At 34.4% G+C, this 72089-nt stretch overlaps 2 protein-coding genes across 2 annotated transcripts; both read right to left on the bottom strand.

Annotated features, from left to right (window-relative positions):
• Nucleotides 1–20870: 20870 nt before the first annotated feature.
• Nucleotides 20871–22226, bottom strand: LOC127097048 (chlorophyllase-2). The gene is made up of 3 exons (XM_051035561.1): nt 22062–22226; nt 21776–21930; nt 20871–21685 (listed from the first exon to the last, which is right to left on the bottom strand). The coding sequence occupies exons 1-3, from the start codon at nt 22150–22152 to the stop codon at nt 21008–21010; spliced, it is 924 nt and encodes a 307-aa protein (XP_050891518.1). The 5' UTR covers nt 22153–22226; the 3' UTR covers nt 20871–21007.
• A 23334-nt stretch (nt 22227–45560) lies between these two features.
• On the bottom strand, nt 45561–49377 carry LOC127092911 (VAN3-binding protein). The gene is made up of 7 exons (XM_051031801.1): nt 49001–49377; nt 48793–48903; nt 47491–47935; nt 46922–47173; nt 46714–46763; nt 46413–46470; nt 45561–46162 (listed from the first exon to the last, which is right to left on the bottom strand). Exons 1-7 carry the CDS (start codon nt 49340–49342, stop codon nt 45945–45947), a joined length of 1476 nt encoding a protein of 491 aa, XP_050887758.1. The 5' UTR covers nt 49343–49377; the 3' UTR covers nt 45561–45944.
• Nucleotides 49378–72089: the final 22712 nt, after the last annotated feature.

Below are 72089 nucleotides of genomic sequence, written 5' to 3' on the forward strand. Positions count from 1 at the left end.
AATGTGTCTGAAATGTTCATGGGGTACATGAATAGAATATTCTACCCATACTTAAATCATTTTGTGGTTGTATTCATTGACGATATTCTAATATATTCGAAATCCAAGGGGAGCATGTAGAGCATCTGAGAGTTGTGTTGTAGACCTTGAAGGATAAAGAGATGTACGCAAAGTTGTCTAAGTGTGAGTTATGGCTGAAAAAAGTGAGTTTCCTTGGTCATGTGATTTCTAGTGGTTTCCTTGTTGTTGATATGTCAAAGATTGATGTTGTGTTGCAATGGGAGACTCTGAAGTCTGTTACTGAGAAAAGAAGCTTTCTTGGTTTGGCTGGTTACTACAAAAGGTTTATCGAAGGATTTTAGAAGTTAGAATTGCCTTTGACTCAGTTGACTCGAAAAGGCCAAGCGTATGTGTGGAGTATTCAATGTGAAAATAGTTTTCAAGAACTTAAGAAGAGGTTAACGTCTACTCCAGTTTTGGTTTTGCCGAGTCCAAGTGAATTGTTATGTATTGTGATGTTGTGAATGGAGAGAGTGTGAGGTTGAAGATTGAATATGAGGGATTGAATGTTCTAAGTGATGGATGATTGGAAAATGAGAGGGAGAAGAATCGAGGAGTGTGAAAAATGAAATGAATGATGATCAGTGAGAGAGAGAGTCATGATTCGAAGATGATGAATGATTTATATACGTAATTTGTTAAGTGAATTAGTAAGGTCTTAGCCAGGAGTTAGGCCAGCTTTGAGTTGAAGAAATTCTGTTAGAAGCTAGTTGATGATGCATTTCTGTTAGGTTTTCTATTATGGTTGTTAGCTTGAAATGAAAAATGTTGTTAAAACTGTGTGAATTGTTGATGTTAGTTGGCCCTAGAGATAAACAGTTGGATGAATAGATGTGTATGGTTATTATATGCTCGAATGATGCATGGTTGTTAACATGGTTTGGAAGGTAGGTTTGTAGTGAGTAGATGAACGTTTAGATGCATTATTATGTATGTATTGCATTACAACTCGAATTCCTGCTATGTATGCATTGTTGTTAGGAACATGTTTTGTGTTGTGAACTGTTTGTGATGAGCTAGTTAATATAAAGATTGTTATGAGTTAGTGGGTCTGCTATGGATTTGTTTAGCAGTTAGTGATTGAATTCGATGTATGATACATTATTGCTGCATTGCCATGTTGGTATGATAGTTGGATTGTTTGAATTGTTTGCATTGAATGAACTAAATTAAAGTTATGACATGGCTTGGTGATGGACTGATGATTGATGAATGGGATGTTGCTTATTTGATGAATGCCTTGCTTGATTTTTAGATGATATGAATTTTCTGTTATATGGTAAATGGTATGTGTATTAATTGTTAATTGTGCTGCTATGTATGCATTGTTAATGTTGGTATGAAATGACTTGGATATCATGTTAATAGTGCATTATTTGGAATTGTTTTGTAAGGTATTTGGTAAAAATGGAGGGTTTGAACAAAGCATACAAAGTGACTTGCACTTGAAGTAACATGGGAACATGGTGAAGGCAATATCAAGAACATATGGATCCTTGAAGATTCAAACAAGATGACTTGTAGAGAAATGGAAATAGGAACTAGGGTTTAGGATGGGTAGAATTAGTCAATTGACAATGGTCAATTGGTTGACTAAAAAGTCAACAGTTTACCAAAAGTCAACTTAGGTAAACTATGCATTTTTTTATGGAATGATTTGTAATGACTCATGGTGTAATGATGGATTGATATTTATTTTAAAATGAAAGTGGAATTTGAATACAAATGGATTTTAAATGGAAAATGGATTTTGAATGGATCATGTACTTTGAATGGATCATGTACTTGCACAAATGAACTTCATGCCAACTGAATAATGAAATGCACCTTGTAATGGAGTGAACCACAATGCCTTATAATGAAGGACCAAATGAATCATGTCATGCCATGAATTGAAACAAATGAGTCTTGTAATTCCATTGAAATAGACTTGAACAAATGAACCTAAATCAAGCAAAAAGGATCATGAACATATAAAGCCTTGAATGAACCCTAATCAAGAAGATGAATTCTTCACAATTGACCAAATGATGCAGATGAATCCTCAAACTTAGATGCACATACAATGGTTATTAATGCTAGAAACGAGAATTAGGGTTTTAGGGATTGGTTGATCATGATGATGTTTGCAATCTAACATCCAAATCAATAATGCCATGATCACAAACCTTGATCCAAGAATTAGGATTTTAAACCATGCTCCATGATCAAGAGAACCAAGATGAAGGATTCACAGATACACACATACCATGGAAGAACCCTAACTTAGGACTCAGACTCCCTTCAATGCTTTGTATGATCAAGACCTTTGAATCCATGATTTTTGCTTCTTAATGAAAATGAATGTACTATAATGTTGATGGATATGCAGATGAAATCCCAAACCAAAAGTTAGGTGAAAATGAAAGAGGGAGGGCAAATTTTGGGGTATGGCAACCGTGACGAGCATGAGTTGAGTCGATGTTGCTTTACAGTACATAATGGTTATGAAAATGAGATGTTTGTACATTTATGGATAATTTTGAATGATTTTTGTGATAGGTAATTTATTATGATGTGGGTGAAATATGAATACGTGATGTTGTGGTGCATGTTTGATATATACATGACGTATGATGTAGGAATCTACTCTGATTATTTTGTGCACCAATTCTTATTTGAACGTATTCTCACCCCATTTTTATCTTATTGCGTTTGTGCTCCTCTATAGTACAGACAATCAGGTACCTAAGTAAGGGCTTGAGATTGAGGATAGTGTTGTGCCTCTTTAGATGCTTGTCTATCGAGTCTTATAGTTAGAGTCTCTCTATATGTAACACGAGGGGAACAAGCTTCTCTGTTGTTTATTTTATGTTGCATATCTTTCCTTTGATTTTTGATGATGAACCACTTTTCAAACTAATAATGTTGTCAGGGCTTTCTATGCCGATTATTTTCTAACTTTCCAGTGCTTATCAAACAATTTAATTTTTAATTATGTAGTTCAAATATGGTCTGTTTGTTGTTGAGTAGCATCCTACTTGGAGAACTTATGTGTTTTACATGTTTATTTGATTATTTGTCGAGTTGGGAAGTAGGGTATTACAAAATGGTATCAGAGTAAGTCGGTCCATCCAGCCAGATTCTGTAACTTTGTTTGTTCCCTAGTACACGAAATATGTGTAAAACACTGTCAGTGCTCGTTTATTTTTCTAACCGCTTTCCAGCAGGAGCAGGAATAAAACAAGTGGGGAGAAGCTTTTGCTTCTCTGATGTGTTTCATGTGTGGAGGACTAGTTCAACATGTTGTTGATTGCAAGAGTGTAAGTTTTAATAAGTCTGTGTTGTTTCCTGAGTTTATTGAAGAGGAAGCTTTGAAGTTCATATGTGTTGAGTGTGTGTCAAGATTGAATTTGGATGTGTCTGCTATGAGTGGTAGTTTTGCCATTGATACCCTAGCTAATGGTTCCGTGACTACTCGTTGATGTGTTTGAATTGTCCTTTGGCAATTTATGGTATAGATTTTGGGATTGACTTAGTTTGTTTGCCTCTAAGTCAACTTGATGTTATTCTAGGAATGAATTGGTTGGAGTTTAACCACATGTTTGTCAATTGTTTTGATAAGTCGGTGAAGTTTCTTGAATCCGGAAAGAGTACGAAGTCGAGTTTCATAACCGCGAGACATGTAGAGATGTCCTTGAGAGAGAGAGTGCTCAAGTGTTCATGGTTGTCGTGTCCTTGAGTGGGGGAAGCGAGATAATGATTACGAACCTACATGTTGGGTGTGATTTTCCTGAGGTGTTCCCATATGACATTTGTGATTTGCCGTCGAAGTGTGAGGTGGAGTTTATTATAGACTTAGTACCTGGTACTAGTTCTATGTCGATGGATCCTTATAGGATGTCTGCTTTAGAGTTGACTGAACTGAAGAAACAATTAGAGGATCTACTTGAGAAGAAGTTTGTTCGACCGAGTGTTTCGCTGTGGGGAGTGTTGGTGTTGTTAGTTAAGAAGAAATATGGTAGCATGAGGTTGTGTGTTGATTATCGACAGTTGAACAAGGTTACTATCAAGAATAAGTATTAATTCTGAGAATTGACAATCTGATGGATCAATTGGTTGGAGCTTGTGTATTCAGTAAGATTGATTTGCGGTTAGGTTATCATCAGATTCTTGTGAAACCAGAAGATATTATGAAGACTGCTTTCAAAATAAGATATGGTCACTATGAGTATCCAGTGATGTCGTTTGGTATGTATAATGTGCCTGGAGTGTTCATGGGGTACATGAATAGAATATTCCACCTGTACTTAGATCAGTTTGTGGTTGTATTCATCGATGATATTCTAATATATTCGAAATCTGATGAAGAGCATGTGGAGCATCTAAGAGTTGTGTTGTAGACCTTGAAGGATAAAAAGATGTATACAAAGTTATCTAAGTGTGAGTTTTGGATGAAAGAAGTGAGTTTCCCTGGTCATGTGATTTCTAGTGGTGGTATTGTTGTTGATCCGTCAAAGATCGATGTTGTGTTGCAATGGGAGACTCTGAAGTCTGTTACTGAGATAAGAAGTTTTCTTGGTTTGGCTGGTTACTAGAGAAGGTTTATCGAAGGATTTTCGAAGTTAGATATTCCTTTGAATCAACTGACTCGAAAAGGCCAAGCGTATGTGTGGAGTGTTCAATGTGAAGAGAGTTTTCAAGAACTTAAAAATAGGTTGACGTCTTCTCCAGTTTTGGTTTTTCCGAGTCCAAGTGAATCCTTTGTTGTGTATTTTGATGTTTCTAAGATGGCTCTTGGTGGTGTATTGATGTAGAATGGCCAGGTTATGGCTTATGCGTCTAAACAGTTAAGGGTCCATGCGAGGAATTATCCTACATGTGATATAGAGTTAGTAGCCATGGTGTTTGTATTGAAACTTTGGAAGCATTATATGTTTGGTTCCATATTCTAGGTGTTTAGTGATCACAAGAGTCTGAAGTATCTCTTCGACCATAAGAAGCTGAATATGAGGTATAAGAGATAGTTCGAATTCCTGAAAGATTATGATTTTTGTTTGAGTTACCATCCTGGTAAATCTAATGCCATAACTAATGCTTTGAGCAAGAAGTCGCTTCATATGTCGATGTTGATGGCTCGAGAGTTAAAATTGATTGAACAATTCAGAGATATGAGCTTGATATGTGAAGAAACTCCTAGTAGCGTGAAGTTGGGCATGTTGAAGCTGACTAGTGGTATCATTGAAGAGATCAAAGAAGGTCAAAAAGTTGATTTGGGATTTGTTGATCGTCTTGTGTTAATTAATCAGGGAAAAGGAGGTGACTTTAGAATCGATGAAAATGGTGTGATGAGGTTCACAAATAGGATTTGTGTCCCAGGTGTCCTAGAGCTTAAGAAGAGCATTCTTGAAGAAGGACATAGAAGTGGTTTGAGTAGTCATCTTGGTGCCACAAAAATGTATCAAGACTTGAAGAAAATGTTTTGCTGGCTAGGAATGAAGAAGGAAGTAGTTAAGTTTGTGTATGCATGTTTGACTTGCCATAAGTTGAAGATTGAACATCAGAAGTCGTCAGTTTTGATGCAACCGTTGAGCATTCCTGAGTGGAAGTGGGACAACATTTCCATGGATTTTGTGACAAGTTTTCCGAAGACGACGAAGGGATGTGATTCGATTTGGGTGATTGTTGATAGACTGACTAAATCGGCTCATTTCATACTGATTAAGACCAGTTATCCTTTGCAGAAGTTGGCTCAGTTGTATATTGAGAAGATTGTCAGTTTGCATGGTATTCCGTCAAGCATTATGTTGGATAGAAATCTGAGGTTTACATCGAGGTTTTGGCAGAGTTTGCAAGAAGCTATGGGTACTAAGTTGAAGTTCAGTTCTGCTTATCATCCTCAGGAAGATGGTGAGACAAAGAGGATTATCCATTCTTTGGGGGATTTGCTGAGAGTGTGTGTTTTAGAGTAGGGAGGTAACTGAGACAATTACTTGTCGTTAGTTGAGTTCACCTAAAACAAAATTTTACATTCTAGCATTGGAATGGAACCGTTTGAGGCATTATATGGTAAGAGGTGTAAGACACATTTGTGTTGGTATGATTTTGGTAAGAGTGTGGTTCTTGGACATGAGATAGTGCAACAAACTACTGAGAAGATCAAGATGATCCAAAAGAAGATGAAAACTTCACATAGTCATTAGAAGAGCTATCATGACAAGAGGAGGAAAATACTTGAGTTCCAAGAGGGAGATCATGTGTTCATGAGAGTTACTCTGGTAATTAGTGTTGGTCGTGCGTTGAAGTCTAAGAAGCTTACGCCATGTTTCATTGGTCCCTTTCAGATTCTTTAAAGGGTATGAGAGGTGGCATACCGAGTTGTGTTACCGCCATATATTTTGAATCTTTATGATGTGTCTCATGTGTCTCATCTGAAAAAGTACATTCCTGATTCGTTTCATGTGATCTAGTTGGATGATGTATAAGTTAGAGAGAACTTGACAATTAAGACTTTACCATTGAGGATTAAGATTATGAAGTGAAGCACTTACGAGGCAAAGAGATCGCTTAAGTGAAGGTTGTTTGGGGAGGTCCTGTTGGTGGCTGTGTGACGTGGGGAGCTCGAGAGTAGGATGAGAAAGTCTTATCCTGAGCTTTCCTGTCAGGTAATTTTTTAGGGCAAAAATCCATTAAGTGAGGATAGTTGTAACACCCCAATTTAATTATTTATTTATTTATTTGATTTAATTGGGTGATGTATTTAAATAGTTATTTTGTGTGATTTTGGGTGGTTTGGCCGGTGAGTAGTATTTTTAGGGAATTTTGCTTAATTAATTAGTTTTAGTAAGATTTAATTAATAAAATAATTAGAAATTAATAGAATATGAGGAGTTGGGTCAATTTTGTAAAAATATAGAATTAGGTGGTTAGTGGAGGAAAGTTGAATTTTAGTTTGGCCAAAAACTGAATTATGAGAAGTTAGAATATTATATATTCAAAAAAAAATTAGAGAAATTAGGATTTTAGAACATTTTTGTCAGTACGTGAAAAGAGGAGAATAGAGAGCAAGAACATTGGAAGGGAGAGCTAGGGTTTGAGAAGCAAAAATCATAGGAGCTTACTTGCTTCTGTTTTGCTAGAATTACAAGGTAAGGGGAATATTATTCATATAAGGGTTCCTTAATCATGAAAGACTAGAGATGTTTCCTTTAACCTCTAATAGGTTTTTTTCTTTCTCTTTTGATTGATTGTTTGATAAATTCAATGAATATGATTATGCTTTTATGCCATGAATTAACATGAAATTCATGCTTGATGTTGTATGATTATTGTCTATGAGAAATTGCTCATGAATGGTATTGTGAAAACGATACCGGAATAACAAAGTATAATCGATTTCTTGATCGACAAGAAACTTACAAGGGTGAAAAAAAAGGAAGCAAGAAGAACACAACAAATTGGTTATAAATTGTTATTTTTTACTTTCTCTTTGAAATAAGATTACAAGTGTTGCAAAATAACAAATAACCTCTCTCACCCTAATTAGGATTTACGTTATACAATGATGAGAGATTAGTAAGTTGTTTATAAGAAAACTAACACACTAAACTAATGGGCTTTTACACATAAGCCCATTACACAAGCTACCTTAGAAAATAAGCTAACTTAAACAATTGGGCATAACAAACAGGTCCAATTCAACATGCTAACAATCCTAGCATACTTTGACTACAACATGTGAACAGACTTCGACGGCATGCTAATGATCTTGTCGGATTATCAAATCAAGAAGCTACCCTTCGACCATAATAGAATTCGATCCAATATCTCACAAATGGATTGTTAGTGTTGGAATTGAGGAGTTTTTAGGTATGATTATGAATCTAAATTTTTATGGTTAGATAATGAAATAACATGTTAATTTAATGGGAAATAATATGCTAATATGTGTTAATCATATATGTATCTATTCTGGATTGATTTAGGATGTTTGGGATTGGATTTGAGGAGTTTGAAGATTCTATAGTGCAAAAGTCGTGTTTTTGGTGTTGCGTGTATGGACGACCTCGCCCAACGAGCTCACCTGGCGAGCATGACAACACATAGTTGTTGTTCGCGACTCAAATTGTAATAACTTGAGTTTCGAGAATTAAATTGAGGCACAGTTTGAAGCGTTATAAAGCTAACATACAGAGTTACATTATGGTAGTGCCTTGTGAGATGAATTGACATGTTTTAATGATGTGTGGATGTATGTTAAATGTGTGAATGTGTGAATAATTGTGTGGATTATTATACATGCTTAATGATGAATCAATGTTAAAATGATTTAACATGATTGAGTGATGTGTGTGGATATGTATTGGATGTGGTGTTGATGTTGTGAAATCCAAGTTTAATTACATGATTTCTTATACATATTTGCTGACGATTGATGAGATGAGTAGTTCGAATGAGAACTACCGGTGATGCATTTAATGCATGATTATTTATAGTCATGGTGGGGTTGTACTCATTGCTATAATGTTGTTGTTGCATGATTTATAACGGTCAAAGTAGGGTTGTAGTCATTTGTATGTTGTTGTCGTTGTGTGATGTTTACATTCACAATAGGGTTGTATTCATTTGTTGTGCTGTTGTTATTACATTACTATATTCCATGCATCATATGTTATCGAAGTTGTGAAAGAGACGTGTTCACTACTTCAGAGTGGGAACTAGTGACTTGTCCCAAGCTCAAAGTGAGGGCTTGGAGATCATATATTGGGGTTCATGGTTCGTAATTGATTAGGACCTCGTTCATATGAATAACCAAATAGGAGAGTCACGAATTCAGAGTGGGGACTAGTGACTTATCCCAAACTCAGAGTGGAGGCTCGGTGGAAGAAGCAAATATTGAGTTAGCACCGCATGCATAAAGAATTGAGTTTGTGAGTCCGGTTCAGAGTGGAGGTCGTGACAAACATGAATTGAGTCGATGTTGCATTGCACTACATAATGATTGTGAAAATGAGATGTTTGTACATTGATGGATACTTTTGTATGATTTGTGTGGTTGGTGATTTATAGTGATTAGAGTGAAATATGTATACATGTTGTTGTGGTGCATGTTTGATATATGCCTGACTTATGATGTAGGAATCCACTTTGATTATGTTGTGTACCAATTCTTTTTTTAACGTATTCTCACCCCCCCTTTGTGTTGTTATGTTTGTGCTTCCTTGGAGTACATACAATCAGATACCTAAGTAGGAGCTTGAGATTGAGGACGATGTTATGCCTCTTTAGATGTTTGTCAATCGAGTCTGATAGTTTGAGTCACTCTGATGTGTAACACGAGGGAAATAGGTTCTTATGTTATTTATTTTATGTTACATATCTTTCCTTTGATTTTTTATGATGAACCACTTTTCAAACTAATAATGTTGTTGGGGATTTCTATGCCGACTATTTTCTAACTTTCCGCTGCTTATCAAAAGATTTCATTTTTAATTATGTGGTTCAAATATGGTTTATTTGTTGTTGAGTAGCATCCTACTTGGAGGACATATGTGTTTTATGTAACACCCCGATAATAATATGGTAATTATTTAAATTAAGTTAATAATATATTTATTAATTTAATTAGATAATTGGATTATTATTATTATTTTGGAATTATTGAATTATTATTTTATTGGGATAATAAAATAAATTGGAAAATATATAAGTGTGAAATAAAGAAAAAGAGCCCATTTTGGTAAAGAAAAGGTTTTCACGTGAAACAGAGAAGCGATTGAGAAAGAGGAGAAAGGGCAAAGAGGCAGAGCAAGAGGAAGAAGATTGGAGAAGAGAAGAGCTTGGAGCTTAGAGATTTCCGGATTAACTCAGGTAAGGGGGGTTATCGTCGTTTAATGGGTATTATGGGTTAGCATGTAATGGGTAGTGATAAACCGTTGAATTGACCCTAATTGGGATTGTCGAATGCTGAAAATTGTGATGGATATGTTGTGTAAAAACTGAAATTGAACCTGTAATTGAGTGTGTTGTAATTTCCCTAACGTATAGTTTTTACGGAATTGGAATCGGAGGTCCGGAAGTCCTCCAACGGCGGAAAATGCGGAGAATTCTGCATTCTGCTTTGTGTTAGCGCAGGAACTGCTGTTTTGTCTGCGTTAACCGGTTAACACTGTTGCGAATTGTGAAATTAGTGTTGTTTTGCCTGCGTTAACCGGTTAACCCAGGGCGTTAACCGGTTAACACTGTTGAGTTTTGCCAGAAAGCGTGTTCTGTCCTGCGTTAACCGGTTAACCCAGGGCGTTAACCGGTTAACACTGTTGAAAAGTGAGAAAATTGACATTTTAATGTTGTGTACATAATTGATGTTTGGCCTATGGTAGCGTATGATGTGATAGGGATTAATTCCCGCTATTTGAGCAGTATAGGTATTAGTAGAGTGTGCTAATACTGTGGTTAATTATTTGACATGATATGATGTTTTGATACATGTGTTGATGATGTTGATAGTACGCATAATGTTGTGAATATACATGGTAAGTATGCAATTGTGAATGGACTGTTGTATGGCTTAGAGTGTGAGCATATGTCCATTGTGGATTTGTTGTTGATGTTGCATTGCTAGATGATTAGCATGCATATTGTGGCCTTTAGGGTGGTAGCTAATTCCCACGGTGAGGAATTAGTGAGTTAGTCATTTTAGACTGTTGTTGATGTTTGCATGCTAGGTGATTAGCGTGCATAGCATGGCCCATTTGGGGTGGTAGCTAATTCCCATGGTGAGGAATTAGTGAGTGAGTCACTAGGTCTCAAATGAGTGGGACTAGTGGGCTTGGTAGCCGTGCCTGGATTTGGACGGTGAGGTGAACTATATGTTCATAAAGAGTCGGTACCGCATGCATGGAGTCTCATTGCATAATTGATATATGGCGTATAATATGAATGGATGTATTCCAGTATTATACACGTGTTGTGTGTTGTGTGTTGTGTTGATGTTGAGTATGATTGAGTTGACATTGCTGTTACTGAATGTGTAATCTGATTTGGGTGATGAAACGTGTTATTTACTTAGCATTACATGATGTTTTATAATGCTTGTTATATCGATTGAGGAACTCACCCTTACAACTATTTTTCAGGTAACGAGCAATGAGTTGAGTAGAAGCTAATGCTTGGAGTCTAGTGTAGTCTCCTTAGTGGGTCGTGCTCTGATAGATGTAACATCGGGATGGGGTGTTTTAACTCGTTTCAAATGTTTTATTGTTGATTATGAACCATTTTACATGTAATGTTTTACATGATTGATGAGATTTCTATCCGCTGCGTCTTATGCAAATGCTTATGTTTTGATTTAATAAAAGAGCATGACCGTTATATTGGTGATTGGTGTGAAGTAACTGTGTGACACCCTTGATTGCATATTACTCTGATTGACATATTGTTATTTTAATTAAATAATTGGGGTATTTTAGAAGGGTGTTACATTAGTGGTATCAGAGCGTAGTCGGTCGAGTCGAGTCGTAATTATTCTGTTTCCCTGTACGGGATAGGTGTTGTGTAACCCTATCAGTACTTATTGTTTGGCTTGTTGGGTTTTCAGAATAGAGATGGCTGGAAGAGGTAGAGACGATGCTGCGATTGCTGAGGCTCTGGGTATGCTAGCTGGAGTACTTGGAGAGAATCCGAATATTGTGGGAATGGGAGCTGCTCGTCAATTGAGTGAGTTCCAGAAGAACAATCCTCCAATGTTCAAGGGAGCATACGATCCAGATGGCGCTCAGAAGTGGTTGAAGGAGATCGAGAGGATCTTCCGAGTAACTGAGTGTGCCGATAACCAGAAGGTCAGGTTCGGTACGCATATGCTGTCAGAGGAAGCAGATGATTGGTGGGTTGCTACCCGCACTGAGTTGGAATCTGCTGGAAATGCTGAGATCACTTGGGCTGTGTTCAGAGAGAGATTCCTGAGGAAGTACTTTCCAGAGGATGTAAGAGGAAAGAAAGAGATAGAGTTCTTGGAATTGAAGCAGGGCAATCGGTCGGTTACTGAGTATGCTGCTAAGTTCACAGAGCTGTCGAAGTATTACACTCCCTATAGTGAGGCTGCTGGAGAATTTTCGAAATGTGTGAAGTTTGAGAACGGGTTGCGTCCCGAGATCAAACAGGCTATTGAATATCAGCGGATCAGAGTGTTTTCTGACTTGGTTGACTGTTGCAGGATTTTTGAACAGGATTCCAAAGCCAGAGCAGAGAGTTATCAGCAAAGGGTTGATATAAGAGGCAAGAATCAGAATGATCGTGGAAAACCGTATGCAGCTGGCAAAGGTTTCCAGAGGCAGAGTGGGATGAAGAGGCCTAGTGGGGGAGACTCCAGTGCCCCTGCTAAGTGTTACAGATGTGGTCAGGCTGGACATCGTATCCATGAGTGTACCAGTAATGAGAAGAAGTGCTTTAAGTGTGGAAAAGGTGGTCACTTGGCTGCAGAGTGCCGGTTGAAGACTGTGACTTGCTTCAACTGTGGAGAGGTGGGTCATATCAGTCCACAGTGTCCTAAGCCGAAGAGAGAGAACCAGTCGGGAGGCAAGGTCTTTGCTTTATCGGGTTCTGAGACTTCTGCAGATGATCGTTTGATCCGAGGTACGTGTTATATTAATGGCTTTCCTCTTGTAGCTATTATTGACACCGGTGCTACTCATTCCTTTATATCTTTGGATTGTGCTGTGAAACTTAAGTTAGAAATATCTGAGATGCATGGTAGTATGGTGATTGATACTCCTGCAAAGGGTTCAGTGACTACTACTTCAGTTTGTTTGAATTGTCCTTTGAGTATTTTTGGTAGAGACTTTGGAATGGACCTTGTGTGTCTTCCACTAGTACAGGTTGAGGTTATCCTGGGTATGAACTGGTTGGTGTTTAACCGAGTTTCTATCAATTGTTTTGATAAGACTGTGATATTTCCTGAGGTTGAGGAAGGAAAGGATTTGTTTCTATCAGCGAGACAAGTGGATGAGGCAGTAGCAGATGGGGCAGAGTTGTTTATGCTGTTAGCGACTTTGGAGGCTAAAGATAAACTGGTGATTTGTGATCTAGCCGTGGTGTGTGATTTTCCTGATGTGTTTCCTGAAGAAGTGAATGAATTGCCACCAGAGCGTGAAGTTGAGTTCTCGATTGATTTGGTACCTGGTACTAGACCGATATCGATGGCTCCGTACCGTATGTCTGCTGTTGAGTTAACTGAATTGAAGAGTCAGTTGGAAGATCTGTTGGATAAGAAATTTATTCGTCCGAGTGTGTCACCGTGGGGTGCACCAGTGTTATTGGTTAAGAAGAAAGAAGGTACTATGAGGTTGTGTGTGGACTACAGGCAACTGAATAAAGTGACGATCAAGAATCGGTATCCTTTGCCGAGGATTGATGATTTGATGGATCAATTGGTTGGTGCGAGTGTGTTCAGCAAGATAGATTTGAGATCTGGGTATCATCAGATACGTGTGAAAACTGAGGATATTCAGAAGACTGCTTTCAGAACAAGGTATGGACATTATGAGTATTCTGTAATGCCTTTTGGTGTGACTAATGCGCCTGGAGTATTTATGGAGTATATGAATAGGATTTTCCATCCGTATCTAGACCAGTTTGTTGTGGTGTTTATTGACGATATTTTGGTGTATTCGAAATCTGAGGAAGAGCATGCTGAGCATTTGAGAGTGGTTTTAGAAGTTCTCCGAGAAAAGAAGTTATTTGCTAAACTGTCTAAGTGTGAATTTTGGTTAGAGGAGGTTAGTTTTCTTGGTCATGTGATTTCAAGAGGTGGTGTTGCTGTTGATCCTTCTAAGATAGAAGCGGTGTCTAAGTGGGAAGCTCCGAAGTCTGTTGCTGAGATTCGAAGTTTTCTTGGCTTGGCTGGTTATTATAGGAAGTTCATTGAGGGATTTTCTAAGTTGGCGTTACCGTTGACGATGTTGACTAGAAAGGGGCAAGCGTTTGTTTGGGACTCAAAATGTGAAGAAGGTTTCCAAGAGTTAAAGAGAAGGTTAACTACTGCTCCTATTCTGATATTACCGAGTCCGTCGGAATCATTTGAAATTTACTGTGATGCTTCATTGTTGGGTTTGGGTGGTGTGTTGATGCAGAATAAGCAGATTATAGCTTATGCTTCGAGACAACTGAGAGTTCATGAGAGGAACTATCCGACGCACGATTTAGAGTTGGCAGCTGTGGTATTTGTTCTGAAGTTATGGAGACACTATTTGTACGGGTCAAGATTTGAAGTTTTCAGTGACCATAAAAGTTTGAAGTATTTGTTTGATCAGAAAGAGCTGAATATGAGACAGAGGAGATGGTTAGAATTTCTGAAGGATTATGACTTTGGTTTGAATTACCATCCGGGTAAAGCAAACGTAGTAGCTGATGCATTGAGTCGGAAATCATTGCATATGTCTATGTTAATGGTTAAGGAACTGGATTTAATTGAGCAGTTTAGAGACTTGAGTTTGGTGTGTGAGAGTACTCACAATAGTGTTAAATTGGGAATGTTGAAATTAACGAGTGGTATTCTGGATGAGATTAGAGAGGGTCAGAAATCCGATATGCTTTTGGTTGATAAGTTGACTTTAGTGAATCAAGGTCAAGGTGGTGAATTCAGAGTTGATGAGAATGGTGTTTTGAAATTTGGTAATCGGGTGTGTATTCCGGACGTTACCGAACTTAAGAAGAGTATTCTAGAGGAAGGACATCGTAGTGGCCTGAGTATTCATCCTGGAGCTACGAAGATGTATCATGATTTGACAAAGTTATTTTGGTGGCCGGGAATGAAAAGAGAAATTGCGAGTTTTGTTTATTCCTGTTTGACTTGTCAGAAGTCGAAGATTGAGCATCAGAAGCCGTCTGGGCTAATGCAACCGTTGACTATTCCAGAGTGGAAGTGGGATAGTATCAGTATGGATTTTGTGTCTGGTTTGCCGAGGACAAATAAGAATTTTGAAGCTATTTGGGTGATTGTGGATAGATTGACGAAGTCGGCTCATTTCATTCCGATCAGAATGGATTATCCGTTAGAGAGATTAGCCGAGTTGTATATTGAGAAGATTGTAAGTTTGCATGGTATTCCGTCTAGTATTGTTTCGGACAGAGATCCTAGATTTACATCGAAGTTCTGGGAAGGTTTGCAGAGGGCTTTGGGAACTAAGCTGAGATTGAGTTCTGCATATCATCCGCAGACTGATGGTCAGACTGAGAGGACGATTCAGTCACTAGAGGATCTTTTGAGAGCTTGTGTTTTGGAAAAGGGAGGTGCTTGGGATTGTTATTTACCTTTGATTGAGTTTACCTACAACAATAGTTTTCATTCGAGCATTGGTATGGCACCGTTTGAAGCTTTGTATGGTAGGAGATGTCGGACACCTTTATGTTGGTATGAGTCCGGTGAGAGTGCTGTGGTTGGACCGGAGATTGTTCAACAGACTACGGAAAAGATTAAGATGATTCAGGAGAAGATGAGAATTGCTCAGAGTCGTCAGAAGAGTTATCACGACAAGAGGAGGAAGTCACTTGAGTTCCAAGAGGGAGATCATGTGTTTCTTCGTGTTACTCCGATAACTGGTGTTGGTCGAGCTTTGAAGTCAAAGAAGTTGACACCTCGATTTATTGGTCCTTATCAGATTTTGGAGAGGATAGGGGAGGTAGCCTATCGTATCGCTTTACCGCCATCACTTGCAAATTTGCATGAGGTTTTTCATGTGTCTCAGTTGAGGAGATACATTCATGATCCGTCGCATGTAGTCCAAGTAGATGATGTACAGGTGAGAGATAACCTGACTGTTGAAACATCGCCTATGAGGATCGAGGATCGAGAATTGAAGCAGTTGCGGGGTAAAGAGATTGCCTTGGTGAAGGTAGCTTGGGGAGGACCAGCAGGTGGCAATGTGACTTGGGAACTGGAGAGTCAGATGAAGGAGTCTTATCCTGAGTTATTCGATTGAGGTATGTTTCGAGGACGAAAACTCTTTTAGTGGGGGAGAGTTGTAACACCCCGATAATAATATGGTAATTATTTAAATTAAGTTAATAATATATTTATTAATTTAATTAGATAATTGGATTATTATTATTATTATTTTGGAATTATTGAATTATTATTTTATTGGGATAATAAAATAAATTGGAAAATATATAAGTGTGAAATAAAGAAAAAGAGCCCATTTTGGTAAAGAAAAGGTTTTCACGTGAAACAGAGAAGCGATTGAGAAAGAGGAGAAAGGGCAAAGAGGCAGAGCAAGAGGAAGAAGATTGGAGAAGAGAAGAGCTTGGAGCTTAGAGATTTCCGGATTAACTCAGGTAAGGGGGGTTATCGTCGTTTAATGGGTATTATGGGTTAGCATGTAATGGGTAGTGATAAACCGTTGAATTGACCCTAATTGGGATTGTCGAATGCTGAAAATTGTGATGGATATGTTGTGTAAAAACTGAAATTGAACCTGTAATTGAGTGTGTTGTAATTTCCCTAACGTATAGTTTTTACGGAATTGGAATCGGAGGTCCGGAAGTCCTCCAACGGCGGAAAATGCGGAGAATTCTGCATTCTGCTTTGTGTTAGCGCAGGAACTGCTGTTTTGTCTGCGTTAACCGGTTAACCCAGGGCGTTAACCGGTTAACACTGTTGCGAATTGTGAAATTAGTGCTGTTTTGCCTGCGTTAACCGGTTAACCCAGGGCGTTAACCGGTTAACACTGTTGAGTTTTGCCAGAAAGCGTGTTCTGTCCTGCGTTAACCGGTTAACCCAGGGCGTTAACCGGTTAACACTGTTGAAAAGTGAGAAAATTGACATTTTAATGTTGTGTACATAATTGATGTTTGGCCTATGGTAGTGTATGATGTGATAGGGATTAATTCCCGCTATTTGAGCAGTATAGGTATTAGTAGAGTGTGTTAATACTGTGGTTAATTATTTGACATGATATGATGTTTTGATACATGTGTTGATGATGTTGATAGTACGCATAATGTTGTGAATATACATGGTAAGTATGCAATTGTGAATGGACTGTTGTATGGCTTAGAGTGTGAGCATATGTCCATTGTGGATTTGTTGTTGATGTTGCATTGCTAGATGATTAGCATGCATATTGTGGCCTTTAGGGTGGTAGCTAATTCCCACGGTGAGGAATTAGTGAGTTAGTCATTTTAGACTGTTGTTGATGTTTGCATGCTAGGTGATTAGCGTGCATAGCATGGCCCATTTGGGGTGGTAGCTAATTCCCATGGTGAGGAATTAGTGAGTGAGTCACTAGGTCTCAAATGAGTGGGACTAGTGGGCTTGGTAGCCGTGCCTGGATTTGGACGGTGAGGTGAACTATATGTTCATAAAGAGTCGGTACCGCATGCATGGAGTCTCATTGCATAATTGATATATGGCGTATAATATGAATGGATGTATTCCAGTATTATACACGTGTTGTGTGTTGTGTGTTGTGTTGATGTTGAGTATGATTGAGTTGACATTGCTGTTACTGAATGTGTAATCTGATTTGGGTGATGAAACGTGTTATTTACTTAGCATTACATGATGTTTTATAATGCTTGTTATATCGATTGAGGAACTCACCCTTACAACTATTTTTCAGGTAACGAGCAATGAGTTGAGTAGAAGCTAATGCTTGGAGTCTAGTGTAGTCTCCTTAGTGGGTCGTGCTCTGATAGATGTAACATCGGGATGGGGTGTTTTAACTCGTTTCAAATGTTTTATTGTTGATTATGAACCATTTTACATGTAATGTTTTACATGATTGATGAGATTTCTATCCGCTGCGTCTTATGCAAATGCTTATGTTTTGATTTAATAAAAGAGCATGACCGTTATATTGGTGATTGGTGTGAAGTAACTGTGTGACACCCTTGATTGCATATTACTCTGATTGACATATTGTTATTTTAATTAAATAATTGGGGTATTTTAGAAGGGTGTTACATTTTACATGTTTTATTTGATTATTTATCGAGTTGGGAGGTAAAGTGTTATAGGAAACGCTTGGGGCGATGTGCTCGCTTCTTATTTCAAATTTTCTCAGATAGCATTCATGGGTGACCTCTTGGTCCCCTTGAACTAATCTAACTTGTCCATCAGTTAACAAATACTTTAGGCTCAAATGAAGGGTGGATAGACTACCCCTAGAAAGTTGAGAGTGGGCCTCCCCAGGACGACATCGTATGGAGACAAGGCGTCCACCACGAGATACTTTAATTTAATTATTTTGTGCTTGACTTTGAACCAAACTTCATTTCGAGTATTCTTAACCCTTTACTTGTACTACTTCGCCTGATAGACCAACCATAGAACCTTAGAATGTTGGGATGTTGTCTAGATCAAGCTGGAGCCCCTATAAGGGGCTTCATAATAAGACATTTGTTGAGCTTCCAAGGTTGACTAATACTCACTTTACATCTCAATCATCGTATTGCACGGTGATGACCAAAGGATTATTATTGTGAGGGAGAACATGAATAATGTCTTTATTGGAGAGGTTATTTTGGATTCTTGCTCACTCCCCAAGTTTTTGGTGATGTTAGCGAGTATGATGTTTGACGTTAAAACCTATTTGGCATACTTCCTTCAAGAGTAACTAGACTCTTCTCTTTTAGAGAAACCCCCCAACGATGGTGTTCAATGCAATCTCAAAGGTTTGTTTAAGCATCCTCCTAAAGAAGATGGAAAAAATGAACATTGGGTAATGATGAGTGTGGCCCATGTCAGTTTTACTGGGTCCCACAATGGATGATAATTGTACTTGCTAAAATTAAAACACGTTAGAACCCTTGTGATTAAGGGTTGTTAGAGGTTTTTAGGTTTGTTGTAATGTTAGAGATAACTCACACAGAGAATTGAGACGCTTTACTTGTAGCATTTTGCATAATGAATTTCCCTCCTCTCAACCTTAGGGTTGAGGTATATATAGAAATCTATGGGCATAGATCTCAAACTCCTAGGAAGTAGAAACCATTTTTAGGATAGTGAGAATGGGGTAGTTGATTCCCTATTATTCAGGAGAACATATTCTTATTACCTTTTGACTCTCTTTTCTCACTGTTGTGGACTGGGACACATAACTCTCCACATCCTACAAATCGAGCGATTCATCTATGGAATGGGAGACATAACCAAGCAACGGGCTCTCGCCCATATAAATGGTGGGTAAAGAGGCTAGTAAGTGTGACATGTTACGTCGCCTCCCTTAGTGAACCTTTTGTACCGCCTCTTATGGATCCTTTATCGATATACCAATATAGTTTATTAATATCAAACTACTATCATAAACATTTCATCTTAGACTCGTGTTTAGGAGGCTAGAGAGTGTAATAAGTATATTTATTTTTTCCCGTACTCGTCAAACTCAGTCGATTTTGTCAACAACTTGGCCATAAATCAACCACGTCTCTATCAACTCGACCACATGGATATAATCTCAACAACGATCTTCGCCATGTTGACTATTAATGTAATCACATATACTATCAACTCGTCCACATGGATATAAACTCGACCACTAATCTTGTTCACAAAAACAAATGTCCTGAAGATAAGATTGAAAGTAAAGAAACCATGACTCCCTTAAAATTATTTCATCTTGGAAGCAATATAATAAGATCAACTTCAAAATTATTTCATCTCAGAAAAATAATATAAAATGATGTTGACTTTGATACATCTCCTAATTCCATTAATACTTTCGATCATCAAGACCAATCAATCATTAACAAAAGACTTCAAAAACATTAAAATCTGCAATGTTATTTCTTAAAGGTCTACAAATTTATATACGTAAAACACACCAGTGTTCAATCAAGAACATTTGTTTTAAGGTGCTTAAGGTTTATGGATTATCTTAGATATTTCTTAGGCATATCTCCCTTATAGGTCTCATGCTTGGAAGGATGGTAGATTGATACGATGTTCTTATAGTGGACAAACATAATGTTCTTGATCATTTCACTCTCACAAACCTCATGCTTCTGAGGGTGTGGACTAACATAAAGTTTAGGACTACGAAACTGAACTCAAAGAGACATGGGTTTATGACCCAAATTCTTACCATGTAGCTCAAGCCCAACATCCCATGTGGATAAAACTACATACACTAAGCATCATACTTATAGGTCTCATTTGAGGGGATGCGGATCGAGATAACTATTAAACCATCTCGAGTCATTCTAATATGACATTGAATCGTATCATTACAAATATTAATATTTAAATTGGATAATTTTCCACCTATATATTTAAACTTAAGTTAAGCTCTCGTCAATTATGTCATCAAGTTACATTTTTCATTATAGACATCTTGAAATTATCTCCAAATTTGATAGATTCATGAATGGTTCCATCAAATTCAACGAGCTCATCTTAGTTTTCAATTATGTGATTATTGCATCCAGAATCAAGAAATCACACCTCCTTTTAACTTGTGTACTCAAACCTTCTTGAGTCATCAACAATATTTCCTCCTCCTCATCATACTCGGCAAAATTCACATTTTCTTCCAAATTAGACATTCATTTTGATAATTTCCTGATGTGTCATTTATAGCATTCCACGTGCTCATTGCTTTGCCTTTCACAACAACCATTTATTCTACCATAATTCAAAATCTTTACGGCTTTCTCCTTCTCTTTATGACCCCTCATTTATTTCTCATGATTAAGTAAACTACTTTACAACTAGTCTATTGACAATAGTGTGACCATCGAACTTGGAGATGACAAATTGCACAAAGTTACCAACTTCATCCATGAATATAAGATGAATCTTGAAGAAACCTATAACAAACTTAACCACCCAAAAGAAGAAAAAAAATGCATTTATAAAAGAAAACACATATGTTCATGTACATGTAAAATGTATAGAGATAGCTATTGTGTCATTACTTGACTTCCAAGTAAAACAAAATGTCAAAAACATAAACTTCCTATATCTTTCTAATTTTCATACATAATGATCAAATTTGATCTCAACAGGCACACTCACCTTCTTATCTCTTATAGCCAATAAGTCTCCATTATCACCATTCAAGTAAGCTTTCAAGAATGCAACCATAACTCCTCCAACAAACATCCTCATAGGTTTCCTTGATTCTCCATTCTTACACAAACAATAACTAACTTTCCCTCTAACTCCTTTAGTCTCATCATCCAACATATCAACATGACCATAATCCTTAGCCACAAAATACCAACTAGGTTTGTTACATTCACTAAAAAAATTCTCATGATTGACACCTTTAGGTGCACAAGGAGGGAACAAAGGGTTCCTTTTTACATCACCTAAACCAGAACCTATAACCAATGTTGCCATATCGAAATTGAATGAATGAGGAACATATGTGAGAATTGGTGGTGATGTTTGCTTTCCTATATCCATTCCATCAACTGGATCAACTCCTATTATGGCTGAAAATTTTAGATCAGTTGTGATGTTTAGTTTTCTTAGAGCTATAGCAAATGATGTCTTGCCGCCGCGACTATGGCCGCCGAGGGCTAACTTGTGAAGATTTGGCTCTATGTTTGGTGGAAGAATCTTGCAAAGTCCTTCTGATAGCCAATTTGTTATTGCAGCTACTGAATATATCTCATCACTTATATCAGGTCCAGCCACTGTATACAACTGAGAGTGCAAAATAATAAATCTTTTTTAATATCTTTTAAAAAAATCACAAATTTTAAAACTATAACAAAAGGTACAATGGGAACTAACTTGAGGAGCAATGACAATGAAGCCATGAGAAGCCACATGTTGAATAAGCTGAGAATAAAATGAGTTTAAAAGAACATATCCATGAAGAAAAAGTAGAACTGGGAATTCTCCACCTTCAATAGGAGTTGCAATCAAAAGAGATTTCGGTGGTGGAGCTGATTAACATGTATAGATAAAATTAGTGGACATGAACTAGGAGAAAAATTATATAAAAAAAAACATAAAATTAAACTATAATTATTAAACTATGGAGATCTTATAATAGAAGAGTTAATTAAAATTGTACCATATTGTTTATATGATGAACAAGAATCAACAGTTTGTAGCTGAGTGGTGTATTTGCCAATCTCAAAGACGTTGGTAACAGATGAACACATGACTGATAATAGTGGAGCTAAGTGTTGTTACTTTTGGTGCAGAATGTGATGACGATGATAAGATAAATATGTGGTGTGGCTTTTATATAGTCTGGTTTAATTGGATATTTTGGTCAAAAGATGTTTGTGATATTTAGGAAATGTTTTTTTTGGCTGGACTTTATATGGTAATATAAAGGCCCAATAAGATTTTGGAGGGCTTGAATGAATTAGTAAGCAGAACGTGATACAAATATGTAACCTAATCTAATATGTACAGGGGACTGCTCTTTCCACTTCGAGGGATTCTTCGCCATCATAGCGAAAAGACTAAAATGTCCACAGTGTTCTTCACCTTTAAGGTTCTCCTCACCACTGTCAAAAGACTAAGATATTTTTGATGTTTTGAGATGTATCTTTGGATGCACTTTTTTGACACACAACTGAGATGAAAATGGTGAGAAACTCTTATTCTATTTAAATTTGATCTGGAGATGCATCTCGGTATTCACAAAAGGTTGATTCAGAGATACATATTTGTAACCCGTCTTAGTTTATTAGTCTGTGAGTTTTCCGAAGATACATCTCCAAAATATACTCTGTTAGTTCAAAATAGAAACATGCATAAGCAATGGCAGAATGGAAAATCAACATAAATTAACATCAAAATAAACATTACATACATAAACATTACATAAATATAACATTACATGTCATTAAAAACAGGTGGTTCAGGACGTTGTAACATTCTTATAATATCTCTGGTTGATCTTTGAATCGTCGCATCCACTTCAATCGGATCCTTTGTTGAGTAACAGTAAAAGGTACTCCACACAACCTTCAAACTATCATTTGTCTTCAGTTCAAGCATGACAAATCGTATCTTATCTTCATTGTCTATCGAGGTTGAGTGGTACTCGAGTTGGACAACTCTTTGATTTTCTGAATATCGCAGGAGAGTATTCAGTTTGGTTTTCGGGTCAACGAGAAGTATGTCCTCGCAGATCCAAAATTGAAATTGTGGTTTTGTGTCATTAAAATATACAAATGCAAGATAGAGATATGTAGTCATTATTTTGGTTTGTGTAAATAAAATGGAATAATAGTCCCTATTTATAAAATTTGTTGAGCAATAAGGACCTTATAAATAGGACCATATCTGCAGGAAAGACTTCGGAGATACATATTTGGATCCGCCTTTTTTTTCCAAATATTAAGGGTTTATCCGGAGATGCACATATGTATAGTCCCCTAATTTTTTTAAAAATAGTTACAAGGTGTATCCGGAGATGCATCTCCGGATTCACCCAAAAATTATGCAGAAGCGAACCAAGGAATTATGTAGAGCAGAATCCCAAAACACCAAAATTTTCCAAAAAATACCATCCAATTTTATAACATTATGCAGCGCGTTACATAAAAAAAACATGTTGCATTGCTAGATTACAATTAAAATGCATTAAAACACATGTCACTACCTAAATCTATTGATGATTCATTCTTTAACCTTTCCTTATTTGCTTCCCGTTCAATGTCGCTCAACTTGGTAAACTCTTCATTCCTTTCTAGAAAGTAATTCAGCCATGTTTCAACATCTTGTATGAAATGTGACGTCCACTTTGGGGACGTTGTTGGTATATGACATCCCAATTTCAAATAAACCTGAATAAAATGTTTTTTTTTATAGTCAATCAATACACATGATGCATTCAAATGGATTTTAAGGTGGCTTACTCCAAAGTGGGAAGAATGTTTCTGAGAAACCATATCGTGTTAAATCAATACACACCCTATCATAAACACTTGCTATAAGGTGTCCTATTTTGCGTGAAACACATCCATTTGTCGAATGGAGTCGAACCCGTAAGACAAGGAACTAGAGCATCACGAGTTGCATAATTTTTAGGGGCACATTTTGTTTTAACCGGTTCTGACGATGGTTTCAAATCCATTATTTCTGGATAGGCAATCTTCGTCAGCTGTTCTTTGATGTGCAATTTCATGATGTCATCAACTTTTATGAATCTCTCTTTGATCACTTCCGACTCGGTAATGATATATATGTTTAATTTATCATCCTTCATCGCACCATCATCATCAAAACATAGCCTTTTTTAATGAGTGCAAACTTCATCCATACGTATTGGTTTTTCAAGCTTCATCTTCTTTGAAATAAAAGAAGCACATGGAAGACAGTAAGTCTTCCTAAGTGTACATCCACATGTCGAGCTATCTAAACTTGTTTTATCCGCTCAATTGGCTTTGTGGAAAATAAAATTCAAAGTCGTCAGAGATACTTTGTCAACCAATTGTTAATAAAGGATGTCATCTTTGAAGCGGTATTCTAACACAATAATTCTCCTACCAAAAGATGTATGTATCTCATTACGTTAGTTTTATAGCATTTGGTTCACGACATCCCAATCTCGACAAAAATCACTTTTACTATTTCCCAACCAATTCTTCAGTCTAGCATGTGCAGATTCAACTCTGTTAGTTCTTGTATTGCCAAAGTGTCAAACCCGGTCGGTCCATGCATAAACAATCTTCTCTTTTAACTGATCCAAAATATTTCCCTCAACATATTTCATCAAATATGGATATATCACATACACACTCCTAAAATGTAGAGCATAGTCGACATATAATTCTTCAGTGGAATAATTTTTTATAGAATTCCACGCATCCATTATATTTTCCACCACCACACCAGGTTTGTCAAGTTTTCCATCTTCATGTTTGACTTGTTTCGTTCTAACCATAGGTTTTACTCGACTTCTCACATTTTTGGTTATGTGATACTTACAAAGTAATGCAGATGATGTAGGAAACATTGTTGCAACTGAATTCATCAGTGCGGTGTCGCAATCAGTGATTATGACTTATGGCATGTTTTCTTGGTCCTTTAACATAGTCTTGCACATTTTAAAATCCCATGTAACATTATCCTCTTTTTCGGATTCAAAAAATGCAAAATTGTCTGAATAAGTCATCTTCGTAGAAGTAACACCAATGATTTCTAGGAGTGGAAGTCTATACTTGTTTGATTTGTATGTTTAGTCAATTATGAGCACCGAGGGAAAGGTGTTGAAAAACTTGACGGAATTAGTATGACTCCAAAATATATCTCGAACCGTGACTTTATCCTCACAAACTTTGTACCTCGAAATATAGTGGTCATCATCCAAAAGCTTCAAGAGTTTTTGCATCTCAAATCTAGGTCCTCTTACGGCCTTGTTGTCTCGAGTACGCACGTTGTATATTTGGTTGATATTTGAAACATTTAGAGGTCTTTTCCGTTTCAAAGATGTGAGTATATTTTTCAGCACCACCAAATTTAATGTCATGTCCGAAATAAGGCGACATAATATGGGATGATCGGTTAGTTGTCATCTAAGGCATGATTATGTATACCAGAAATCACATTAAATTTCCATGTCTCATCTGCCATACGGTATCCACGCAATTTAAATGGATACTCAAATTTCCTATATCTAGTGTCATCTCCTTTCAACTTCCTAATCTTTGGTTGGTACGTGCCACTTCTTTTGTATATCAATGTTACAAATGCTTATCTTCTATCCAAACCATTGTCGGACCTTACGATTACAACGCCAAACCCCAATTTTTGGGCCTCCCTACAGACCAATTGTAACATATGTTCACAAACGATAAAGACTTATTTATGTCTAAATCATGTACGAACATCTACCTCAAAAACAATCGGTCGAGCACCCGATTTAACACCATCATTGACTTTATCCGATTATACATCATCATTCATTTCATCTAATTTAACATCATGCTTTACTTCGTCCAGTTTAACATCCACACCCACAATAGCTTTGAGAAACATATCTAGGTGCACCGTATCTATTACCACTAATAACAGAAAAATAGTGTTAAAAATCAAACTAATAGGAAAATCCAGAGATGCACATGCAGACCACACCTAACTTTGTCTGGAGAGCATATCCGGATTCAACGTTCATTTTCAGCTTATAAACAAGATTAATGCAAGGAATGAGAGATGAAATGAATGATCTTTACCTGTAATTCTAGCTTATTTTGCTCCGTTTGAAGTGATGAAATATAAGAATAATTTTTTTTTTTGAAAAGTTGATTGAGAATGAGAGAAATTTTTGTAAGGGTTTTTCGATAGAGTATGTTTTTAGCCGAAAGTAGAAGATCATGCAAGGGGATGTTCTATCAAATTTTAGGCTGGGCATTTCCGAAGATGCATCTTCGAAAATATCACTGACTTGTTATTGAAATCAGTTACGTGAATAACAAAATCCCATGAATGAAGGCAAGGGGTATTTTTGAGATGCATCTCCAAATACATCCAAATAGTATGCAGAGATGTATCTTCGGATAATTGTTTAAAAATAAGGATGAATCTCAGAAAATAAAAAATTAGTGTGATTTTTGGTGCGTCTAGAGATGCATCTCCGGACGCACGAGGATATTTTCGATTTTTCAAGAGTGTGCAAGACACCACTAAGAATAGAATGAGCATTTCAAAATGTCTATCTATATTATTTATTAAGAACTTATGTTATTTCATAGCATTAACAATTAATACATTTACTTCCAACTAATACCTCTTCTGTCATTTATTCATAAATTATTTTATTTGTACTAATTAGTGCAAGGTGTGGCTAAAATCTCTCTCTCTCTCTATATATATATATATATATATATAATATAGAGAAAAAATGAATTTATTCTCATCTATTATTATCATATATATTCTTAGAGTCAAGACACAATTTTATATTAGTTGAAATATTTATAAATAGTAATGTATTATATAAAGGAGTTGATTGAAATACGCTGACATTGTAAAAGGATTTTACAGCGTCAGTTAATCATAGTCATTGGATATTAAAACAAGTTTGACTTTTATTTTAAAAATCTATAAAGTAATGCAAACGGGTGATGGTTATGAATCGATTGTGTAATTTTTTTTTACAGTGACACTGAATAATAATTAATCTCTTATATAAACCTCACATCCAAAATTATTATTCTTTCTTTACTTTATTTTTTCACATATGTTAACTCTAACTCAAATATTATAATATTCGATATTACAAATGCGCACAAAAAAAAAAGACTTCATCCGGTGGTACTCGTGCAACGCACATATCAACTTTTAGTTAGGATGAATTCGTGCAATTTTTAAGTTGTAAAATTTACAAGAGAAATGATATATTTACGCTTGATGTTACACCTGCACCGTATGTCAATACATTTTTAATTTTTTATTATTAAATCATCTCTCTTGTTTTCAAATCAAAATAAGTTTATTTAAATAAATATATATATATATATATATATATATATATATATATATATATATATATATATATATATATATATATATATATATATATATCGCTTTATATTTTAATGGATATATATTAATATCTACATGCTACAGTTACATAAATTTATTTAAAATATTATAGTAATAAATATTCTTTTTTTAAATATTAAAATTATTATTATTATTATTATTATTATTATTTTTAAATTAAGGAGTAGATATTAAAATGTATAATTAGTCAATTTTATATCTTTATTAATCAATATTTTATATTTTATTAATCAATTTTATTTTATTATAAAAAATTACTTAATGTTTATTAACCGACTTCGTCACTCTATTTACCAATTTTTTACATATCATTTTTATTTTACAATTAATTTTTTTTTTAAATCTATGTGTTTATTAACCAATTTTATCACTTTATTAACCAATTTTTTATATTTTATTAACCTATTTTATTTCATCACTTAAAATCATTTTTCATGTATTATTCACAGGATACTGTACACGTATGTTCATGATATTATTTATAATACTATCCAAAGATATATTTTTTATTTTAAAAAATATTATTCACCGTATAGATACGGTGAACAGCGTATACGATGTAAGTATTTGATGTATAATTAGGTGTAAGAATAACAATGCCCAATATACAATACTGATCTCATTATAAGTATTCATTAGTATTGTTGGTCTCATTATAAATATTTTTTATGTACTATTTTAATTCTTCAAATTATTAGCTTAATAGTTATACACCATAGTTGAAAAATATTATTTGCGTATTTTATAATGGAATCAGAAATAGATAAATATTAAGATAATCATTGCCTATAAGTTTTTGATACGGTGATTATAGTTTTCTGATTTATAAAAGATTCATATTTCAAACGCTCAAGTTTGTTTTGAATGAGATAAAATTTTGTACGTTTGTGTAAAATAATATTAGTATGTAACTAAATTGACTCTTGGAGACCATTAAAATCATTGATGATAGGTTAGTTACTATAGCTTTCTCTATCTTTTCAACTGAACAAATGGGTTTCATCTAATAGAGGCAAGATTGCATTTTGCTTAGCTTTATCAATGTTATGCAACACGAATACTTTGGAGGAAATATGACCCTCGAGATTTATATTACAAAGGCATTTGATAGCGTTGAATGAAATTTTTTTCTTGAAGTTTTAAAATATGACTTCAATCATACTTTTTGTTCTTGGATTAATATTATTATTCAATCTGTCTGACTCTTTATTTGCGTTAATGGAAAGAATTAAAGTTTTTACCTTACAAATAGGATGTTAGTCAAGGTGAATAATATTTTGTCTTTTTAAATATGTGTTCAGTAGATGCATTATAAAATTGGTCAATGATTAAAAGTTGAATCTAACTAATAACACTAGAGCTAGCCAAGACCTTTCACATGTGTACGATGTCACGACATTTTGCAAGGCTACTATCAATAATGTGACAAATTTATTAATCCAGCTAAATTCACTTTCTTTGAAGGATCCATCAATCATAATAGATTAAGCACATTTGTTGGGATTTTTGGATTCAATTTTTATATTTAGCCTTTTAATTATTCCGGTGTTCCCATTTTTAAAGGCTAGCTTAAATTTAACTATCTTCAACCTATTTTTGACAAGATCAAATTCAATTTGAGTGCTTAATAGGTTTATCTTCTTTCTTTTTTAGAAGAGTTGAAATAGTCAAGAGAGTCATACAAGACATGTTGATTTACTCTTCCCTTGTCTATTCTTGATCTATCATCCTCCTCAATAGCATTGATAAATAGATAACTAATCTCATATATATATATATATATATATATATAGGTAACATTAATAGTAGGAAAATTGTCATTGCGACTTGGCATAAAGTTTGTACTCATACTCTTAAGTTAGGTTTGGGCATTAGATTCCTCAGAGACCAATGAAGCAATAATACTTAAGCTTCAATGGGAGATCATTAGTTTCTAAAACCAATGATTTTGAGTTATTAGACCTATAGTCATTAGGAAACATAGTTTATTTAATACTGCATTCACTCCTCTATTTGGGGAGAACTTGAGAGAAACTTTTCCGATGTGAAAAATAACTCCATGTGGCTTGTTGGTGATGGAAGTCCTATTATTTTTGGTTTGATAACTGACTAGGGGATGCACTTTCTATTGACTCTAGTATGGTCCTCAATACTAAGGTGAGAGGTTTCATACTCAATGATCAATGATGAATTCTCGTTTCTATTATGCACATAATTCCTAATCTTTGTAAATTGCTCGGCAAAATAATTTTTCCTAAGGTTAACTTTTATGTTTGGTTTCTATTATGCACATAATTCCTAATCTTTGTAAATTGCTCGGCAAAATAATTTTTCCTAAGGTTAACTTTTATGTTTGGATTCATAGTTTAGATAACTCTCAATTTTAAAGAAGCTTATCAATTTCAAAGGTCTCCTGGTCAGATACTTTCTTGGATAAAAATGATTTGACACAAAATATTGCACTGTCTAAGTCCATAACTATATGGACATTATTTCATAATAAGTTGCCTACTATTTAGAACTTGTGCTCTATAGATTGTACCATTATTTCCAATTGTGTTCTTTGTACCATTATTTCCAATTGTGTTGTGGTACTAGCATGGAATCACCTTTACATCTTTTATGATTGTGTCCTTTTGGTCAACAACTTTAAAATTGGCCACAAGGTATCATTGTCATCCCTATTGACACAAGTTTTATGCACCATAACCTCAAATCTTATGATAAATCTTGTTTTGGCCAATCCAAAGTTGTCATTCATAATTTCATTATTAATATATTAACACTATTTGATTTTGTAGGAACAATTTCATATTTCAAGATAAAAAATATATTAGACATCTGTTATCAATTCTATAATATTTAATACCTCCCTCGGTGGAAATTATACCAACATGTATGTTGGTCCTAACATGGCATAATTTTTATTGTTACAGTTTTTGATTTGAAAATTCATCTTATTAAGTCTCATAAAATCAAAGATATCTTGGGACACCCTCCTATAATATTATAGATAGAATGTAAATCAGATGGATCAGGTAGTCCTATCATTGCATCTAGTAGATGTTCTTTTAAATACCAGCACGCTAACTTTTTAGGTTGTTGTGTATCCAATATTTGCATTTCATTTGCTCTTTATTCAGAGTTGATGAAGACTATTTTAACTATTGTAACTGCTTTTGCTAAAAATTGACATCATCAATGGCTAGAAACTGATTCAGAGTTTGTTACATTACATTTCAAGATACCTCGTTGTTACTCCTTGGCCTCTTCAAAAGAGATGGAGAAATTGCATGTATAGTATTTCTCAAATTCATTTTAAAACCATTCACATTTTTTGAGAGAAAATTGTTGTGTTGATAAAATAGTCAACATTGATATATCTATTACTAACTTCACTTTGTGTAATAACTTGTCTAACTTTATTTGGAATGATTTCAATCATAATAGACTAGGTTTTACTTTCATTGATTTTGTTATTTACGTTTGATTCACCGTCATACCTCTACACTATTTTTTTTCTTCACCGAAGTTATATCCCATTGGTTGTTTTTGTAAGATTTTTAATGAAGCAAAGCGGTTCTTATACATTAAGTTTCGGTCTAGTCTAACTAAAGTTCTTTTATATATTTTTAATTTCATTTTTATTAATATATTTTTAGCTTAAATATTCTTTTGGTTCCTATAAGTTGGCGTGTTTTTTATTTAAGTCCCTACATCTTCTTTTTTTGGGATGAGGTCCTTATATGTCAAATTTCGTTTGGTTTTAGTCCCTATCATCAACCCTCTGTTACAAAAAAGATGAGGTGTCAAACATCTAGTGACATGGCATTTGAGGATGAAATCCAAAAAATTATTAATTTTACAAAACATATTCTTCTTCCTCAATTCATCCCCATCTCCATTTTTTTCTCACCTTCAAACTCATCTCCAACCTATATTTTATCACGTACAACATCATTCATTGTTCTTTTTGTGAATTGATGTCGTCAAGAACATATCAAAATATGAGGAAATTTGAGTTTCTTGAGCAAACACAAGAAACCCTATTAGATTTTATGAAAGAGAGAGAGAGAGAAAGAGGAAGAAGAAGAATCATAATTGGTTAAAACTGTTTTACTATTTACTTACTCAATAAGGGTTCAAAGATTACAAATAAATAACAATAATTAAACTCTCTCGCAACAACTTGAGAAAACTAGTCTATTTATAGACTACTAAGCTAGCTTAGGCCACAAGCTAACTTAAACAATTGGGCTTACAAGAAAGATCCAATTTGACATGCTAACTTAAACACTAAGCTAACAAATTTCGACAGCATGCTTGAACAGATTTCGACTACAACATGCAAAACTCATGTCAAACCATGAAGCTATCCTTATTGAGACTAGAGGTTGATCTAAAATATAATAAATCTCCATCTTGGAACAAACTCTACAACAAGGGAACAAACTAGCTTTCATCTTGTAGCTTTATCAACTACATACAATTGAAATACTTGCTACTTGGCAATGTCTTGGTGATCATATCAGCAACATTGTCATCAGTCAAAATCTTCAGCACTTGAACTGTACTCGATCATCTCTCTAACAAAGTGCAGCCTCACATCGATGTGCTTGGTACGCTCATGATAGGATGAATTCTTTGACAAGTGTATTGCACTTTGATTATCACATTTAACAGTGATAACTCGACCTTGAAGCTTCATCTCCTTAGCAAAACCTTCAAGTCACAATGATTCTTTCACAACTTCAGTGAAGGAAATATATTCCGCTTCAGTAGTTGATAAGGCAACAAACTTCTCAAGTGTTGATTTCCAACTAATTGTTGTGCCAAACATAGTGAACACATATCCAGAAATAGATTTTCTAGAATCCATACGACCTGTATAATTAGAGTCGACAAATCCTTTGACTTTGCAATCATCACTATAGACTTCACCATAAATCAGGACTCTACTCAGAGACCCATTGATGTACCTTAGAATCCACTTTAATGCTTGCTAGTGTGCCCTCCCAGGATTGGCCATATACCTAATTAAAAGGCTCGCTCTATAGGCCTCATATAGACCATAGAATACATCAAAGAACCTACTACACTAGCATATGAAATGCTATTCATATAGGCTCTTTCGACTTCAGTACTAGAATTTTGAGTCGTACTTAGCTTGTACTGAGGATTAGTTGGTGTTAGAACAGGATTTGAATTCGACATACCAAACTTTTTTAGAATCTTTTTCAAGTATGTCTCTTGAGATAAGCATAATCTCAATTGCTTTCTATCTCTCCAGATGTCAATCCCTAAGAATCCTAGAGACAACTTCTAGATCCTTCATGTCGAACTCCTTATAGAGTTCATCCTTCACCTTCATAACATCTTCGACACTGTTGCTTGCTATGAGGATGTCATCCACATAAAGCAACAAAATAACAAGTGAATTTCCAGGTCGAAATTTGAAGTAAACCTAGTGGTCGAACTGTCTCCTAGTGAAACCTATGTGTGTCATGAACTTGTCAAATCTCCTACTCTATTTTCGAGGAGATTATTTCAGGCCATACAAAGACCTATTCATCTAGCACACATAATCTTTCTTTCATTTTTCTGCATACCCTTCATGTTGCCTCATCAGGATTGTTTCATCTAAATCACCATACATGAAGGTTGTCTTCACATCCATCTGTCCAAGTTCTAGGTCGAATTTCGCCACCATGGCTAACAACATTCTAATGGATATATGCTTCACAACATGTAAGAACACATCATTGAAGTCGAAAATGATGGGTAAAATACTTAATGTCGAAAATGATCCATTTAGACCTAAGGAAGATAATGAAGAGGATATTGACTCTGAAGTACCATTTCTCAGTGTTATTGGGGCACTCATGTATCTTGCTAACTATACAAGACCTGACATAGATTTTTCAGCGAATTTACTAGCACAATCCATTTCATGTTCTACAAAGAGACATTGGAAAGGAATAAAACATATATTTCAATATCTCTGAGGTACGTCTAATCTTGAATTGTTTTATTCTAACAATCCAAAATCAGTTTTGCTTGTTTATGCAGATGCGGGATATTTGTGAGATCCACATAATGCTAAATCACATATTAGATATGTGTTTACATATGGTGACACTACAATATCGCGGAGATCTCAAAAGCAAACACTTGTAACAACTTCTTCAAATTATGCTAAAGTAATTGTCCTTCATGAAGCAGGCAAAGAGCGTAGATTGTTAAGATCGGTGACTCGACATATTCAAGGAGCGGCTGGTTTATCAACCAAAAAGAATCCAACAATTTTGTATAAAGGTAATGTTGCATGTATTACCCAGATCAAAGAAGGTTACATCAAAAGTGATAGAACCAAACATATTCCTCCAGAGTTCTTCTCATTCAGACAATAACTCAAAAGAAAAAAAGAGGTTGATATTCAATATATTCATTCAAGTGAGAATGTCACAGATCTCTTCACAAAGACACTCCCTACATCAATTTTTAAAAAGCATGTACAAAATATTGTAATGCGTGACCTTCGAATAAAGTTTCAACTAGCATAATGTTGTACTCTTTTTCTCTTATTAAGGTTTTTATCTCAATGATTTTTTTCTAATAAAGTTTTTAACGAGACAACAATGTTCCCATAAGAATCTCCTCCACGAGACTTCAATAAAGCACTATGATAGATATTTTAAATGGGGTGTTATAACAAATTAGAAAACTATTACTATTATTTTGAAATATCTATCTAAAATGTCAACTTAAAATAGTAATGTGAATCATCTACCAAACTGTCAACTTATTTATAATGTCAATTTAGAATACTAATATAAATGATTACATTCATGTAATAATTATAATTCTAGTAATATAAATACTCTCCTTTAGTTCATGTAAAAATAGACCATTTAAAAAAATATAAAATATCATCATACTTTTTTTTATATTTTATAATTTGATTCAAATATTAGATTTTCTAAACAATTTTAATTTAATTTACTAATTATGAATTATTTTTGTTGATATAGTTATTTTGATTTGGTATATGCTGATGTAAGAGACAGATTTTTTGTATTTGGCAGTGTCAAAGTTGTTGTTAACGACACAAATTGATGGGATAGTGCTTGTGTCGGTGACACAAACAAATTACCCAGATGAAGTGATGTATTTTTGTGTGAAATGCAGCAAGCATGTTCTCAATGCTCTCAAATTTTCACCAGGACAAGTAGTAAGTTACTATCCAATATTCATGCATTTTGTACGTTATTATGTAGAGTTATTTTATTAAAAAAAAACTCTTTTTTTTTTCAAATTAATTTTTAATCTACCTTACATTTTAAATTAATTTCTTAAAATTTATATTTTTGGCCACTAAAAGACAAAAACAATTGATACATTTAAAAACAATCAATTCATTGGCATTTAATTAAGTTGATAACACTAACAAAATCGGAGGCATCCTTAATCATATTTTGTATATTATTAATTTTCAAATATGTATATTATTGTAAATCATATCAATGAAAATGTAAGGAATTCAATTCTTACTTGGTATCACTTCTAACGATGCAAACCGAACCGCTGTCGTCCTTCTTCTTCAGCTCTACCGTGGTAGCGAACTCTTCATATAATCATACTGATGGGGAACAAATTGTCTTTCGTTTTAAAAAAGTTCAGGGAAATCTTATCACTTGATTTCTTTCAAATACATATACAAAAGTTAATTAAAAATTTATTGAATGGTGTTGATTTTCACATGAGTCTCTCCAGTCAAAAATTCACTGGAGACAATCCATACCCATACTGATGACACTTCATCAGCCTCAAAATTAAACCATATGATGGCAGCGAAAACCAACTTTCACTTCGCTTTCGCCATCAATGTCAAAGTTGGAAATGATTATAATCTCTACCTTTTATGGTGTGGTCTATTCAAGGTGCAAACACGCATTCACAACGTGCTTGATCACATCATCCTGCCATCGGATGCTTATGTCATCCAAGCAAGGCCAAATTGAAGGTTCACGATTTCGATCTATGGAATCGACTCGATGTTGTGAGGTGTTGCAATGGATGTATGCAACAATATCATAGTATATTCTTCAATCAATCCTTGTCATTGATGTCTCTATCGAAGAATGTTGGAAGTGTGTCGCTGCTATGTTTCATGACAAAAAGCATTCACGCACCGTGCAATTGAAAAATCAGTTCAGTAACACAAATCTCGAAGATTTTACATCAACCAAGGCTTACTCCAACCGTCTCAAAACTTTCTATGATCAACTTGCCAACATGGACTCCCTGACTACCAACATGTGTTTGGTACTCAAAACAATATTTGGGTTCACAGATGCATATGTTGAATTTGTCGCATACATACAGCAACACGACTATTTTCCTACTTTTTCCACGACACGATCATGTATGGAACTCGAAGAATCCACCATGCTTTAGCGTGTAGCTCGAGACTTCAACTCCTCTTTCACTCTGGTAGCTCAGATGGAAAAAAAACCTTCGACCGAACCTATATCCACGCCACCACCATATGTTCTGAACCTAACACCATCACACTCAAACTATAGTGGCAACATAAGCAAGAAAAACTACTGTGAATGCCGTCACTCGGGAAGAGGAAACCGTGGACAACAACAATAACAATAATGACCATCATGGAATATTCCACCTTGGCAACCATAGGGTCCTTGGAATTTCCCACCTTGCCCTTACCCAACCTCAAATTTGAGTAGACCCAACAATGATCCTAAGTCTCAACAAGGTGGAATTCTTGGGCTTAAACCTCAACAGGATGCTTTAAATGTCAACACAACTAGCCTAACAGACATTAACAATGCTTTCAGCATCCTCAGTCTTACTTAGTCAGACCCCTCATGGTACACGGACACTAGAGCTACCTCTCACATGACATCCTTGCAAGCTAATCTTTTGTCTTATTTTAAATTGAGCTAAAATAATAAAATCACAGTAGGGAATGGTCATTTTATTCCAATTTATTAGAAACCTCATACCCACTTATTGTCCTAAACAATGTACTTCAAGATCCTAAAATAATTAATATTTTATTTTATATTCGTAAATTTAATACAGCTAATAAAGTTTCAATTAATTTTACCCTTTTAATTTTTTTGTGAAATACTTTCAGACAGGGATGCATATCATGAGATGTGAAAGCCAGGGTGACATATAGCCTGTCACCAACCATAATACCACCAATAAGGCCAAGCAACCATCCACCTTTGTAGATTTATCATCATCTATCTAGCATAATCGCCTGGGACATTCAGGCCAACATGTTTTGTCTTTACTTAATCAAAAATAAGTTACTTGAATGTAATAAATCTAGTAACTTACATTCTCATTTTTGTCATTCATGTTGTAAACACATAAAGTTTCCCTTCACAAATTTTATTAATAATAGCTTGTGTCCATTTGATATTCTACACACTGATGTATGGACATCTCCCATTTTAAGCTCGTTAGGTCATAAATATTATGTTTTATTTTTGGATAACTATTCTATTTTTGTGTGGACATTCCCTATTTCACATAAATCTCATGTTTATCCTATCTTTCAAAAACTAAGAGTTTATATCAAAACACTATTTCAATGGGAAATCAAAATAATTCAGTGTGATAACGATGGAGAATATGTCTCTAATAATTTTTGAAAAATGTGTGAACTTAATATAATATATTTTTCGTTTCTCTTGTTCTTATACCTCATCTCAAAATGGTTAAGTTGGTCGAAAAATATGGTACATTAATAAAATTATTCGAAATTTATTCATTCATGCATCATTACCTCCCCCATTTTGGCATTATGCTCTAGAAGTGGCCAAATATATTTCAAACATTTTACCAAGAAAATCGATCAATTTTCGCTTACCCCTTTACATGTTATACAACAAAAACCCATCATACTCCAACCTATACATTTTTGGTTGTTTATACTTTCCTCTCTTTTTTTCCCCAAGTACCATCAATAAACTCCAACCTCGCCCCACCCCTTGGGTATATCGTGGGTATCCATCTAACCATCATGGCTATAAGTGTCTCAATTTGACAACAAACAAAATTATCATTTGTCGTCATGTCTTATTTGATGAGTCTACATTTCCTTATGCAAAGTTGCACACCCCTCAATATACTACCTACACCTTTCTAGACAATGAATTTTCTCCTTACCTCATCAACCATATCATGACCCAAGACCTAACAAATTCTTAGTCGGCCCTCCCATAAACTCCAACCTCACCCCCTAATTCGGCCAACACTATCTCATTGCCAAACACATCCCCTCAAACTGAAAGGCCCACTACTCCACATACTTCTTCAAACCGACCTCAATCCAGCCCAACCCCAAATTTCCCTTCATCACCCCCACCCCTTACATAATCAGACAACACACTTCCAAACAATATTCCCTTCATCTACCAACCTACATCCCAATCTAACACAAAACATATCACTAGAAGTCAACATGGAAATTTTAAACCAAACCAAAAATACTATAATTTACATACTCATGTTACAAAATCTCCTCTCCCTAGGAACCATGTGTCTGCACTTAAGGACCCTAATTGGAAAATGGCCATGCATGATGAATATAATGCTCTAATTGAAAGTGAGATATGGGATTTAATACCACTGATCCACGATCATTTGATGTTAATGTTATTCAATCTATGTGGATTTTTAGACATAAAGAAAAATTTGTCGGTTCATTTGAGAGGCATAAAGCCTGACTCGTAGGAGATGGTCCAGGTCAACATTTTGGCATTGATTATGGAGAAACCTTTAGCTCAGTTGTCAAAACGGCTGCCATTCACACTATTCTTGTATTGCTCTTTCCAAATCTTGGAACTTTCATCAGTTGGATGTCAAGAACGTATTTCTCCATGGTGAACTCAAAAAAACTGTTTACATGTATAAACCATTAGGGTTAAGAGACTTCAAACATCATGATCATGTGTGTCATCTCTGCAAATCACTCCATAGGCTCAAACAAGCTCCTAGAGCTTGGTACATGTGTGTTTGCCAACTATGCTTCATTAATTGGTTTCTCTCAGAGAAAGTGTGATCATTCTTAGCTCATATACAAGAAAGACTCCCATCTAGCATATTATTTACTTTATGTAGATGATATCATCTTCACCACCTCATTGGATACTTTGCAAAAATCCATCATCTCACTCCTTAGCTCCAAGTTTTCTATGAAGGACTTGGGACAACTCAGCTACTTCTTAGCTATTACAGTCACTCGCCACACACATGGCTTTTTCGTCTCACAAAATAAATATGGCGAATACATTATCTCACGAGCTGGCATGTCTTCCTGTAAAACTTGTCCAACTCTAGTAGATACAAATCAAAGGTGAGTGTCACACATAGTGTCCCGTACAAGGATCAATCTCTCTACCGTATTCTTCCAGGTGTTCTTCAGTATTTCACCTTCACACGACCTGATATCTCATATGTGGTACAAAAAATTATCTATTTATGCATAATCTGATGGACACTCACATGCATGTTCTGCGGCGGATATTACGCTACATTCAGGGCACACTAATCTCATATACAGATGTAGGTTGGGACGGATGTCCTGGTACTAGATGTTCCACTTCCGACTACTATGTGTTCCTTGGAGATAACCTACTCTCTTGGTTGTCAAAACAGAAATCCACGTTATCTCGATCCACGCTGAAGCAGAATACCGTGAAGTTGCCAATGTGGTCTCTGAATCATGCTGGCTACGGAACCTTCTGCTGGAGCTATATTGTCCTATTCATAAGGTTACAGTTGTCTACTATGACAATGTCAGTGTAATCTATCTTTCGGGTAACCTGAATTAGCATCAACGAACAAAACACATTAAGATGTACATTCACTCCGTTCGCAAAAAAAGGTAACTCGAGTTCAAGTTTGGGTTCTCTATGTACCCTCAAAATATCAAATTGCAGATATTTTTATCAAATGTCTTCCCCTTATACTTTTTCAAGACTTAAGAGACAGTTCCAGTGTCCATCCACCTCCCGCTTCAATTACGGGGAGTATTAAAATATCTCTATATTTAATATAATATAATGTATATTATTAGTTTTTAAATATAAATATTGATATACTTAAATATTATTGCAAATCATATCAATGAAACGCAAGAGATTCAATTCTTACAAAACCCTTTGGGTTACAAATTGGCAAGTCTGATGTTCAAATTATTAGGTATCGAGTACTACAAGGAACATATTGAAGGAGAATTGCGGTCCAAAACGCAGTGGAAATTAAAATTTTCTCCTTTAGAGATCCTTACGAATGGTCATGATCAGTGATAGAATATTTACCTCTTGTGACGACTGAAACCTTTGGTGCAGATCTCTTGTGACAATCAAAACCTTTGATGCAGATCCACGGAGCGATCACGAACGTTGAACGATGACAACGTCTCTACTCAGTCCACACGAACGGGTTCCTTCAATCTCAGTGCTAGCTGGTACGAATGAAGGCTTTGAGTGAGAGAGAGAGAGAGAGTGAAAACGAAAAGAATGCAACCGCAATTAATGCTTCTGCACAAGGGTTCTATTTATAGAACCACTTGTGTGGGCTTCAAGCTAAAAAGCCCACTTAAGTGTATTTTGGCCCATATCTTATAATATGCCCAAAATCACTTAAGCCTGTGGTACCTTACCATATTTCGTATTCTACTCAAGCACACCGTACCTTACGATGTTCTATAATTCACTTAAGGGCACCGTACCTTACGGTATTCCTTAGTTACTCTATCTCTCATTGATCCGTTCTTTGTGTGTGACCCTGTAGGTTTTCGTGACGTTGGCAATTATATTAAATCACGCATTTAACATAATAAACAGTGAGCGGTATCTAGCAACACATCACTGCTACCCAAGACGCGAAAATGTCATGTGATCTGACAAAACTTTTTTGTGATAATACTTATGTGTATAATTACCCTTTTGCCCTTATGTCTATATTGAACACAAGGCATAGACCGTGTCATCCTTGTCTAGTTCAATATTGGGCCCATAGACATTTATCCTGTTATGCAGGATGGGCAAATTCCATTTAGGTCACTCATGTCCCTCAGCATGCTTCGTGGAGTACCCATCAACTATCTTTATGGTTATCCAGTTACGGACAACGTTGGATCAGCAATAAAGCACTCGACTCTACATCTAGGGTCCATAGTGGTTTCAGGTCGAAGAGTGGAATACACTATTATCACCATGAGAATAACTTATGACACTTTGCATAACTTTCTATATAGTATTCTCATAGCGGGTCAATCCGGTATAAATATTACTCCTAATATTCATACCTATGTTTAAGACTTGATAACTCTTTATCCATGATCCATGAGATGTGATCATCAGTCTACAAACATAATAATCTTAATGCTTTAATGTTATCCCACTTCACACTAAAGCTCGACTACGGATACTTTAAGAATAGTGTCCTTATGTTTAATGTGTTCTCATCATTAAGTCACACTTAATACATTAAACAGACTATCTATTCCAGGGACTTTATTAATCAACCATAATAAAGAAAATGCCTTTTATTATTAATAAATAATTCGATACAAGTACCAAAAAGTATTGGCCTCTAGGGCTTACACCAACACATATAACTACAAAAGAAAAATTGACTAAGTAAAACTGAGAGCTAATGAAAATTATTGATTGAATCAAAATTGATTAGCATACTTTGTCCAATTACCTAGAAGATTTTAAACCTTGATAATATGGATATTGACATCTTATGGACTAGCTTTTGAAGAAATGAACTCCTATATCGAAGCTAATCCTTTTATTTATATTAAGCTTAAACAAAAATCATCTTAACTACCTAAGAAATCTTCTTAAGTATCTAGGATGACTAATGTAGTACTTCAACCTGGTTGCACTACTCAATCTCCAACTTTGTGTCTTTCAATCACATCTTTTAAAACTATCTTGTTATTGTTTTGAAGCTGACTTGTTATTTTCAAATTTATTTTACATCTCACTCAATTTTTTTTAATCTTCATATTTCAAGTATAATAAATGTCAAACTAAATTATGTTGGTGACATATGATTTTATTGGAACACATGAATTTTATATAATTAAGAGTGGATTTTTTTTAAATAACATCTTTTTCAATTTAAATACTAAAATAATCTATTTTTTAAATTAATTATCAAAATAATCACATTTCATTATTTATGCGCCAGTTGAACTGACGCATCTAATTGACAATCAAAAGAGACGTCCAACCCATTGGCGCATGCATGCATTGCAAATGAGTATATGTGCCAATGATCTAAGCGCATGCATGCCTTGAAGTCACATGCATTGGTGCATGAATACATTACATTAATGTATGCATCAATGCGTGTGGCGTGTGCATTATGCATTTTTTTTTTAAAATTTTAAATTTTAAAATTTTAATTAATTAAATTAAATACTTAAATGAAAAATAATATTATATTATAAAGTTAAAATACATAAAATTGACAAGAAAATCACTTATCCGCCCGATTGAAACGCCCATGTTCCACAACCAAGTGCGTTAGCCTATCTTCGAGGTCTCCCACGATTTTCCTGAGGTGTTTGGGGTTTTTGAGTGTTGACATGATGCAACGATGACTGGTGTGAAGGTCTGGTGGAAGGTCCAACGGTATTTGATAGATTTGTCATCATTTCTCCCCAATAGATTGGGGGTTGTCGCCAACGGCGCTTCCGTAATTGAGTTCAATGTTCATGTTGTCGTGGTTGGGTCGTTGTAGTTGGGTGGATTGTGGATGGTATGGTTGCCCAAATTGGGACATTGAATCATTTTGGAAACGAAGCAATGGTTCTTGTGGTGTACTAAAGTCAAACAATGGTTAGGTGTTGTGGCGATGGGATGTTTAGGTGTTCATTGATGGGGGGCTACGATGGCATGACATTGAACTGTATGAATCATCTGGGTTATAGACTGTTGTGGTGGTTGCGTATGGTTGTTGGTGGTTAGGGTTTGATTTCTGGTTTTGAGTTTGGGTTTGTGGCATGAATTGGTTGCGGGGTTGGGTGTTTGGTGGTTGGGTGTATATGGTAGGGTGATGATGTGAGGTTGGTCGTTGGGTTTGGGTGGGTTAACATTGTTCTTGGGCGAAGATTTGTTGTTGGGCGTTTGATGACGAAACTCATTGGCGTGGATCAATTAAATACCTTGCTCAGAGACAAACTGTGACGTTGTAATCGACCTAAACCATACCATATAATGTTGAGTTGGTCTAACACCATATATGACTGGTTCGTTTAAGACGTATTACCGTCGGTTCCTCCAATGACGACACATCTCTTTCGCGAAGTCTCTCTAATCGGAATAATCCCATTGGTCATCAACTCTTTGTTGATGCTTATCTCCCTAACACGTCGGAGGTTCTGGAATTTGTTGTTGTATGTCGAACTGCAGTTTTACACGGTCACTCTAGTGCATCTCCACAATAGTGAACCGGATAATTGGTGTTTTTGTTATCCAAACTGCAGCAGCATCATGGTTAACCTAATGATCAAGACTCAGATACGACCTCTAGGTAACTTGTACAAGAATATGATATGATTAAGGGATGTGTAATTGGATAATTTTTTAAAAATCAAATGTAGAGTTGTGTAGTAATATTACATTTTCTGGTTCAATATGGTCTAAAAGATTGTGATAGACTACTGCATCGTGTTTGGGACACCTGTTGTAGTTCCCTTTAACTGACCACCTAGATCGAAAAGATTAGAAATATATTAGTTACAGTTAATTGCAATATAAAGTCTAATAAATTAGATGGTAAAATTTTAAACTTACTTTGTTACATATGGGGAATGTGAATGGCTTCTCGTTGACCGGAGCGAGTGACGGCAGTCTTGACCAATCCCATGCTTGTAGAAAATAGGCGCAAGAATAAAATGTACAAGTATTTTTTTGGCATTTTTACACAACGAACTATATAGATGAGGCAAAACAGTTGAACCCCAACTATATGTGTTTACCTTATTCATGAAATTCATTAAAGAGGAAGCTTCCAAAACTAACACACATGTGGTCACGGTGTTTGACCGTACTAAAGGTTGGTACAGTGTTGTTGAGTCCATGGATCATAATGAAGGCATGCCGAGGGGACATTATCGAGTGGAACTAGATAGAGGTTGGTGCGACTGTGGAAAGTTTCAAGCCTTTCGTATGTCATGCTCTCATGTCATAGCGGCGTGTTTAAGGTTCGAGGGGATCCATCCTACTTACTATCTGATGTTTACAAAGTCATAAGCCTTTTCAATATTTACAAAATTAGCTTTTTAGTGGTAGCAAAAGAGGATTACTTGCCTGCATATCAAGGAGACATTCTATGGCACAATGAAATAATGTGAAGAAAGAAAAAGGGTTGCCCAAATAGCACCCGTATTCGAACCGAAATAGATACGACAAACAAAATGGTTAGATTATGTAGTTCATGTCGTCAACCCGATCATAATCATACTAACTGTCCCAGTGTTGGAACAAGCACAACAAGATAATTTTAATTGTAATTCTTTTGCTTTATATTAAAAACAACATTCATTTCATATGATAACTTTGTGAGAAAATACCATCACAAACAAATACAACACATAAGCAACACATAAACAACAACGCAACAAACTACAACAAATAAAATACCATCACTAACAAATACAACACATAAACAACATAACTATGTCATTACAACAACATAACTATGTGATTACAACAATCAAAACAATTTTGTACATAGTATACATCATCTTGTGAACGTCTCTATCGGTCTTAATATCCATCCATAAACGAACTTCTCCATTTTGGTTGAACGTGGACTCAAGTCATTGAATTCTTCTGATCCTTTCATCCTCTGTAATTTCTCCATCTAACAAATGGTTCAAGATCCTATTAAGACGTTCGAACGATTCTATATTCCAAAGTTGGATCTTTATCGGAGGCTGCACTACTGAAAAGATTAAATCGGCATTTCTCTTGTGAATATATGAATATTCAGACATTTTAAAGAAAAGAAAATTGAAGGAGATTGAAGGAAAATGGAAGGAAAATGGAAGGATGGTAAGAAGTTGTATGAAAAATTATGGGAGAAACGCTATGTATTTATAAATCGACGCACATGTTGCGCCATTGCCTTAGACGCACACACAGATGGCTACATGCATGCACCAATGCATGCGGCGCACACTCACATGCCTACATGCATGTGTCAATGCATGTGGCGCCTTCACATGCATGACTGCATGCATGCGCCAATGGATTGAATGTCTCCTTTGATTGTCAATTAGATGAGTCGGTTCAATTGGCGCATAAGTAATCAAAGGTGGTTATTTCGATAATTAATTTAAAAAATGAGTTATTTTAGTATTTAAATTAAAAAATATGGTTATTGTAAAAAAAATTAAGAGTTAGTTGCTTGAACTTTATTTATATATTTAAAAAAAATTATAAGTAGGTAATGCGTGTATTTGGATAACAACAAAAGGACATTTAAAGATGTTCGAAGGTTTTCGGTAGGGGTAGATGAGTGGTAAATATGAAGGACAACTCTTGGTTGCAATTGATAGGAACCATATGACAACCAAATATCTCTTGTTTTATCATGTGTCTCTGTTGAAACAAAAACCAGACATAGTTAGAGGTGGTTTCTTATACCATTTCATTGAGGGCATTGAAAATGTATTACATGTTTTCATTGATTGATGAGTTTGTCCAAATGCCGATTGCACTATAATTTTATTGCAACTCTAAAGTTTAGCAAAACAACTTAAAAATCAACTTTCAAAAGGAAAAATAAAAAGTAATTTATATGATAGTTAACTAAGATAAAATAAAACTTTACATTTCTTACAAAAACTCTGAAAAAACTCACCATATTAGTACTATTTTTCATCAAAAGCCTTACCCAAAAGCAAAAGTGAAAAAATCCATAACAATGATTTGCTATAGATCATAAACCTTAAAAACTAAACAATTCCTTGGGATCCAATAAAAAAAAAGCTCATATTGATAAACAAAAGCACAAAAAAATTCAGCTTGTCTTTTTCTTTTACATCACACACACTAACACTAAAATGTGACTCTTTCTCTTTTTCCTTTTGACTGCCAAGTCCAAGATACTCTTTTCTTTCCATATCAATGAAAGCATAAAATAACAACTAAGCTTCATATTTTTCACTTTAGTTCACATTACTTTACTTTCCCATTCAAAAAAAAAATACTACTAATTTAAGTCCCCTAAGATTAAAGAGACTCACCCCTATCTTCTAGCATAATAAATAAAATAACTAAGACTTTAATTTACCCTTTTTACAAATGGATCAAAACCCCACCATATATCAAAAGACCAATAACATGCTCATAGTTGATTAACATGTTCTGTTTTTGTTGTTCCTTTCAGCAGATATTGATAGAAGCCTTGAAACACCTTGTGTCCACACATCATATTCTCTTTGATTTCGGCACTCAAACTCCACAATGCCGCGCATTATCGTTTTCAAACCAAAGTAACGACGATTCTCACCACCTTCTAGCAAATGACGCCCCGACCAAGCTGGCATATCTTTGATAACTCCCAGTACAACATCTACAAAAAAATTCAAAAATGGCAAGTCGGGTTAAACCTAATCACACATGCCAAAGATCGAACCTGATGGATCAAACCCTGATAAAAGAATGAGTGTGAAGGTGGATTTGATTAAAGAAGAATCCTTTTGATTTTATTCAAACTTTAAAGAATAAAGAGAACAACTTTCACAAATCCCTATATGAAACAAGACCCACCTCCAAATCAGTTAAAGAGAAGGAGACAAAGACAAAAGTTAATGAAAACTCACTCTTTTTCTTTTTTGTGATGGTCCCAGCAACATGTCTACTCTTCATCTTGAGCATAACCTGAAACAAAAAGAGGTTCTAAAGAGTGAATACATTTTGCATATTTCTAGGAAACCAAACTTAGTTGATCCCTTAACATCATCTCATCGTACTAAGAGCCATCACTTTAGTCACTTCTTTCCACTATCAGATTCAAACTCATCATTGAAACTCTTATAATTGATGGCCAAATAATTGGTCATAGTCAAGATCCAAAGTTGCATTACATAATTCAAAAGAAAAGAAAAATACATTAATTTATACCTGGTTTGTTCTGTTTATATAAACTGACACAATTTTCCAATGGAGTTCACCTGCAAACAATTACCAAACCAAATCACTTTCCAACCTTTAATTATAAAAAGAAACATAAATAACCATAGAACATCAATAAAACATTAAAAACAAACACCGAACATGACACTGATACACAGACACACCACGTGTTAGACACCAGACATGTAGATGATACCTGTACGTGTGCGTTTGAGAAGCTCGCAACCTCTGGCTAGCAATTCTCTACTGCAAATGCCTAAGAAATTGTCTTCTGGTGCAAGTTCGCCGCTGAAGCTACTATTGGAGCTGCCATTACTGCCGCTACCCCCACCGCCATTAACATTTCCATTACCATTACCTAACAAATTCTTTTCGACAGGAATTACAGCTGCGATGTTCCAAACTTCTTTAAGGGCCCTTGCTTTCAATGTTGCAGCCCCACGCAAAGCTATACAGATTCAATCCATAAACACCATAAATTAATCAACAACTATAAACAAAACCACAATTTAATAAAAATATGAACTAATTTATTAAAATATCATAACAACATAAAAAAAAAAATTGACTCATTTTTAAAATATCATTAATTTTGTCAAACTAAAAATTGAAAAACAAAAATCATTAGACATGAGATTGAGACTGAAAAAAAAATCATAGATCAATAAATGAAAAGTTACACATAAATCCATTTTATGAGTTATTTGCATGTAAAAAATAATAATAAATAAATAGAAAAAGAAAAAAAAGTAATGCGCCGCATACCCGTTGCCGCAGCAGCCGTCAACGTCATGATATCACCGGCAGACCTCACGTTCACGGCGGAGGAAACCACCGAGGCAAGATGATCGCGTTCAGCCCCCATAGCCTCGGCAGCCTCAACACACTGAGCCGCAACCAACGTCGCTGCCGACGCTACTGCCATGTCTGTCTTCGCCATGTGCTCATCTTTACGAGCACCTGAAGAAGCAGCCGTTGCAGCGGCGATGGCAGCAACGGCGGCCGCAACACCAGCAACCGAAACCGCCGCATGAAGTTGAGCATTGTGGGCCCTTGTTTCTTCCTTTTTCTTCTCCTTCCTCTCCTTCAACCACCTCCCCACCGTCTTTCCGCCGCCACCTCCACCGCCGGTACCGGAAACTCTGTATTGATTATTCAAGCTGGCAATGATGCTGCTGTTGTTGTTGTGGTTGTTGCTCGAACGGTTATACTGCATAGAAGAACTAATGTAATGGGCCATAATAAATTTTAAAATTTATAAGAAAATAATAATTTTATTTTTGTAATTTAAACTTGTGGGTGTTTTTGTACTATGTTTTCTTAAGGTAAAGTTGTTACTAGTTTCTGAGATTCTGAACAAAGTAACAAACTTTGGATCAGTACCACTATACTAAGGGGGTCCATTAGCAATAAATGGAATTCAAGAGGGAGAAAGTCTAATTAGTTTTTAGTTTCCTTAATTGCCAAACAAGGAATATAAGGGTAGTTTTGGTGGATGTTGTTAACCAATTTTAACAAAGTTGTGGCTAATCTTGTACTTTTAACAAAGAGGGTCTATAACTAAAATAAGCATTTTTAAAGGCTTAATAAATAATATTTACTAAGAAGTTTCTTTATTTAGAAAAAAGGCCTAGTAATTTAAAATTTAGTAAAAAAAAACAACTAAAGTGTGATAAAATATTTTTGCAAGAGATCAAATCTCTCAATTAGAATTAGAAGTTGTTGCATATGTTCTTTAATGAAGCTTTAATTTAGTACTAATAGGTGGTAGAAAAAACAAAAACTGTGCAACAAAAACAAAAGTTATAAAAAACAAAAAACAATTTTTTTTTTTTTATGTTTGGTTGTTTGCATCGAAGAAGGGAAAAAACAAAAGCAGATTACTGATTACTGTCTCCGGGTGTCATCCAATTTTCGTTTGTTGGTAACAGTGAAAGCTGAAACTCTGTATAGTGAAGATCAGTGTTCGTGTTTTGTACCATAATAAAGTTTTGTGAAAAACAAAAAACCAAACAAACTTGTCTGTTAAGGTTTTTAATGTCAAATTGAAGCCACCTTTGAAATTACCTTGAAATCATCCATTTCAGAAGGTGAAACTGGTGGGCTATCTGTTAGAGATCCATTCAAAGGCCCACTGCTATGTGATAATCTTCCTGAGGTTCTTGGAGATACCTCTTGCTGAACAATTCCAGAAACAACGTTAAACAATGTTAAACAATGAAAAACAAGAACAAAGGAAAAAACAATAATTTGATAGTACTATGTTACTACATACTGAGTGTGACATGATACGATCTAAAACCATTTGAGAGGTTTCAGAGGAAGCAAAAGAAAAAGGGTTGCCAGAAAAAGTAACATTAGACTCATCAATTTCGCCGGCAAAATCTTCAAGTATAGCAGCATTTGAAGAACCGTTTGAGAGTTTGTTTGAGGGAGGGAGTTGAGCTGGTGAGAGAGCTTTGGAAACTTCCATGGCGGAAGCACTCCATGAACGAGACAAGAATTCCATTGGATCACGAGGTGTTTCGGGTTGTTTCATGATGGTGTTGTTGTTGTTGGAGTGAAAAGGGTCGGGTCTCCATTGTTGTTGTGAATTGGGTTTGTTTTGTTTTTCCATTTTGGGTTTGATGCTTAGAAGATGAAAGAGTGGTTTGGTTTGATTGTGGTTTTAATAGGAAAAGTGTCGGGAATGGAGAATTGTTTCTAACCGTTGATCTTTTTAGTTGATTAATCTACGGCTGTTGTTTTTCACTTCAAGCTACCTTATTTTGTAGCAAGAAAAGTACTCTCTCTGTCTTTTTACAAATGGTCTCTTTTGTAAAATTTAAAATAACATTTATTATTATTTAATTAATAATATTTTTATTATTAATTAGAGAGAAATCAATTGGTGCAATGAGACACTCTTTTATTTTATAGAAAGTGTTTTATTTTATTTTTCTCTGTTTTAAAATAATTTTAAAATAAAATTATGGTACTTATTAGAATTGGTTATTGGATTCGTGCATATATCGATATTAAATCGGTCTTAATCAATGAAAATCCCTCAAAGAAATTTAAGACTACGAGGGATTTGCTATCAAGGTGATCCAATGTCGCTGCTTTTATTCATCATTGCAACAGAAGAAATTGCATGGCTTTTGAGAAATGCTTCCTCGCCATCATGTTTCTTTCTGTTCTCAATTGAATAAAATTTGGATTTTGATTTGATACAATACAACGACACTATAGTTATGGGCAAGACTTGTTGGGAGAATTTATGGTATATTAAGGAGGTTTTAGCGAGTTTAAATTGACATCAAATTTGCGTGTTAATTTTAACAAAAGCAAGATTTTAGATTTCAGTGTTAGTTAAGATTTTTTTTGCAGGTATCATTTGATTTCCTCTCATGTGTGATAAGTCAATTTCCTTTTACACTTCTTGATATTCCTATGGACGTTAGTCCTCGTAGGTGCTCAACTCGGGAACCAATTCTTTTGAAGATTCTCAATAAGTTGTTCGCATGGAAAGGAAAGAATGTCTCGTTAGGTGGTAGAATAATTCTCATAAATTCTGTTTTGAATGCATTACCTCTTTTTTTTTTCCTCTTTTATAAAGCACCAAAAGGGGGTCATAAATGAGATTATCGATATTCAAAGGGCTTTTTGTTGGAGTGGGATAGAGAGAAATGAATAAATTAGGTTTCTTGGGCCACGATTTACAAGCCTAGGCTAGAAGGCGATCTTGGAATGAAAAATATCAAACTTTTCAACTTGGCTTTGATTGAGAAATGGGCTTGGCGAATCCTCTCAGATCAAAATGTAATTTGGCATCCTCTGTTACAATTTAGATACATGGATATCAAATTTTGATGTTGGATTGGTCCCACAATAATAGATGCAAGGAACATTCGTTATGGTTGCAAGATCTCTTAATCTCGATTGGCTTTGATGTGGAAGAACGTAATTGGTTTGGTAGTAGTTTCTCTTGTAAGTCGGAAAGGGGGTCTGGTATAGATTTTTGGCACACTAAGTGGTACAGTGAGATTCCATTCAAGCTTCTTTTCCCCGTCCTTTTTGAAATGCTTCAGGCACCAAATTATAAAATAATTGAAATGGGATAATTGCTACAAGGCAAGTGGATATGGAACATTGGTAATTCTATCGATCCCATGGCTGATTCTGCAGGTACAAAAGTGAGGGAACTTTCTAATATTCTGATGAACATAAGTCCAATTCATGACTCAACAGATTTTTTCGTATGGTGACGAGATGCACATAGTTTTATTGTAAAATCAAGATATGCAACCTTTGTTGATACATATGCTGAAGGTGGCATGGTAGATGAGAACAATCTAAAGCGTTAAATCTAGTATGGTCCTCTAATTTACCGAGAAATATTCAGACATTTGACTGGAGATTGATTATTCATAGGTTGTAAATTAGAGACGAATTAGTGAAGCGCAAAGTGGTATTGGGTCAGCACGATCTTGTGTGCCCACTGTGTTTGGGGCCAGAGGAATCTCATCTTCATCTCTTTCTCTGTTGCACAACTTTTGTTTTCGTGTGGCATTCAATCTATAGTTGGCTTAAGGTCTCTCCGATAACAAGTGAAGAAACTCTAATGGATCACTTGCTTTGTTTTTATGCGCATATGAAAGGAAAGAGTACCAAGAAATTTAAGCTTTAATTTTGGATGTCAACTATGTGGCAATTTGGCTCATGGAGATTTATATCTTGTTCAAAGAATGGTGCAAAGGACTGGATGACATGATTTTGCTTTCTAAAAAATATTATGGGATTGGTTTGATGCTAGATCTCTAGGGTCTTTGAACATTGATAGGAATGAGTGGTTTTCTTATCCCTTATCTGGTGTTACTCTATAGTTGGTGTAGTTTGGGTCATTTTTGCCAGGCTCAGTACTAATTTATCTTTCCTTTTGTGTTTGGGTTAAGCACCGTTAGTGCTTGCTTTTAATACAAATCTCTTTACTTAGAAAAAAAGAATTGATGTAGTTTCTTTACCTATTAGAGTTGGGAATTGTATTTGTACTCGAATAGAGGTTGCTTCATACATGTTTGTGACTTTTAGGGCTCAGTCTTAGGTGTTACATGATCATATATTGAGAGACGGTGAGACAAATGGTATGGACCGTGATTTTTGACAAACCTTTGGATGGTCTTAGTGTTTGATTCCATATTTTGACCTTAGCGGTTTTACTAGAAATGACATTGTCCCTTCTAAAGCACAACATATTTTGACGAGCGTTCTTTTTAATAAAAGTGTTAAAGACATGGATATAAAGTTTGACATAACCTCAAGATAAAAAATAGTTATTAGTTGTTTGCAAATAACACGTGCTTTAGATTTTCTCCTTGTTATCCTTATCGATGGTTTAGGCTAACATATGTCTCTGGTAGAGTATCATAATATCCTTAAATATTCGCTTATGATTCATTTGGGAAACACACCATTCATTGTAAGGAGCTTTCGAGATTGAAATATTGATATGACTTTGTTATAGATATCTTATTTGATATATTTCAGCGGTATTTATGAAGAAAGTTGTGCCTGTAAATTTCTTAGTTGTCCCATAGGAGGGCATATTGCCACTTAGACCAGTAGATGTTTTGGTGTACGGGTGGGTAGGAGGGAAACATGCATGTGTAGACTTGATTGAGGTTTTCTCATTTGTGGGACTGAGGACGGAAGGTTTTACTTCAAAGTCATTTCAAGTAAAATGATCTAGCATGAGAAAATGTGTTCCAACAATTAACATGCTTTCATACCATTTGTATTTGGCACTTTTGGTTTTCTAGCACTAGAAATAATGGATCATTTTACAGATAGTGCAAAGGTTCGTACATATCAATGATGTGTCTTTTAGGATAAAGAATGTAGTTTTTAAGAGAATTTATTTTGTTATTCAAAAAGGGATAATAGCGCAACTTATTACATATTTGTTTGTTATTTCGGTATAGTATTAATTATATATTCATTAAATACTTATTATTATTTCTCATTAATAAATTCTTATTCATTACTTGACAAAAAAAGTCTTATTCATCAAATTTTACTTTAGATAATTATTTCACCAATTACATTTCACAACTAAAAATAATACATTTCATATCAAAGTTTTCATCTCATCCAACAAAAAATCGAGGAAAAAGGTCAATGCACACCATGTTTTATTTTATTTTTTAACAAATATAACATATTCCTTCAATTTCTAAATATAATCGAGGGGAAAAATAATTCAGGACATGTCTCGAATCCCAACATTAGTAGTTTATATTATTATTTCTTTGAAAATAATTAATTCCTTCGGCTATATTTAATAATCGAGAGATTAGATTATCATATCTTACTATAAAAGCACTCGTTAATCAAATTTTAGCATAAACCTTACTTAGATGCAGCCACTCCAAAGTCTCATGCATCATTCTTTGGGGTGAATTGCAAGATTAAAAAAATCTTCAATGTTCTTCAATATTTAACAAAATATTTTTTCTGCCCTTGCAATTTATCTCACATAATAATATTGATGTTGTTGTTTTATTTTTGTAATAACCTTCTTACGTTATCAATCAAATAAAATATTGAGAAATTTATTCCTTTCCTAGGTTGACAATATTGAGAAATTTATTCCTAAACGTAATAATTAATTTCTCTTTCGTGTGAAAGTATTTGGCATGAAAATATTTGTTCAAGATAATGAAATCTCTCTGGAATAGATTGCAAGTACAAAAAAAATTCTATTAGTTGAAACAAATAACCTATAAGAAATTTGAAAAGATAAGTTGTTCTTCAAGAATTCATTGTCAAACTCTTGATTTGTTTAAACAATTTATTTTAATATTCTGTGTAAACAATGCAAATATAAAAATAATTAAAAAAAAACTTTTTTCCTTTGATTTTTGACAGAAATCGAGAGGTATGTGGCGCTTAAGTTGAAACATATTTTATTGTTTTTTTATTTAAAAAGAAACATATTTTACCTCGTTTTTGAGAAATAATTGAGGTGAAATATAAGAGTGTCTATTCAGTTTATTCAACGTCCTTAAACAAATATGTGTCGTCTATTTAATAAGTATCAATGCTCAAGACAGTCATTAATGATCCTCGTGAAACCTAAAACCCTAATTATAAAAGCATTATGGATCATAAAAATTGATAATGAAACATTTAACATGAAAACTTTGAAACTTAAAAAGGCAAGGATGTGTTCTCATTATTTTGTTGGAAAAAGTTTTCAAGGATGAATGGTAAGAACATAAAATTATTTGGGTTCAAAGCTTATGTTCTTAAATAATCATATAACTAAATATTTATTTTATTTATCTAATTTTTTTATATCAGACAATTGATTTTCTTCAAGATCAATGAAACAATGATCCCTAACATTTTCTCTTCTCCAAGAGTTCTTCACCGACAGCGATGACGATGAATCAAATACAATATTTTTACTTTAATATTATGTGTAACAATGTAGTTTGTAAACAAATTAATTTATTAATAGTCTGTATAAACAATATAATGAGTATATATATATATATATATATATATATATATATATATATATATATATATATATATATATATATATATATATATATATATATATTAATTGAATTGAATTTATTTATTTATTTTTTCCCCTTGGTTTTGTTATGAGATGTATATGATGCTAGTTTGAAAAATATAAAAAAATTATTGTCGAGGATCGAACTCATGATCATTTCTACTAATCTCTCGGTTATTATTAAACTGAAGGGTAAAGTGACAATTTTTTTTCATAATGTCTTTCGTTACTTCGCCTCTTTAGTTAAATTAAATCAATTTCACGTCTGACATTACATGTATTTTTTTGTAATAGTACATCCAAGTCATACATATTTAAAAGATAAAATTTGACCCCAAAAATTATTTTAAATATAAATAATTTCTAAAAATATCAAAATTTACTGATTTACTTGAAATATGTAAATAACTTTAGAACAATAAATAAAAATAACTCTTAATTATGCAAAATGTCCTTATAAATCAAGGTTATTTTAATTTTGATCTTTACTAAATATTTCTAATTTATTTGGATTATATAATTTCAAATCTCTTTATATTTGGCCCTCTTGTTTCGACTAAACTTTCTTCATCTTATCTCATCAAAGACACTTTCCTAATGGCATAGTAATCAACTTTATTAATCATATAACTCAAGATTTTAAATTCTAAGTAAAAAAAAAAGAGTATAATTAATTTTATCAACAAAAAATATCATGATTATATATTAAAAATATCAAATCAAGAAAAACTTTTTCAAAAACACCTAAAACATTTATTAAAAACCTAAAATACTCTATATCTAAATTACTTCTTTTTAAGGTTCTTAGAGGGATTAAGTTCAATGAAACGGCAAGAGCACATTTTTGCTGCGTTTTCAAGTTTTCAGCAAATATTTTATTTTCTACAAATTTATTTTTCAAAAATTATAAAAGAAATGGTGCAAGAAAAAAGAAATGCACAGATAATCTTTACAAAAAAACTTTAAATCTAACAAACGTGCATCATTTGCCGATATCCTTTTAGAGAACTCAAAAAATAACATAATTAACTTGGAAGTTTTTTTCTTTTAATATGAAATATTTTAGTTTTTCTTTATAGTAAATTATTTTAAAAAATAAAGTCCACCATGAGTTGGTAACTTGATACAGAAATCTAATTACATTTACATCTTTGTGATTTATAAATTCAAATAAAAATAGTTTTAATATGAGTAACATCAAAAAAAAAATTGCACACCTTTTTAATTGATTCATTCTTCTAATTTTTAGATTTTTTTCCCAACCTTTTTATTTGGTCCAATTTTTTCAGTTTTGTGTTTGAGATCTTTTATATTAGAATAAAAAAAATGAAATGAAAAGAAAAAAGTAGAGGTGAAAAATGTGTGATGAAGTTAAGAAATGAATAAGATACTTGATATTTTTCTTTATGGTAAAAAGTGTGAGAGTAGAAGAAAGATGAAGGTTTGTTAGAGACAAATGAGTCATCATTGTCCTTTGAGCATTATTCCTACGGCACGATTCGGCTGAGACTGCGCGCGTAGATGTTACCCCCTCACTCCTTCAATCTCAGCATAATTCATAAATATCTTTTTATGGTAATTTTGGTAATTTTGTTGTTGTTGTTGTTTAACTCATAGATTTTTTTGTAGAAAATGATTCTTGATGATTTGAAGATTTGTTAGGTGATAAATATATTGGAGTATGTAGTTTTTTGTCGCATCTTTTTATAAATTCAACCTTTCTTTTATAGGATCACTTCTTAGAGAGATCGGAAAAGGAGATAGTAAGAACATGACTAATGCACTATGACCTCAAAAGAGAGATGACATATCTTTATTCAAAATCTTAAAGTATCAAGTATATGAGTTACCTCTCTTATAAATTTAACATTTCATCCATTCATAAGTGAAGGGGAATTTAACCACTAACATTTGTATCCAACACATGACACCTTATGTTTGGCTTGATCCTCCCTACATTATGACATTTTATGTTTCATCTATCAACATGTATATTCCTTCTTTCAAACGAGTCTTTGCGCTCATACTCAATTCAGTTAGAAGCGTTATAAATATTGAACACGAGTAAAATATTAAATTGTCAAGTTCTATTATGTTTTGATTGAGTATAACACTCTCATAACTTTCATAGAAATCTATATTTATTAACAATACATGCAACTTTCACCCCAATAGTAGTTTGTTCCAAGCTTAGCTCAAATCTTTATAGAGGATGGATTGAAAATTGCATTCATGAACATAGGATTCTGGATAACCTTTAAAATCAAACCAAAATATCAAAGAACTCCACATATTCATCCATATATTCACATGGTTATTTAGGGAGCTTTTATTAATCATGAACTTATTAACGAACAATTGTAGAGATGAACTTATTAATCATGAATATAATATTGTAGATCTTATGTAGTAGAAGGCCTTGTCTTATCTCATCAAAGAAGAGTTTTTAGGGAGCTTTTTTAGGTTTCCTTGATTGGATTTTCTTTTGGATTTTATTGAATGAGATTCAATCTTTCCTATTTGTTTTTTTCTTCTTTTTTTAATATAATTATTAATTATAAAAATATTAAATTGATATTCTTATACAAATAAATATTCATAAATAAAAGTAAAAGATTTAAAATATTACCAAATTATTTTTATCGATCATTATCATAAATACAAAGTTTAAAATATTAGTTCGAAATTGATAACATAATACTATTATTATTTTTATATGAATATACATGATGTTAGTTAAAAGTATAATTTGATTAAAGATTTTAACATTTCATTAAAAGAAAATCTTTTGAAAATTTAAAACTCATATCAAAATTAAAAAAAAAAAAAAAAAAAAAAAATTAAATAATAGTCTTCATTAGAGTATAAATGTCACTGGTTGATTAGGTTTTATAAAAGAGAAAAAAAATGGGTCACTAGTAAAAGTGTATAACTATTCCGTCTTTATTTTATTTTTAAATCAAATTATTTTGAACATGTACATTTATACTATTTCAGTTTTTGCTTTTAGAAAATTTAGATAAGTTGGCCTTAAAAGTTCACCAGAAACAGCATGAGTTGTTGCAGGGTACTAGTATGAATCAATATTTTATCATCAATTTGAGCAAATTTCATTACCATTTAATTATATTTAAAATGATTCTTCCACTTGGTTGATATCCTTTAAGGTTATCGCATTGTGAAAATTAAGATGGGCATGCCCTAGAAGTGTAGTTGATTGGAGCAATTCATAAGAGCAAAACCATAAAACCATAGTATGAGTGATCTTCTTATATATGTCATTTTTATACTATACAAAAGTTTCTAGTCCTTCAAACCCTAAAATTCAATTATAAAAAAAAGACAATTAAGGTGTCACATTAAAGTATATCTTTTTCTAACTTTAAATACCTCTCATTTTTTAGCATTAACTTGCATAACAACCTTTACAGCAGCTTACGAGGACTCAAATATGCAAAGCGGTTAAAAATGCAAGCGAAAAATTAGGGTTTGGTGATCACTACAAACATCCTTTGATGATGTCATTCAACTTGAAAATATCTTAAGCCTCATCTCTAAAAAGATTCAAAAAAAGTGTTTATATGATTGACTTATTTGACAAGCCTTGAAGATTCAAAGTGTGAAAGTGAAAGCTCGCCGAATTGTGTATGAGTGAACTGTGTTTTGTACAATCACAAGGTTTTTTTTTTCCGTAAAGTTATTATATGGAAAAATCACACACGCACACGTCCGCACGAGCACACACACACATACCCAATCACACACACACACGCATGAATGCACGCACGCACACACAAAATACAAGTTTTTTATCCTATATTTCTTAACAAAATATGTATAAAAATGTTTTGGAGTCGTGCTAGTTGACCCGGGACTATCATAATAGTTTTGGACAAAATATTGTATTGTCCAATTGATTGACACTCATACCCAATCAATTGCGTTAGTGAAAAAAATGTCCTTAAATGTTTGTGACAATGTCTTTATGAAGGCCAATGTCTCTGAATGATTTCATTCCTTTTTAAGTTTTGCAATCGATTAAATATTGGGCTTCCAATCGATTGTGTCAAGATACCAATCGATTGACAAATAAATTTTGGTCCATGGATCTTTCCTTTTTTGTGCCAACCTCTAGCCTATAAATAGATGTCTCTCCCTTCACATTTCCACATCAAGAAACGTGAGCCTCCTATCTCACTCCTCACCCTCTCTAAAATATTTTTCTACTTTCTCTCACTTAAATTTAGTCGTAGCGCTTCGAGAAATTTTTTGTGTATGGTGTAGAAATTTGTATTCTGAAAAGGGCATTGATATAAACTTACCAATGAGTGTTTTCTCTTTGTTGAATAATTTATGAATAAGGAAGTGTTTGTTTGGGATTCAAAACCTAAACCCGTTAAAATATTAATTTGGGGATTTAGTTTTTAAGTCGGCGTTGTGATTCGTAAGCTCATCCCGGTTAAAAGATTTCTTTGGTTTGACAATAGCTCGATTCAGATCTCAACTTGGTTCGTGGTTATTCTGGTTAAAACCCCATTTCGATTCGTAATCTCACCCTGATCAAAAGCTTGTTTTGGTTTGAGATAAGCCTAGTTTAAAATCTATGTTGTTCGTGGTCAAGCTGGTCAAAACCTAGGTTTGATTTTTGAGTTCATCATGGTTAAAAGCCCATCTTGGTTCGAGATAAGTCCGTAAAAAAATTCAATTTATCTTGGGGACTATATGCTTCAAGTTGATGTTTGAAAAGAAGACTAACTAGTTTAATATGCTTTTTGCCAGGATGACTAACCCTTTCTCTCCAGTGTTCATTGTTTGGTTGGAAGTTAGACTGAAACTTCATTTTTCCTTGTATAAGGGGATTTAAGAGTTCAACCTACTAAAAGCTCTTAAGAATTATTATATACTCTCAAGATCAAATCTTGGGTGGAAGATTAAGTCATTTTATTTCGACTGAACCTCTATAACTCCTGGTATCATTTCTCTTGCCCTTAACTCTTTATTTTCCATATATTTACTTATCACTACTATCTTTCAAAGGTTTTTATCAAAAAAAGTTTTAACTCCGATAATGATTTTTTTTTCTTTCAAACTATCATTTTTCTAAAACCCGCAATTCACTTCCTTATGTGTGGATTCTTATGTTCAACAACAAGGAGAAGTTTGGTGCAAGTAGAACCATCTATAACGGAGGTACATAGATATCTAAAGGAAGTCAGATGCGGTGATGTTAAGGGAAACTTGGAAAGAAGAACCAATCGAGATAAGAATAAGGGACACTAGCCTAATTGGGAGAGTCGGGGTGGACCATCCACCTTAAAATACATGGATTACTCCTATTTGAACACACCCAAAGAGAAAAACCTGCATAAGTTCATCAACATAGAATTCCACAAAGAAAGGGTTGAAATTCTAAAGAAGGTTTGTGAGTGTTCCGACTTGGATAGATCCTAATACTTTTATTTTCATAAAAGAAAGGGCTACAACACATAAGAATACATCCCACTGAAAGATACGATAATATATATGATCTGAAGAGGAAAGACGTCTAGATTTTCTAACCAAGAGAAATAAATATCAAGAGATGGCATATCCTGGGAAAGAGTGAAGTGGCATAGGTGACCAAGAAAAAAAAATCTTACAACGAGGAAGAGAATGAGTTATTGGTGGCCTATATCGTTGTCGGAGGGACATTATCAGAATTTGAGAACCTCTTTATTATGATGAATGTTCAAGGAGAAACTTTTGAATCCTAGGAAGACCTTCCCTTTAACACAAGAATGGAGATGGAAAAAGTGACGATATGTGACTCTAAGAGGACTACATACCCATTTAGGACATATAGATGAAGCCTAATGGGAAATGCAAAGATAATATCATGAGATCTTTCCAATTATCATGGGGGGCTCATGTAGTTCTCCGAAGAGCAAACTGAGAGAAATGATGTTTTAGGAAACAAATCTAGATGTGAGGCTCACACCCAATATCAATCTATGACAAGGAATTAATTAACGGTATGCAAAATTGTTACGTCCTCTTGCTAGTAACAATAGTAATAGAAAATTATGACATCTATTATATGTTAATCAATCAAGGAAGCTCTTAGGACTATGTATGTAAGCCATATCGATGTTCTACGTCCCAGATATGATGCGAAAAGATCTGGTATCATACAAAAGGATTGATCTTTAGAGGTTTAATGGATTGACATTTAAACCTTGTAGATATATAGACATCATAATCTTGTTTGGAAAATTGAGTCGAGGAAGATGGTAAAGATGTAATTTTTAGTGATTGACCTTAAGTTGATATACAAGAGTATCATGGACAACCAACTTTGGCTACTCTCGGGGTCATGTCGCTGGCAATACATTTACAACTAAAACACCACATTGAGGAGAATGTTGTATCCACGATTGACACTGATCTCGAAGCTTGCAAAAATTGTTTTAGCATCCTTTAAATTCTAATAGGAGAAAATCATTGCAAATAGAGTAAGTATGTAGAAGAAAAAGGCCGTTAAAGCAAATACCCATGACAATTCAAATAGCAAAGGAGCCCATTCTTATCAAAGGATGACATAACAACAAAAAGACCCAAAAAAATGTCAAACAATTCAATGTTAACCTCACATATGTATGGGCTAAGATCAATGGTGATTGGGAGGACAAAAATCCACGATAAGAAAAAAGAAGAAAGTCGTAAACTTACCAAGTGAAACTAATCTCAATATATCACAATCAAGAAGAAAAAAATGTTTATTTTTTAGTTTTTGTTTCAGACTTCGAACAAATGAACTCACATGTTGATTTTATTGTCATATAATGAAGTTTCTCCTTTCTACACTAGTTTATTGAATAACATACTAACAAGGGTTTCCAAAAACACGATTATAGAATTTCAAAATGGAGATACCACCAGACCATCAAATGTGAATCAATTGTGCATGCGTAAAATAAAGATAAAGCCCTTTAAGGCATAACTGATGACAGTCGTTATTATGTGACTTTTGCTAGAAAATTATGATGAAAACATCGAAATAATAAGCAAAATTCATGCCATAGTGTGAAGAATGAAGCAAAAACTACTAAGAATGGAAAATATGGGACTTAGAAAAACTCTAAAGAAAAAGAGAAGAAAAAAGCAATGTTGACCTCTGAAATTCACGCGTGTGTGATGCATACCAACATGGCACGATGCATGTCTCATCGTGGCACAATGCTGCACCACTCTGCCACACATAATTTGCCATAAATAGGTATTTTTGTGCACTTTTGGTGGTGTCCGGATTTTAATAGAGAAAGTGATGGCTTAGAATACTAAAGTGACAATTTTAATGGTTTTGAAAGCCATTTAAGACCTTTATATTCCTTGATTTTCATGTTCTCTCAATCTAAACTCATGGTAATTGTTATATGCACTATAAGTAGCTATATTCCTTATATTATGTCTTTTTAGACAAACCTGTTTATACTTGTTGGACCATATGGTTGTTTGATGTGAATCGAATTATTTTATGTTATTATTATTATTATTATTTAATTATCCTTGTGTTTATTGCCTTTTATGTATTGACGAATGCATGAACCAATATAAGATGAGTAGAGATTTATGACCTTTAGTCTACCGATCAGGTTTAGGGAAATTATTCAACTTGGTAATTAATTGGGGATAGGTAATTAGAAGTTGTGGCTTTTAAATTAATAAACTTAGAATGCCTAATTTAACTCTGAATTGGCCTAAGGAATTAGGGAATTATTATGTAGATCAGTGAGATGTACACCAAGAAATTGGGTGCATCGGCCATGTTAATTCGCCGAAATACTTTAACATGTTATAAATTTAATTAATGCACAGTTCATCTACAAGTATGAACTAATCGCCTTTAGTAATTAATTTCAACTCCGTTAATTTTATCGTTTAATTCTCGAACCAAATAAACTCTAGAAAAAAAACCCTTTTATTTACTTTAATTCACACATAGTTACCATGTTAAAATTTGCAATCCTTATGGAGACGAATTTTATTCATTACTTCGATGATACTAGTACAATGGCTAGAAATGTCCATCAAGCTTTTAGCGTCGTTGTTGGGGATTGTTGATAATTTCAACAATGCAATTTTTGTGCGACGAGTTTAAGTTTTGTAATTATTTTTATTTTCATTTTTTTTAAGTTAAAATTTTGTTATCGTAAATATTTTTCTCTTTATTCTAGTTTCCAAATTTCTGGTCTTATTTAGTTTTTATTTAGTTCAGTGCTAGTAATGTGTTTCTCTTCTGATTGTGTATGTGAAGTAAATGAAGATATGTATAATAGAGCTAACTCTCAACTTTCTCTACTAGTAGAAATTGAAGCGTTATCAAAGCAATTGGCTGCCTCAACTCGAGTTCAAGCAAATGTTAATCCGATAAGGCCCCTACGATGTGATTTCTGTGGAGGAGGTCACACCAATGGTTATTGTGTATCATACATTGAAGAAGCACATTATACAAGACATTATCAAGATCTGCACCATTACTTCAGCACCTATAACCCATGGTGGGATGACCATTCCAGTTTTAATTGGAGACACAATCAACTTCAAAATTTCAACGTAGAAGCTCCTCAAGATTCATTGCCAAGGAAGTCATCCCATCTAAAGGAGACTTTGAACGAATTTATGAAGTTGACTCAAAGGCAATTTAGAGAAAGTGAGGCCACTCAAGAAATGCTTGAAAATGAGTTATCTTCTCTAGAAGAAGCTATGAACCATTCATATCAACTCAAAGAAACTTTGAAGCAATACACTCAAAAGTTGAAGCATTCAACAAGGACATTGAAACATCCAAAAAGGACATTGAAGCATCAAACAAGAACATTGAAGCATCCATGAAGAATATTAAAAATCACACTGGGTTGTTATCTGAACAATTGACAGCTCTATCAAGTGGATGCTTTAGCAGGAATACTTTAGATAGTCCTAGGGATGAGGAAGTTGATAGAGAAGTCGAAAATGAATGGGAAATGGTCGATCATAGAGGATTTGAAAAAGAGAAAGAAAAAGAAAAGTGAACGCCACCGAATGAAGCAACTAAATCAAGAATAAAAAAGTCTAAGGTGAAAAATATATTTGAGAAAAGAACAAGAATTCAAAGGGAGTATGATCGGGTTGTGGATGAAGTTTCAAGCACAAGAACTTGTTTAGGCATAAATATCCAACACGAACATATTCAACAAAAGCATATCCCTAAAAGTTATTTTAGCAACAAGGTTGATGGAAAGGAATAAATTGATAAGGTATTATAAGCGATTTATGCCTTGTTCGTTGTTACAGAACCAAAGAAGATATGGGAACAACATCATCAATACCTCAAGTTCATGGGAATCCTGTAAAACAAAAGGAAGAAGAAAGATGATGTGTTTTTTGTGTCATATATGTCGCCTTAACATAGATCAAAATGGTAAAGCTAAGAACTTTAAATAAGCGCTGCAAGGGAGGTAATCCATAAATCGATGTTATTTAGCTTTATTTAAATTTGATTATTTTTATTTCAGTTTATTTCCCTTTTGAACTATGGTCCAACGAAGAGTAATAGCTAGCTCTCAAGAATATTCTTCCTCTTTTGTACTTCTCTTTACTTTAATTAATGAACTTGTTTACTTCTGTTATTTACTTTACTTTAACTTGCTACCTTACTAATGCCATGATGAAAAGAAAAAAGGATCACCAGAAAAATAATGAATATAAGAGATCAACAATGAAGTTCCCATGCAGATTGAAAGTTAATGAAGAAAAGGGAAGCAAACTACTTGTATGCAATCTCCATATACCTCAACTTAAATGGTTTGAACCAAATATTCCCATTGTTCACTTATGTTTCTTATGAGAGTAGTCGTACATTAGTAATTTTCTAAAATTTGCATTATTTCTAGTTTGAATCTATTGGTATGATAAATACAAATTGAGGTTGTTGTTTATGAAAACTTTGAGCCGTTTTAAGCCATCTTATGTTGATATGAATATATCATTTGCTAACCACTTTAAGCCTTAGCTCTTCTTTCGCTGCCATGGCCTGTTATATAAGCCCTTAATCTTTGAAAGATGAAATATTTCCATCCTCTTTGGAGTTAGGTAAAAAAATCAGTTTCCGTGTCTAATGCAAAAGAATAAGTCGGGGGCTGCTCTTAGAAGTTAGCAACGTTTAAGTTTGGGATCATAGTACTAGAGAAATTGGTCAAAACAAATAAAAATAAAAACAAGAAGGAAAAATGAGTTCTTCAAAAAAAAATTGAGAAAATATTGAGAAATAGGACCAACAAAAAGAATTCTCTAGTACCAAGTGAACAAGAAAGAGTGATACAGAAGGATTCCAGTAACAAAAGGAAAACTAGGTACATAACTCCATAGGTGTAAGCCTACTATTCTATATCATCCTACCCTGACATAAGCCACGTTACAACCTTGAAAATACCTCAAAAGTGTGTCTTTAGATATGACTTTGATCGATTTTATTAGAAACTTTACAAACTCACTATTAAATGATTTTGTACGTTGATTGTGTGGTTACTATTTCAAATTGATTGCATATATGTGAGATAAGAGACACTTTATTGGTAAGGGTAACCATTTTAATTCTGATAAAATAATTAGTGTAAGGGTAAAGGTAAATGTAACGTCAATTGGTAAGGGTATGCATTTTAATTCTAATGATATGTTCAGTGTGAAGACATGTTACTTGAGGGCAAGCAACAAAGTAAATTTCGGGTTGTGATGGCAGTTGTCATTATGTTATTTTTAATAGAAAATTCAGATGAAAACGTTGAAATAATGAGTAAAAGTTATGACATAGTGCAAAGAATGGAGAAAAAACTACTAAGAGTGGAAAATATGAGAATTAGAAAAATTCTAAAGAAAAAGAGAAGAGAATGGCATCTTTAGTCCCTAGAATTCACGCGCGTGATGCATGTTATCATGACACGATGCATGTCTCCTCGTGGTGTAATGCATACCATATTTGCGCAACACTACTCCACTCTGCCACATAGAATTTGCTACAAATAGGTCTTTTTGTGCATTTTTTAGGGAGTCTGGATTTTAACAGAGAAAATGACGGCTTAGAATACCAAAGTGATAATTTTAAGGGTTTTGGAAGTCATTGAAAATCTTTATCATCCTTGATTTTCATGTTCTCTCCATATAAACTCATTGTAATTACTATATGCAATATATGTAGTTAGATTCCTTAGATTAGATCTTTTTAGACAAACATGTTTGTACTTGTTGGATTATATGAATGTTTGATGTTAATAGAATTATTTTATGTTATTGTTATTATTTAATTTTTCTTGTGTTCATTGTTTGTTATGCATTGAAAAATGCATGAATATATATCAGATGAGTAAGATTTTTGACCGTTAATATGCCGATCAGATCTAGAAAAATTATTCAACTTTGTAATTAACTAGGGATATGTAATTAGAACTTGTGACTAAAGTTGGCTTAGCGGAACTATAAATATCAAAGTTACTAAAGTAAAAAGAAGAGCCAATCTAAGAATAAGACTTTTAATAAGAAAAAGTTCAATGTTATAATTGTGACAAATTTGGACACGATTTTGATGAGTGTTGGTCAGGTAGTGGGAAAAAGACCCAAAACAATGAAGAAGGGGAAAATGTGGCAAAAAAAATGTTTTAGTTCTAACTCTAAACTGTTGATGCTAATGATGACCAAAACTAGAGAAGCAATAGATTCTATGATTAATCTTAATGAAATATCTAAGGTTAATCTGGATAACAAGAACTCAATGAAAGGAGAAAGCATGGGAAATGCTCTAGTTCATTTTCAAGATGGCAAGAAATGAGTGATAGAAAATGAGATGTATGATCCTTATATGATTAGCACTTTTATTAGTGTTGATCAATTAGAGAAAAAATGATACCCGGTGATAATGGAAGATGATTTTACTAAAATTGTATGATTTAAAAAGAGGTTTGGTTTTAAAATTAGTACTTAGCAAGAACAAAATAATCTTATTGTCTTGCAACTATAATTCTACATGTGAAGATCATTTTATGGAACAAGAGACATGTCTATCTGAATTTCAATAGCTTGAATGAATTTAGTATAAGGAAAATGGTGCTAGACATACCTAGCATTGTATCTCATGAGAGTTCATACACATCATGCTCGGTACAAAAGCATCAAATATTAACTTTCAAAAATTATGTTTTCAATGAGATCAATTGAGGTCACAAATGTGCTTCATTTAGAAATTTGGTTCCCCTTTGATGTGTTATCCTTTGGTGGCAACAAATATTTCATCATTTTTTTAGATGAATTTTTTAGGATGGTGTAGCTATCTAATCAAAAGCCTAGTAAAAAAAAGTTTGAAAGATGTTGAAAATATTGAAATGTAGATGGAGAAGGAGAGTATACTTCAAAAGATTTTGAAACATGTTCAAACCAATACGGTATCATATATGAAGTTACGACACTCTACACTCCACAATATAATGGCCGAGAGAAGAAATAGAAATATAAAGTAAAAAAATGATTAAAGTAAAAATAATACAACTTGAGAAGATGATTAAAGTAAAAATAGTGATGGCCAATTAACAAAAAAAATACAAAAAATACACACAAAAATAAAAGACGATTAAAGTGAAACATTTTGAAAGTAACATTTCATGAACTTATTTACTTAAAGTTTAATAACTTGAAAAGAAAATGAGAAAAATAAAAGACTTGAAAGTTGAATTGTGAATGAAAGTAAATTAAAGTGCTTGAATTCAAGACATGGAATCATACCTAATATTCTGAAAAGTTTGATTTCGTTTCTGATTTGGAACTTCTTCCTATGCAAGAGTCTCTTACAATAATAAAATTCATACCAACCTTGACATATGAAAATAGATAATAACTCACATCCTGTAGCGGGGTATTCGTTACCATTAGAGATATTGACTAAATCCAAGGTAAATCATACAAGTCGAGTCGCCACCGCACTTCTATTTATCCAAAGGAATGGTTAGAAAGCGAACAAAAACCTAAAAGTTTTATCGAATAAAAAACTAGTAAAAATGTCAGAGATCTGGGTAAGGGGGTTGGTTATGCAATGGGAAAGTGTTAGGCACCCAAAGCATCCTAGGTACTCCTAGGGAGCCCTTTTCACATTTGTTGTAAGGTTGTTTTTTTTTTTGTGAAAATTTATTTGTGCAAACATGATTGAAGGGATGAGAAAAGAATATACAAATTTATTTACATTTTGTGTTTGAATGGATGAACCCATTGCCTACGTACCATCTTAAAAAAAGATTAGGATCAAAACCTCGTAGTCCGGGGTAAAAAAATTCAAAAAAAGGTTGGTGAATTGATTGGTCCAAAAACCTTAAGGTCTTTTGTTATCAAAGGGAGAAAACTCAACCTAAGACCACAAATCCACCATGTGAGGATAGCTTCAACATGCTAGTGAGGGGTTAACCCTATAATAAGCATGGAAGACTCATTGTCCATCACTAAGGATAAAGGTGAGTATTATATCTACCTCAAGGATAACTCAAACCTAATAGCTAATGGTTATAAAAAAAGGTTTGATTAAGAAGGTGGTCATTGAAACCACAAAAAGTATTTGAATGGGTTATATTTACCAATTAAAAGTATTTACAAAAATATGGTTAAAGTGGATTAAAAGGTTCAATTCAGAATAAGTGTTATGAAAAATAAGTTTTGAAAATCAAAAGCATAAGGCTTAGGTTTCTAATGTTGAAAACAAAAGTTATTGTTTGCACAAAAAGTTTTGGCTTGGGTTAGAATGGGAAAAAAAGGGTTAAATTCCTAAACATACAAGAGATAAGGGAAAAGAAAATAAAACCACATTAGGAGTTCCCCTCTTGAGATCATATTGATGATCCAAGTAGCTCCCATCCTTTGGAATAAGCAGTCACAAACAAATATCCCAAGCCATTAAGCACAGGTAATCGGAATAAACCTTCAGGGGGTATCCCACAAATAAAGTGGAACACCAGGCCATCTCTGCAAGAGTCATGTGAGCCCTCACAAAAAAACTCAACAAACAGGTTAGAGAAACAAGATAGGGTAATCAAGAGTTGCCCCTAAATCAAAATGTAACCACATGAGTCATGCCATTAAAATTCACAAAAAAGCTCACAAAAAGCAACCAAGGGCAGGAGGCCTAAACCTCTTGTCAAACACATACATTAAAAGGGTATCAAAAAATTTCAGGTTGAAAGTATAAAGTAGTGGAAATATGCCATACCTGATTGGGGAGGATCGATTGAAATTGAGTTGCACCCGTGAGGTTTGCAGAGCAATCTGAGGGTTTATATGAGAGAGAATTGGTTCTTTGCCGATGAGTTCCCTTCAGCCTCTGGAGGTTGCTCTGAACTCTGTTAACTCTTCTCTCACTTTTTTTTCCTGCCAGGGTAATAGGAATGGCATGTCCTTTTGTTTCACTGAAACTCTGAATTTATAACCTGGTTTTTGTGGACCTGTGGGCTCAAATGAGAGAGGCCCAAGTCCACAATTTTTTTTTGTTATATTTTATTTATTTATTTAGTTTTTTTTATAGTTTTTTTATAGTTTTTTTTTTAGTTTTTTTTTCGTTTTTCTGTTTTATTTTTATTTTTATTATTATTATTTTTTTAGTAAACAAAAGTAAGAGAAACAATGATGTATAATTCAAGCATGCTTGGTGATCTCAAACCAATCACAAGGAGTCTCACCCAAAGGCAAAGGGAACCAAGATGCTCATGATCCTTGAGGCTATGCAAATGCAATGTTATGATGCCATGAGGGATCTTAGGGTCAAAATTTGGGTCTTACAGATGCCCCTATTTAAGGTCATTCTAGCCGGAGAAGTGAAGGTTAAAATCTTCGTCTCGACGAGGTAGAATGGGTTTAAATAATAACGAAGAGACAAATTTTGGTCCCTAAGAGACCTCATGATGCAGATGTATGTATGCAAATAGTATGAACTCTATGGGGATATGTGTCCACAAAGAAGAAAAGACATCCAGAGAAACTGACAATCCATATGAGAAATACACTCAATGGGACAGAGACTCTGGGGACTCTTACGGGGATAGGAGAGGGAATAAAATGCGTGAGCAGGTCACGACTCAACGCTTGGGGAACAAAATTCCAAAGGGAAAATATCCAATGGAAAGACCCGAGCTGACTCAAAGGTGCATGTATTGGGGAATATGCCAATACAGCAAAAACTATCCACAACGGATACTTCGGATAAAAATCCGGATGAAAACAATCCACTAAGGGACTTTGCTGGGGATGCCTAAAAGGACACTCCTGGGGAAGCAGCGGGACGAGGTATTACCGGTTACTGGGTAATAAGCTCAAGGAGACATGTGATCTGATCGCCGGTATGAGGGTGAGATACAACATGCTCGGGAAGAATGAATATCTAAGACCGGTATAAGGGTGAGAGATATCAATTAACCAAATCATCTGAGGAAGACCTAAAAAGGTATATCTCAACTCAGGAAAATCTGACTCCACAGAGGATAAAAAGTCATAATAGGGAGCAGAGAGGAGGGAACACCAGGGATACCGGTTACTGGGCATATAATAGGTGACCAACTAAGGCGTGAATTGGGGAATATTCCCAAAACACTCATCATCCAAAAGAGGGCTAAAAGCAAACTCGATGATAGGATGGATATTCGACTCCGTAAAAGGGGTACGAATCTTACTCGACTGGGGAAGAACAAAAGCTTCGACCAAAGAGTGCATGAGATATACTATCTATTACCGTCAGAACGTAGATAATATACTCGCATGGACGATTATCCACAACCGGTTACTGGGTTAATAAAGGGTAAATCGACCGAGAAGAAAAGGCATCGGGATACCGAAACTAGGTATATAATGATGACCAATCAAGGCGTGAATTGGGGAATATTCCCAAAACACTCATCATCCAAAAGAGGGCTAAAAGCAAACTCGATGATGGGATGGACATTCGACTCCGAAAAGGGGGTACGAATCTTACTCAATTGGGGAAGAACAAAAGCTTCGACCAAAGAGTGCATGAGATATACTATCTATTACCGTCAGAACGTAGATGATATACTCGCATGGACGATTATCCACAACCGGTTACTGGGTTAATAAAGGATAAATCGACCGAAAAGAAAAGGCATTGGGATACCGAAACTAGGTATATAATGATGACCAATTCAGGGGAGGAACAATCGTTACTAACAACAACAAGATAGACGAGAGATGACCCGCTGAGGATAAATTGCGTAATTAGAGCAATTATCCAAGAGATATATCACCGGTTACTGGGTGGTATACTAAAAAATTAAGGAATGTCAATATCGAATTTTGTATAAAGATAACCAACAAGGAGGGAACTACATCTACCGGTATGAGGGTAGAGAACCACAAAAGAGAGTACCCGTCATCTGTGACACCCCGATAATAATATGGTAATTATTTAAATTAAGTTAATAATATATTTATTAATTTAATTAGATAATTGGATTATTATTATTATTATTTTGGAATTAATTGAATTATTATTATTATTGGAATAATAATTATTTGAAAATATATATAAGCTGGAATAAGTAAAAAGAGTTCATTTTGGAAAATAAGGTTTTCACGTGAAACTCAGAGAAGCGGCTGAAAGAGGCAGAGCAAGAGGAAGAGCTAGAGAGCAAGGGTTGGAGAACGGAAAAGCTTGAAAGCTCAAAGTTGCCGGATTAACTCAGGTAAGGGGGGTTATCGTCGTTTAATGGGTATTATGGGTTAGCATGTAATGGGTAGTGATAAACCGTTGAATTGACCCTAATTGGGATTGTTGAATGCTGAAAATTGTGATGGATATGTTGTGTTGAATCTGAAATTGAATCCGTAATTGTGTGAGTCGTGTTTTCCCGAACGTATAGTTTTCTACGGAATTGGAATTGGAGGTCCGGAAGTCCTCCAACGGCGGAAAATGCGGAGAATTCTGCATTCTGCTTTGTGTTAGCGCAGGAACTGCTGTTTTGTCTGCGTTAACCGGTTAACCCAGGGCGTTAACCGGTTAACACTGTTACGAATTGAGAATTAGTGCTGTTTTGCCTGCGTTAACCGGTTAACCCAGGGCGTTAACCGGTTAACACTGATAAGTTTTGGGCAGTAAGCGTGTTTTGCCTGCGTTAACCGGTTAACCCAGGGCGTTAACCGGTTAACACTGTTGCAGTATGGAAAAATTGTTAATTTAAATGTTGTGTACATAATCGATGTTTGGCCTATAGTGGCGTATGATGTAATAGGGATTAATTCCCGCTATTTTGAGCAGTATGGGTATTAGTAGAGTGTGCTAATACTGTGGTTAATTATTTAACATGATATGATGTTTTGATACATGTTTTGATGATGTTGATAGTATGCATAATGTTGTGAATGTACATGTTATGTATGCAATTGTGAATGGACTGTTGTATGGCTTAGAGTGTGAGCATATGTCCATTGTGGATTTTGTTGTTGATGTTGCATTGCTAGATGATTAGCATGCATATTGTGGCCTTTAGGGTGGTAGCTAATTCCCATGGTGAGGAATTAGTGAGTTAGTCATTTTAGACTGTTGTTGATGTTTGCATGCTAGGTGATTAGCGTGCATAGCATGGCCCATTTGGGGTGGTAGCTAATTCCCATGGTGAGGAATTAGTGAGTGAGTCACTAGGTCTCAAATGAGTGGGACTAGTGGGCTTGGTAGCCGTGCCTGGATTTGGACGGTGAGGTGAACTATATGTTCACAAAGAGTCGGTACCGCATGCATGGAGTCTCATTGCAT

This window comes from Lathyrus oleraceus, chromosome 6 (genome assembly GCF_024323335.1).
Source record: "Lathyrus oleraceus cultivar Zhongwan6 chromosome 6, CAAS_Psat_ZW6_1.0, whole genome shotgun sequence".
Classification (NCBI taxonomy): Eukaryota; Viridiplantae; Streptophyta; class Magnoliopsida; order Fabales; family Fabaceae; genus Lathyrus; species Lathyrus oleraceus.

What these genes read in the sequence shown, in the direction of transcription:
- LOC127092911 (XM_051031801.1), bottom strand. Translation starts at nt 49,342, where the DNA reads ATGGAAAAACAAAACAAACCCAATTCACAACAACAATGGAGACCCGAC. An exon ending in GACGGCTGCTGCGGCAACGG is followed by an intron (nt 47,174 to 47,490) that starts GTATGCGGCGCA and finishes GAATCTGTATAG; the next exon opens with CTTTGCGTGGGGCTGCAACA. An exon ending in TCTCAAACGCACACGTACAG is followed by an intron (nt 46,764 to 46,921) that starts GTATCATCTACA and finishes AATTGTTTGCAG; the next exon opens with GTGAACTCCATTGGAAAATT.
- LOC127097048 (XM_051035561.1), bottom strand. Translation starts at nt 22,152, where the DNA reads ATGTGTTCATCTGTTACCAACGTCTTTGAGATTGGCAAATACACCACT. An exon ending in TTCATCATATAAACAATATG is followed by an intron (nt 21,931 to 22,061) that starts GTACAATTTTAA and finishes CATGTTAATCAG; the next exon opens with CTCCACCACCGAAATCTCTT. An exon ending in TCATTGTCATTGCTCCTCAA is followed by an intron (nt 21,686 to 21,775) that starts GTTAGTTCCCAT and finishes TTGCACTCTCAG; the next exon opens with TTGTATACAGTGGCTGGACC.